This window comes from Beta vulgaris, chromosome 3 (genome assembly GCF_026745355.1).
Source record: "Beta vulgaris subsp. vulgaris cultivar EL10 chromosome 3, EL10.2, whole genome shotgun sequence".
Taxonomy (NCBI): domain Eukaryota; kingdom Viridiplantae; phylum Streptophyta; class Magnoliopsida; order Caryophyllales; family Amaranthaceae; genus Beta; species Beta vulgaris.
Window position 1 is genome coordinate 47,835,557 of NC_079204.1, and position 60,948 is coordinate 47,896,504.

Here is a 60,948-nt window from a genome sequence, read left to right on the forward strand (position 1 = left end):
CGATACATCGATCTAATCCAATATTAACTTGTTTCAATTCAAATTAGATGTTTTGAGTTTCAATATGAATTTAACTTATAGACGATTAACTTAAATGAAGCATTGTTATATTGAACCAATCTATTGAGTTATATTGTTCTACATCTGTTGCAACTGAATTAGATGCTTTCGGTTCCGAAATGAATTCAACTTAAAGATGATTAATTTAAGTAGAATACTATTATTATCTTGAAATAAACTTAGGGTACTGTTTAAATAGATGTTTTGAGTTTCAATATGAATTTAACGTATAAAAGATTAACTTAAATGGAGTACTATTATATTAACCAATCTACTGAGTTACATCATTCTACATTTGTTGCAACTGAATTAGATGCTTTCGGTTCCAAAATGAACTCAACTTAAAGATAATTAACTTAAGTAGAGTACTGTTATCTTGAATTAGTTTATCGACTTACATTGATACACTCATTCCAATAACAATATGTTTCAATTTAAGTGAACGTTTTGAGTTTCAATTACTTTATCGACTTACGTTGATACATTCATCTATCTAATATCAATTGTAATTTCTTTTAGTTTGGCTAAGATACGTGAGTTTCAAATTGAATATAACTCGTTAACGATTAACTTAAATGGAGTATTGTTATCTTGATTTCACTTATCGATTCACATAGATACCTTGAGCTAATCCATAATCAACTTATTTTACGTCGATTATAGGCTTTCAATTTTCAAATGCATAGAGCTTAATGACTAATATAGATATATTATACCATTGAACTATAATACACTAAGAGTAAGACATTAATATAATCAACTTTTAAAAAACGTATAACTCATCTTTTGTGAAAGTTTATAATAATTTATATTGATATGAGACGTCCTTTTTAAACCAAATATGATATGATTTGCATACAACTAAAAGTTTGAATACCGACTTACATAAATTTGTCTTATTCCAAATCACATATATTAGTAATAAAGTACACTTTTATCGATGTCACTTTCATTCACGTTTTTATGAAGTACTACTGTTTTTTTGAGGCAATTGTGGAAGTGTCGACAAGTTGACAACACTTATTTGTTGCATTAATTTTTAACATGACCCGAAAAAACACTTGGCCAAAATCGACATGAAGCTCAATTTTTCCTGAACAAATACAAGAGTGTGATTAACTTCTACCCGAACCGATGCGATTATCGTCGAAGTTATATGGTTTTCGGCAATAATTGAAATAAACCGAAACAAAACTGAAAATAACCGCAAGAAATTTTAATTGCTATGGATTCAACTGTTGGTTGGTTTAACTCTTTGGTTAAAACTGATTTAAACTGCAACTGAACTGAACTGAAAATGGCAAGGGAAAAAACTGAATTAAACTGAACTGAAAAGTTTGTTAACTGAACTGAACTGAACTGTTAATTGTTTCAACTGATACAAACTGAACTGATATCAACTGAACTGTTTGGTTATAACCATAACTGAACTGTTGAACTGAATTGACACCTCTAGGTAAGTTAGACCATGTCCCTTAAAAAAAAAAAAAAGAAAGTTAGACCATGTTTACGGTTTTAGTTTAATTTAGCTTATTTCAATTTATTTTGGTTACTTTTTTTTATATACTACTTTCATTTTTTTACTCATTTCGATCTTTATTAGTTTACCACGTTTCTTTTGTATAAAGTTTTAGGAGTAATAATGTTGTGGTATATAGAAAGAAAACGATATTATTATTTTATATTAATGTTGAATGTATATATGTGATGGGAAGTTAATAGTCTCATTCAAAAAGTAGAAACAAAAGAAGTGGACAAAACTAATAAGGTACATCCTAAATTAGTTTTCACGCTTGTTAATGCACAAGTTTGACTATCAATATCTTTAATTAATTTTTAGTAAAATATACAAATTAGATATTTTGAAATTATAAATAGAAACAATCTAACAAGATCCCATATGACTATATTTTTCTTTACGTAAAAATCACAAGAGATAGTGAAAGGGTGGTGAGTGAATAGTGTAAAAATCTCATTGTTGCAATAGAAAAAGGATGTAGGAAGTATTACGTTACTTTGGTCCAATAGAACAGGGGGGTGGCGATTGATCCTGAACTCGGCCCGAATTCGTGGACCTTGATCCGTTTTTTCAGATCTAGATCCTAAAATTCCAAATCCGTTAGATTCGGGTCTGATCCGAATATTGGCGCAAGATCACAGATCCGGGTTCAAATCTTACTCAAGACATGGGTCAGTAAATCCGTTTTTCAAAAAAGATGGGTTGCACTTTCTCTAATCGTCTAACTCCAAGCCTACTTAAAACACAATATTAGGTAACGCAATTCACAACACACTCTTCTCCTTAAAACTCTAATATTTCCCACGCCTCACCCTTCTCTCCGGACTCCACTGGCCAACCCCCCACCAACCAACATCCAACAGCAACTAGACGACCATTCTCTCTCCGAAAGCCGACCACCAGGCACCATTCTCTTTTATCGCTCTCACGTCCCCTTTCCTGTGTCTCTATCACTAGCATGCATCCCCCATCCACTTCTCTCGTCACAACTCGGGACCACCATCGTCCATCGATGAACACAAGACCACCAGCCAACAAGCCCATTCACCCTAATTTTAACGTTTTGTTGCTGAATTTTATTCATCTACGTTTTTGAAGTTTTGAATTTGTGTTATATATGATGTTAGTTTGTTACTCAATTAGTTTAATTGAATTTGCCTTACTGTCTGAATTTGTGGTTTATTCGCTTAATTTTTATGGCGAGTTTACGGGCTAGTTTCTTAATTTGGTAGCGAATTTGTGGGCAAAATTGTGGTGAAGTAGGCAAAATAATGTAAAAAAAAAAAAACAAATGTGATTTGGACTCAGATATGTGAGATGCACGGTATCTGGATTCGTGTCCTTATTTTACATACCCTCCCTCCGTATCCAGAGCGTATTTAGATCAAAACTCTAAAACGAACATGTATCCGGATCCTTATGGAACCAGTTTGAATTCGACCCATTGATATCCCTAACAGCGACTTAGAGTCCTTTCCAAGAGAAAATTGGAGATTTCTTTTACTTTAGTTCATCTATTTTCCTCTCACAATTTTACTTTAGTATAAGCATTTTCCAAGAAAAACAGAGGAGAGAGAAAAAAAAACTGCAGTATTTCAGCAATACACCATGCAAACAATCAAAGATCTAACTAAATCTAGATCTCAAGTGAACCACATTCCGCTAAAATTTCAATCAACACTCATCCGACTAATTTAACAGAAATTACTCAATTACTTCATCCAAAACAATCATCTTAACCACAAAAAACAAAACGATGATGAGTTATAATCACAAATAATAAAAGTGATCCAAGAAAATCAAAAATTGCAACAAAAAATAAGGAAAAAAGAGATCTACATATGAAGTTATGAACATATAGAACAATGCATTATTTTATTTTTATTGGCTACATGTGTGTACTAAGATATCAAAGAGATTGAAAATGGAGTTATTCTTCAACCTCAAAAAATCAAAATAATAATAATAATAATAATAATAATAATAATAATAATAGTAATAATAATAATAGTAGTAATAACAGTAACAATAACAATAACAATAACAATAACAATAACAATAACAACAGCAATAACAATAGCAATAACAATAACAATAACAATAACAATAACAATAACAATAACAATAACAATAACAATAACAATAACAATAACAATAACAATAACAATAACAATAACAATAACAATAACAATAATAATAACATAAAATAAAATAATAATAATAATAATAATAATAATAAATAATAATATAATAATAATAATAATATAAATAATAATAATAATAATAATAATAATAATAATAATAATAATATGGTAGAGGGATATGGGGTAATCACAAACCTTGGGGGGTGGTGGAGAATCAATCTAGGGGGGGGGGGGGGGGAAATCCTAATAAGAAAAGGGGTAAAGGGTTTGAAAAAACACACTAACCAAACACTCACAAAGGGAAACAAGGAACTCAATTCCCTTTCCCTTTCTTGAAACCCTCCAACCAAACGCCCCCTTATAATATTACTTTTATTCTTTTTAGAGCTCGTTTGGTTACAGTTGGAACTTAATTTCTATAAAAAGTTTTATTTTATCAGAAATAAATTACTTTGTCTATTTCTTATGAAATGACTTTTGGTGTTTGGTTGAACATAAGAATTTGTAATTGATACAGGAATTTCTAATCACTAAGGGGGGTTGATGATGATTAATTTCCTACACTTCATAGGAATTTCCATTTCCTTGAAAATTCTATTTTCTATGAATTCTCTATTTCCTGCATACCAAACAACTATCCTATTTTGTAATTCCTAGAAAATCCAAGTTTTAATGGAATTTGAGGTGAACCAAACGACCTCTTATGTTGTAAAAATAAAGTTTTCATGTTTGTTATTGCACAAGTTTAACTATTAATATCTTTAACTAACTTTTTTTAAAAAAAAACATACAAATTAGAGATATTGAAAGTATAAATAGAAACAAATCTAACAAGATCATACATGACTATATTTTTCTTTACGTAAAAATCATAAGAGATAGTGAAAAGGTGGTGAATGAATAGTGTAAAAATTTCATTGTTACAATAGAAAAAGAACCTAGGAATTATTACGTTACTGTGGTCCAATAGAACAGGGAGATGGCAATTAATCCTGACTCGGCTCGGATTCGTTGACCTTGATCCCTTTTTTTATATCTAGATCCTAAAATTTCAGGCCTATTAGATTCGGGTCTAATCCAGATCTTGGCACCAGGTCACGAATCTGGGTTCAAATGTGACTCAAGACATTGGTCGGTAAATTCGTTTTTAAGAAAAATTAGGTTGCGCTTTTTCTAATCGTCCAACTCCAAGCCTACTTAAAACAGGGGCATAGCCAGAACTTTCGATGAGGAGTAGCGTACTTGTGCAATAGTATGGAACTCAAAAAAAAAAAATCCTACTAAATTCAAAACCTAAAAAAAAAATCTAAATACAAATTCTATTCACGGTTAATAAAAAGAAAATTACAATTATTCATGACAAGTTCTCTTATTTTGGAACGATTTTGAGATGGAGGAATAAAGTATACTATTTGATGGGGGAAATTGTGTTAGCTTAGTTGAATTGCGAGATATTTTAATTCAAATTAACTCGATTTTTATTTGGTGTCCCTTTAAAATAAACTTGAGATATTTCTCATGTTGCTCTGTTCCTAGTTATGAAGTACATTTATAAACATAACACAATTATACAAGAATCCACAAATCAAGTCAACTATGCCTAGAATTTTCTTATTCTTATTGTACTTTAACATTAGAACACTAAAAAGAACCTCACAACTGATCACATTATAAATTTGCATCACACTTTGTAAACTACTATTATGCAATCCACAAATTATACTTCACTAACATATTTACAAGTAATATAATTCACTAACATATTCACAATAAAATCATAAATCTATAATTGAACAAGTAAAGTTAGATGAAGAAGAAATAACAAAAAATATTGAAAAGAAATAGCAAACAACTTGATGCTTATACTGAATCCACTTCAACCATCATTAGCAAACTCACCATATGCATCAGTTCAATGAGAAACTTGAAGTCCACTTTCGTCTGTCCACCAGCAAAAGCACAACCACATTTGGAGTCCAGCGGCGAAGACACAACCGACCGACGAATAGTGGCGGAGCTGCCGACCGCCGACCGATTAGAGAAACTGAGATTCTGAAAAGTAGAAAAGAACAGACCGAGAGGCGAGAGAGAGAAAGTAAGAGTAACACTATGAGTTTGAGAAAACTGATGCTTAGGTTTTTCAACTTTTTTGGAATTTTTTTCAAATTTTTTTTAAAAAAAAACAGGGGTAGCATGTGTTATCCCTTGTTACTACATAGCTCCGTCGCTGACTTAGAACACAATATTATGTAATGTAATACATAACACACTCTTCTCCCTAAAACCCTAATATTTCCCACGCCTCACCCTTCTCTCCATACTCCATTGGCAACCATCCAACAGCAACCAGCCGGTCATTCTATCTCTGAAATCCGACCACCATGCACCATTCTCTTTTCTCGTTCTCTTGATCCCTTTCCCCTCTCTCTCTACCACCGGCGAGCAGCCACCATCCGCGCCACCAAATAAAATTAGGTTGGTACTAAGGCTATGTTCAGTTCACCTTATTTTTGCTTATTTCAGATCTAATCAGATCATATCAGATCAGATCAGATCAGAAAAAATAAGTTCAGATCAGATCAGATCAGAAAAAATAAGTTCAGATCAGATCAGATCAGATCAGATCAGACCAGATCAGATCAGATCAGATCATATCATGCTTATATTTAAAAACTCATTATTATTAAATATCTTTCACTACATATTAATAAAAATTATAATAATTGAATATTAATAAAGTACTCATTGAGACGAATCAAACAAGACCCCACATGACTATATTTTTTCTTATATATTGAGAAAAATCTAAAAGATTATCTCTATTTGTGAATAGTGTCAAGATTCTAAGTGAGAAAGATAAAAAAATACAAAGGGAGTATTATTATTTACTAGTACATTTGTTCAAAAGAATTATTATTTGTTGTTGTACTTATTAATTATTAATATTGGTAATTATTATTAATCTTGTTGTTACCATTATAAATGTCATTGTTATTATTTTAAGTTATTTTGTTGTTATTAAATAATAGAAAATTAAAAGCCACGTGTTAAGAACAGAAGATTGAGCAAAAATAAGAAATATATAAAATATGATATCTCAAATTCATGACAACGAAACTACTAAGTTCGGATTACATTTCAAAATAAGCTAAGTGTGAGATACAAATTATAAATTTAGATTCGGTATACCTCTTCCTACCGAATTCCAAATCTCTCTAGCTATTTGAAGTTGCACGATATTTATTATTTTTTGCTCAAGTCATAGTTGTTTGTATATCTTATTCTATTTTATATGGAAAAAAAAGAGTTGAGTTTGCCGACTTCTCAAGTGTGAAACTTTTTTTTAAGGGAAAGTGTGAAAACATTGTATAAGTGCTCTTATAAAATAATGACTTGAGTTATATAATTATTTTTAGTAATAATAATATTTATGATATATTATTATTGTGTGCTTATAATAATGATAATAATAATAATTATTATTATAATAAAAGTTGTGTAAAAGTTGTAATAGAAATAAAATGATAATAATAGTAATACTATAAAGAAGATCTTATAATGTATTGCATAATAATGATTTACAAAGTAATAATATAATAGTAATAATATATTTTATATAAGATAAGATCTTGTAAATCAGATCAGTTCAGATCAGATCAGATCAGATCAGATCAGATCAGAAAAAATAAGTTCAGATCAGATCAGATCAGAAAAAATAAGTTCAGATCAGATCAGATCAGATCAGATAAGTTCAGATCAGAAAATTTCAGGTGAATCAAACATAGCCTAAGTTACAATTTTGGTCCTAACTTGACTATATTTGGTACCATATTATTGTTACCAAAATATAGCAGGTTGTACCACTTCACTTGTCTATAATGTACTTCCTCCGTTTCTTAATAAGTGCAACATAGAGAAAGTGGGGGGAATACCAAGGAATGTAGAGAGAGAAAGTTGGGACCACAATAAAGTATAGTAATTCAAGTGATGAAACAAAAAAGTTGTGGTCCCCTCTTGCTTTTTGGTGGCATATTTGTAATAATATTGAACTTTTTTTTTACCATTTTGAGCTTGGTTGCACTTATTGTGACTATTCCAAATAAGAGAAATGTTGCACTTATTAAGAAACGGAGGTAGTATTATATTTAAATTTGGATCAACTTGAAAAAAAAATGGTAACAAAATCGAATTTGACATCAAATTGACTCTATTAGTATCAAATTCACTGTATTTTGATACCAATTTAAATGTCAAATGTGTGAAATTATTGGCGTGCCTTTGATATAACACCTAAACAAGCTCCATCGTATTTGTAACTAATATAAAACAGACTATAGATCCGGTACTCCATCCATTAACACCTTAACAAGCTCCATTGTAATATAGAACAGAGTTGCAGAAACAACAACAGACTATACATCCGGTCATTAATTGGACATCAACCATTCAACAAACATCGTTTAGCGTTAGCCTCCCAACAATATATGGCGAACCCTATAAATGTATATAGGGAGCCTGGGAACAGGCCAACCCCATTCATCTAACAAATCCAAGCATTCATTAATTAGCAATACTGTCTACACATATTGACAACTTTCAAATCCCAGCTACCACACTATCTTTGGTCATTTAGATTCCCACGTATTTATTTGGAGGTTCCACTTCCAGAAGACCACATATAAATTACTTTATTTTTTTTTATTGTAACTAGTTATTAGGCCCAGACTATACCCGGGTAAGAAAACATTTCATTTATTAATATAATACTTTATGTTAATAACACTAAATACAACTTAGCCTATTAGTTAGAACTTTAGTATACGTACTTGAGGACTTGCGATCAAACCTTATACTATGCAATTTCACGTGGCACAGTTTCTTGCTTTCACACACCTTTTAATATATTTGTATAGATATTTTGATTTTTCTATTATTTATACTACATACTTTGATTATGTATGATAATTTATACTTAAAGATAAATATAGTCATATCACCTCTTATTTGATTTGTCTTAATATAGTTTTTTAATGTCTCATTTGTATAAGGATGAGGAGCTAGCTCATGTGGTAGAGCACTCCCCTCTGATTTCTGAGGTCAGGGGTTCGATCCTTACCCCCAGCATTATGTTGGGGTATTTCCTTAGCATGCTTTGCATGCATTACCAGCCAATGTGTTGGTAGTTCCTACAAGGTTAGTAGCCTTGGTAGGGGTTAGCCCTTGGGCTGACTTAATTTCCCAATCAAAAAAAAAATGTCTCAATTGTATAATTTTACAAATACATAACTAGAGTTATTTATTAATATTAAAAATTGTGGATTGACAAATGGAAAAATGCAAATATTGCAATTAAAAAAGAACAAAGAATATATGTCAATGCTTGCCTTTATTTTCTGTTTCGGTATTGAGACAAACCATTTTTTTTTTCTAAATTCTTAATTTATAATGGTTCAATTTTTTTTGTGGTTGTATTTTGAACAATAGGTATTGTCTTATAAATATATGTAAATGTGCAAACACAAATATTGTACATAAAAATCTAGTAGCTATATAAGTTGGTTGAATAAGCATCACTCACCTTCCTCACTATTATTTCACCTTTTCTAAGAAAACCTATATATATATAGTCAACAATGTTATGTTGACACTTATGTCATTCGAGTTTAAAAAACTTTAATTAGTTTGAAAACAACCATTTTACATTTTTTTTATAATGAAAAATAGTCATCAATGCTACGTTCTGAAGTATAACCATAAATACAGGATTACTGTTGAGGCTTAAAATTAAATTTGGCTAGCAAAACATAAAACTACCATGAATTTCCTTTTTTTTTTCAGAAAATAGTCTTGACCGCTAAACATATTATAAACACGTCTAGACCATTTTCCCGAACATAGATGAAGTCTTATCTCGTGGTTACCCTTACATACTATATAGCACACATATACGTACAAAGTCAGAGACTATAGTACAACGTTTATTACACATTGCACTGCCATTCCTAATTGAACCCTTCCATTCAATTCAAGTTGTGAGTCATTCGACATTTCCACCTAATTCTGCTTGGAATCAACTTCTAGCTTTGTGGATTCACTTGCACTTATCTCTATTATATAAGCCAAGGGAGGAGGTGTGGTGTCCTCTTTTGAAGTGACTAAAATACCCTTAATGATCTAATTAATGGAATGAAAAAAATTACAAAAACAAATCATTTAAAAATTCGCATTCCAACTTGCCATTTAAAACAAGTTTAAAATGGTATATGCATCAAATACTTCAATCAAAAATTAAATGGACAAAATATTTATACCTTATAAAAAAAGATGGCATACATAACGTGCACATGAAAAGTCTGAACATTTACTACCTTTGATATTTTTTAATTCAGTTAAACCAACTCATTATTTTTGTTTTTTTTTGTTCAATATTCATTCACAAAAAATTAATGTTAACAATCACTCACAACCTTTTTATTTTTTTACATTAGCGAATTAATATATCTAAATTCATCTAACTGTTGAATAATTTTTCACATTTAAGTTTAATCATAAATAAAGTACGAATGGAGTATCTAATAGAATAACAAATTTTGAAATTAACGCACGCATCGCGTGCATATGAAGGCTAGTTGAGGAAAAAGAAAACGAAAAAGGTATATCGTATACCCCTAAAAATTATTTTTATTCTTGTTTTTGATGTGGCCTGATTTATGTCCATCACTTTATCATTTATTGCCTATATCATATTGTTTGCTTGCGATTGAAAGTAGGGGATAGCAGAGTGGTTAGAATTTCTCTTCTAATTTCAAGAGATATTTAGATCGATTCTCACTTTAAACAAGTTGGGGGAATATTGGAATTTCTTTTATTCCTCCCAATTTATCAAGAGTTCTCCTTAACTTATTAAATATATATATATACATTGTTGCTTGCTACTACATGGATAATTAGCATTGAATCAAAAAAAAAAAAAAACATGGGATAGTTAGCATAGAAATTTAATTTATAAGCAATACAAAATGAAGAATATTCGGCTTGCTACTACATCTACATGGGAAAGTTAGCATACAAATTTATAAGCAATATAAAATGAAGAATATTCGGTCTCTATGTTTAAAAGTATCATGTGGTTACCAAATACCAAATTAATTAGCTAAGGGCCATTTTCTTTTGGGTGCAGAAAGTGCTTATTTTTGTTGTTACAGAAAACGGCAATTTGGAATTGACATATTGGCTAATTTGGTAATTGACTTTTGGCCAGCTATCGGTGTCTCTATCATAGTTACAGATCAAAGCTTTTTTTTAACTATAATATCCCCTTTGATACTCCTAAATGCTAATACTACTATTCGTAATGGGAAATATGTGGGCGGTCTTTGTCATACTCAGTACTTTAGTAATTTAGTTAAGCTTATGCTTCATGAGTTCATGTTGCCCACATATCTCAAGACTGAAAACTGGTCATTAGTCACGAGTTCACGGCTCACAGTCACGAGCATACTTGCCAACTTGCCATACACATTAATTCATCTCTTTTAACTTCCGTCTTCTTGTGTATATTTTTATGAGTCTGCCTCATGTTTAACGTGTTATATCACAACTTATTGTCTAACAACATTTTTTACGTGTGAACTATGTCATATCATTATTATTATAGTGTAACTTAAGATTCTAATAGATTATTATAAGGAAAAAAAAAAGGATGATTATGTTAAATAACTTACTTTGATCCACAATAACATTATTGTGGACCAGGTCCACGCAAGACTAACTCTTGATATTCAGACATTAATTGAATGATTAATAAATTATTAACATATGTCTATAACCTTGAAATACAATAGAGAGGAAGTGAGTTAAAGATGAATTAATGCTTCGCATGTTTTGCATGTATCCCAGGGTCTGCATGTAGCCCGGGGGCTATGGGGAACATTGTAGCTTCTCACTAGCTCTCATATGCTCCTTTCATTTTTTTTTAATCGATTCATTTTTCACTTTTTTGTTTTTACTCATGTTATTCACTTTTTAATATTCTAACTTAATTTATAGTTCTTTATTTCACTTTTTAGTTTCTATCTATTTTTCTGTTTTTTCGCATACTTTAACTGTTATAATTCTTTTATTTTACCTCAATGTAAAGCGAGTAAACTAAAAAAATGAAGGAAGTTCATAATTTTGGGAAAAAGACGTGAAGAGCCCAATATTAAATTGGAGAAGACATATATGATATACCGAGTTACTGACATATGTCGATATTGGTGCATCAGTGTTTTTTATAAGTACGTCAAGTGTTTTTCTAAAGAATGTTTTTTTATAAGTGTATAACATTTGTGTCCTATTGTTTCTATTGATGGATTAATAGATAATTATAAAAATTTATTACAAAGTTGTAGGCCGTAGTCATTATGACAATCAATATGACCATATCATTGGCACAAAAGAAGGGATAAAAGATTTTAATTATTGAATACACAAAAGGAAGGAAACAAGAAATAGAAGTGGGGAAGGATAAGAAAACAAATTAATAGCTAAGGCCCGGTTCGTTATCGTATTTTGTTTTTAGTTTTCATTTTTTTTGAAAACTTAAAACCAAAAATTGAAAACTTCAGGGCCCGTTCGGTATTACTATGGTTTTCTATTTTTTGGTTTTTTGATTTTCAAAATTATATCATATTTGACCTATAATGAATAAAAAATTAGTCAAATTTATTGGGAACATGATGATTTTAAAAACTGACAACTGAAAAGCGAAAACCACTTTTTCTGGTTTCCAATTTTTGGTTTTTAGTTTTCACAAAAACTGAAAACTGAAAACAAAAAACGATAACGAACAGGCCCTCAGTTGTCAGTTCTCAAAATTATCATGTTTTCAAATTTTTATTCCTTATAGGACATATAGTATATGACTTTGAAAATAAAAAAAACCCAAAAATATAAAATCACATTAATACCGACATGCCCTAAATTGTCTGGAATCTTGATTATTCACATGATATAATGCTTTCATTAGGCACAAACCTTTATGAATTCATCAAAGCAAGCGTCACCATGTAACATACTCAATTGAAAAGGGTTTTGTATACTGAACTTCTATACATCGCCCAATAATTACTTAAAATCGCCTAAAAAATAGTTAAAATTACCCCTATATAACCTTTTTTTTTTTTCCTTAAATCATCACCACCCACCTATTATCTAAACTTCTACTAAGTCAACAACCCATGTCCAGCCACTTCAAATAATCTCATCAGTAACAATAAGGGCGCCTTATGCTACATCTTAAATAATTTCATCAGTAATTAACAAACCTCTTTTGTATATACTGGTTTGTCTCTGGACAAATGACAATTGACGTAGTATAAACTGTAGGGAAAAGGTCAAGGGATGATTTCCTACATAATCTCATAGAGTATAAAACACCACACAACTCATTGCTTCATTCTAAAGATCAATTAATGAACTTTAATCAATATAGATCAATTGGCTCGGCTAACCTCAATTCCGTTAAATTGATGAAAAAGATTTTTTATATATATGCATTGATCACCTCGTTTCTAAACATAACACGCTCCTATTTCCTGGAAATATGTAAAACTTTCAACATTAATATCTCTAGTTAAAGAAGGTATTTGTTAAATACATATGACTCTGTTTGGGGAAGCATTTTAGCTACCTTAAATGATAAGGTGCTAATATATTTTAGGTGCTAAAATGATTAGTAGTGTTTGGGAAGCACCTAAATAAAATTTCACTTGGCTAAAATGACTTAAATGATAAGTTAAAAAATTTACCTTTTCAAAATCAGGTGAGTGAAATTTTGGAAAAATATTTCCAACATTTTGACAACAACTAATTTTGCTAAAATAATTTAGGGATGTGCTACATACAGCAAAAAAAAAAAAAAGAAGCTAAATACAACATAACATATTAAAAGACTAACCTATCCTTGGGGGGTCATCTATGACAAAAAAACCCCCTAAGGGGGGTCATCTATGACAAATGACCCCGCTTTGGGGTGTTCATCTATGACAAATGACCTCTCTAAGAGAGGGTCATCTATGATAAATGACCCCATTTCCATAATCGCAACCCGAAAAAGGGGAGTAATAATTGTGCAATTGTATTATTAAAAAAAATTAAATTAACCATGGTTAAGTTAGGCATAATTTTAGATGCTGTATTTAGCTTCTTTTTTTTTTGCTGGTTTCAGGGTCTGTTCTATTCGGCATAAAACAACTGAACTGATCTGATCTGAACTGATCTGATCTGAACTGAATAGTGATATGTGAGAGTAAAAGTATTGTCAAGAGCTTAACTGAACTGAACTGGTCTGAACTGAATTGAACTGAAAATAAGCTGGGGAGAACATTCCCTCAGTTAACTTATCAATTTTAGTTTATTTTCAGCTAGTAATGCCAAACAGAGCATAAAACGAATCTAACAAGATTACACATAGTTGTAGTTTTTGGATCTTTTAGGATCGAAGGGAGTAACAAATAAAAATTATAACATTAGAATTTTCATACGAATATATTTTCATAATGTTTTTTCTTATAATTTATATCAATATCAATTGAGAATAGTTAATGATGAAAGTTTATCCTCAAATATTAATATGCTTTGTAAATCATAACAACAGGGAGAGCGTAATTGCTGAAATATATAAAATATTGTGAAAAAAAGTATTTATTGATCGCTATGTAAGTACTAATTTTTCTCCACCTTATTATTCATACATACATTTTTTTTTTCTTCAGAAACTGAAAAAGTTCTTGCTATTTATTCATCAATTTCAATTGAATCGAGTTTTCCTTTTTTTTTTTTTTCGTAAAAACTTATGTTGTTTCGAGAATAAAATAGTGAAAATCTGAGATTTTGTGGAATGAAATAAAATATTCGAATTCAATTGCAATCCTTGATTAATCTGAAATATAGTGAGTGGATCGACGAAGAAGATAATGTCACCGTGTGATGTTGAGGCTTTAAAAGAAATGTTTGGAGGAAAATAAAGGAGATTATGTCAAATGACAATCACAGATTGAAGCATTCAAGACCTCTTGTTCTGTTAAGACGCAGAATTTTACTACTTCAACTTCAAGTTTAAACAATTAATGGCGACCCTAGATATTCCAGTTTCATTGCATCGTTTATGCTTCATATATTTTTAATGTTATGCGATTTAGCACAGGGAGTAAAAGTAAAGTTAATTCATCTTTTATTTAATTTTCTTCACCATTTAAAATTATCTCTATTCTTAAAATATTGATAAATATTTAAACTCATGCATTAAAATATATAAGAAGATGAAAAACACTGCTCTATGCTTGAGTTGGTACGCGTAGGAACCATATTTTTGATAAATTAGGTTTGCGTTTTTGCAAATGTAATTATAAACATAGAACGCAAATTAACCAAAAATAAAATAAAATAGATATATATTATAACAACGCAAAGTGATAATAGTATTCATACTCTAATTATTTTCAAGATCTAAAGAAAAAGAAATATTCATGTAATGATCGCCTCAAGATACAATGCTAAGCTATACCTTAGAAAATCAAAACATACACTTATTAATTTATTAAACTAGCTAATAGCTACTTATAATAATTAATACCCTACTTATTCACCAATCACCATAATATATTTATATAGCGTATCAACGTAAACTAAATCTGCATGCATATGTCTCCACGATCAAGGGTTGGATGGTGGGCTAGGTGTAGCCGGTGAGGGGAAAACTATTGAGATAAAAGGGAGATAAAAACCAGGGCTTGGTGGGACAGGTGCATGTGAGGTAGAATGTTTTGGTGGGGCATGGGTATGTGGGGCCGAATGGGTTGGTGGGACAGGGGTATGTGGGACCGATGGGGTTGATGGAGGGTTGTTTTTTGGGTCGGGTTGGAAAAACGGGTCATTCGGCGGGTTTGGCACGTAGGGGATCACAGGGTTAAGGAGGTTCTTTATAGGGTTGGGAATAAACGGGTTGTCATAGAATCCGAGAGCATCTTGCGGGTTGACGCCTTGTTGGTTGGAGGCTTTCTGTGGCTTGTCATCGAGTACTCTAGCATTAGACACTGCTAGCATAAGGAACATGGCACAAACAAGAATTTGCTTCATCATTTTGTTTTTCTCTTAAGAGCTGTTAAGGTTTTGTGCGGGAAGGCAATAGATCAGCTAATGATGAATTGTTGGAAGCTTAGGAAAAAATGCATGCATTATGCGTGGTATTTATATAGCAAACATGCACGATTTATCTTTATCTTTTAGTATTTGTGATGAAATATATATTTTTATCAATGTTATTTATTCGTTAAAGAGTATTATTTATCTTTAATATAGCTGTTTTTTTTAGTTATCTTAGATTCTTAATTTAATTCCCCTCAAAAAAAAAAATCGTAATTTACTTATCACCTATGCGGCTAGGTATTATGCAGTAGCTTCTTATCTATCTTGAATTTTACTATCTTTTAATAACAGATAGTAAGTATTAGCTATCGTAAATTCATAACCATACATTGGACTCCTAGTGTTTTAGGAGTGTACTTCATATGCGAAGTGAGATAAGTCTATGATGACAAATTTAAGGAGTATTTATCCAGTAAAGATAAGTCTATGATAACAAATCGTATCTTAATTAAGATACGTATTTTCAGATCATATTCTATGCTAAGACCTTGGTACCAACTAAAATACAATTGATCGTACTCTATAATTTTCTTAGTTTTATCCCTTCGGGCAGGACCGTCTTGAAGATTTTGAGCCCTCGATTCTAACATGAAAATTGGGCCCTAAATTTATAGAAAATAAAGATGGAAGGTTAGAGTTCTAAAGATAGAAAGTTAAAAATGTAAAGATAAATCATTGACAAATTTTATTAAGGGTGGGAAACAAGGGTGATTTCTTCAAATATGAAGTAAAATTTTCAAAATAATATATTTTAAGGCCTTTATAATTTTGGGGACCCTGTGCTGTTGGGCTCCTTGCACACCCTCACCTACCCCTCTGCCTTCGGGCTTCGGACTTGTATATTGTATATAGTATTTAGTACTTAATAACTTTTTATTAGTATTATTCATTTGTCCTATATTTTGTACTTAATCTCAGTATCCCTGCTACAGGTTGTATATTTGATATATAAAGTTTAAACTAAAATCAAATTTCGGTTAGTTATTGTTATGCCCTTCTTTATTAGCCCCCAAATTCTTTTCTTATGTCAAAGGTTTTCTTAAATATGGAAAAGTGCAAGCAAATTGTTAGAGCATGTACAATGGTACATGACTCTCCAAGACTCCAACTAGCTCTCCACTCTCTCTCATCTATTCTCTCTCTTCAAGCTACGTTCAAGAACTATGTCTAAAAACACCCAACAATAATAAAACTCTTTAAAGAGCTCTCCATTCAATTTTTTATTGTTTTATGGTCCCCATATCAATAAATGAAACTCATTTTATACTATGATTAAAGTTAAATAAATAAAGTTATTCATGTAAATTAAATATAATTACAAAAAAAATCTTTTTCATAATTTATGTAATGTGGAATTTTTCTTTAAAAAAAAATTAATTTTGATGCTAATATTTAATTTCATAAATTAGATAAAGATATTAGATTTTGCGTATGAATTATATCCAACATTAGGCTCATTTTATAAATAAAGAAAATTATAGTTGTTGGGATAGTAATTATTACCATGTTTTTTTTATTTTTATAAAAAAGATCATTAAACAGTGGTAAGAAGAAAAGAAAACCTAAGTAATTGCAATAGCATGTGGGCCCCAAACATTGGAGAGTTATCTCTCCTTCAACCCCAAAGGTATCGCAAATTAGATCCTACACCGAGGTATAGGATGAACATCCTACACCTTGCCCATTTTGCTGGCTTTTGACAGTATTTTTGAAAGTGGGCTAGCTCTTTCTCTCTCATCACTCACTCATTTATTTGCTGAAACAAATTTTTTTATGTACAAATGCGTATGGTTTGCAATAGTAATGACCATCAGTGTACATTGTGATTTATTGAATTTCGGTATGGGACTGTAATTGTACATATTGAATTTCATTAGTGAACAAATATCAACACACCAGTGTACAAATATTGGAAATTACTCACTTGACAATTTTTAAAATTCCAATGCTGTAGTCAAAATTTTAAATTACAATTAATAACTTGGGCCGTAGCCCTATGAGTTTCTTTTACAAATCTATATCCTGTTTGGGTTTAATGGGAACTATGCATAAAAGTTGAGCTGCCCACAAAAGCCTACTGATATTTTTTTTTTTTTTTTTTTTTTGAGGGTAACAAAAGCCTACTGATAATAGTAGACTTATTCCACACTTTTGGGATCCAAAACATTAAGGCCGTCAGCAGCTTTGAGTAAAAACGAATATTGGCCTCTGCGTAGGTCCATTAAACTTCTACTTCTAAATAAAATCCCATATTCAACACTATATACAAGCTAGCTCACCACTCACCCCAACACAAGACAACAAACCTAAAGCCTAAGAATCAAAGTTGGCCTAGTGGTTATAATGTCCACTTTTCACCTCTTTGATAGGGGTTCAATTTTCATCCCTTGTACTCCCTCCGTCTTTTTTTATTTGCTACAAGCACTTTTTCACAAAGACCAAGGAGGGAGTGGGGACCATTGACATAAATGGAATTAACAAAAAAGCAAATAGGTAAATTGTGGGACCTATGTATTATATATGGAAACATTTACAAAATCAAGAAGGGAGTGATGACAAATTTGTAAATAAGTGTGGGACCTATGTACTATATATGGAAATATTTGCAAATGTAGCAAATAAATTGAAACACCCCTAAATGGCAAAATGTAGCAAATAAAAAAAGACGGAGGGAGTAAGAAGGATTCTCAATTTTTCCCTTCCTTGCAAGGAAATTCTTCTTACCTTAAAAAAAAATCTAAAATGTGTCATATTCCAAATATAACACAACCCACGTCAATCCACGTGTTGCAGATACAATTATGCAAAGATTAGGGTCGGACTGGAAGATGGGTTGGATCGGATCGAAGATTCCAATCCGATTCTCGGTCCACCAAAATTTTGATTCCGGATTTTCGATCCAGTCAAGTCCAAACTTGAAAAATTCCAGTATGAGAATTTTTGTTATTTTAGTAAAAAAAATGTTTATATGTTAGAAAAAGTTTTAAAAAGGTACAAAGTTAAAATTTTTTAAACCAACTTGTATATATTATATTTAGGATTATTATTATTATTACAATTTTAATGTATAAACATCTTAAAATTAAATAAATAAGTTCTTTATTTTTTGAAAATATAGATTCCGGTCCAGACCTGACCTGTGCGGAATTTTTCTGGTTTGCTGGTCCACCCGATTCTGGTCTGGTCTTAGATCGGTGCACACCCCTAGTTGCAGACACATGAAACTTTTAAATGATACCAAAAACTAATATTCCCTCAAAAATACTAATAATAATGGCAAATTTAAGAATCGTTTGTGTAACGATTAGACGGTCAATTAGTTAAATCTCTATTATATAAGTCAAGGGACGAGCAATGGTGTCCTACTTGAAATTTACTTAATTGACCCTCCACAACAGAAATATTAGAAATTTCCACACATAAACTTGCCAAAAAAAAATCAATCAAATCTTTATTAAACTCAATCAACTCATATAAAAGCTCAATTACATAAACTTGCCAATAAAAAAAATTCAATAAAAAAGATTGATAATCAAGAACTTACCAAACATTAATACCACACACAATAAAAAAAAAAAAAAAAAAGCATGGCATTCTCATTACATAGACAACTCAAATTTAAACTCAAAATATTTTTTTCCGTAACACAAACACAATTACAAAAACAAACTCCAAATAAACCAAAAAAAACAGTTTTCTTCATAGATTGGAGTTTCACGACATTCTCAAATATGACATTCTTACGGATACTTTATTGTTAATCAGGTATGCAGTTCATTATTGAACATAAAATTATGTGTAATGTTCTATGTACGGTAAATCGTAATAATTAATATATCTAGATTCATTTACAAAAAAATTAATATTGATAATCTCACACAACCATTGTTAGTTTTTTTACATTGGCGAATTAATAAATTCATCTAACTATTAATCATTTACATTTTAAGAGTAATCATAACTATGATACGGATGGAGTATATAATAACAAGTTTTGAAATTAACGCACGCATCGCGTGCATATAAGACTTGTAAAAAATAACAAAATTGTAAGGAGGTCGATTCAAAGTAAAACGATAAGTGATTTAACAAGATATTAGTTAAACAGTTTGACACAAGACAAACTCCATAACCTATGCTATACAGACTTGCAAGCTATTGGACCTTGTATTTACGTTGAGTTGTATAGTTTGGGCCTAAGGCCTTAGTTGTAAACTTAGGATGTATATAAACTCTAAGTTTGACAGTAATACGATAACACACAAATCATTAAACCCTAATCAATTTGTCATGGTATCGGAGCCACGTTAATTCACCCTAATTTTTTTTCCGATCCTCTTCCCTGCCGCGGTGCGCCCCACCCGCGTGGGTTTTGCTCGCAGCCATGACTGACGGTGATCGTATTGAACCTGCATCTCCCTTTTATCTTGGTTCGGGAGATCAACCGGGTAATCTCATTACCCATGTCCTGCTCGCCGGTGACAATTACGTCACCTGGGCACGTGCCATTACTCTTTCTTTGAAGGCTCGCCGGAAGTTTGTGTTTATTGATGGCACAATTTCCAAACCTACAGAGAAGAAAAAATTTCTTGATTATGAGACCGTACACTCTATGATTGTTTCTTGGATTTTACGGAGTATGGACTCCAAGATTGCTGCCTCGATTCCTTTTCATGACAACGCCCAATTGTTGTGGCTGTACCTTGAACGCAGATTCTGCGTGGCCAACGGACCCCGCTTGCAGCAGCTTCGGTCCTCCATAACCGACTGCAAGCAATCCAAAATCATGACTGTGGATGAATATTACAGCCGCTTGATGTCTCTCTATGATGAGCTTGCTCGTTTAAAGCCCCTCCATGCTTGTTCTTGTGGAAAATGCACCTGTGATGTTGCTGCTAAGTTCGCCGTCGATCGGGTGGAAGAGCAGCTCCACCAATTTCTTATTGGTATTGATGATGATCGTTTCGGCACTGTGCGATCGAACCTTCTCTCTCAATCTCCTCCCCCTACTCTTGATCGTGCCTATCAAGCCATGGTTCAAGAGGAACGTTCGCGCGATATCGCTCGCAGCAAAGCTCCTCTGGATGACGCTCATGCCTTCACCTTACAAGTCGAACGTTCCTCCACCTGTGTTGACAAGTCCAAGCTCACCTGCTCCTACTGTAAAAAGCGCGGCCACGACAAAGCCTCTTGCTTTAAATTACACGGACCTGCCCAGTGGTGGCTCGAGAAATTTGGCCACGGCAGCACTGCTTCCTCTACCTCGTCTGCTTCCGTGCCTCCTGCCGTGCCTTCTGCCCCGCCGGCTGCTGCCACCGTCCCTCGCGGTGCTGCTCCCACGGTCCGTGCCCATGCCGTGAATGATGTTGTGGGGAACGTCTCCACGGGTGCTAGTTCCTCATCTCCCCTTGATGAATTGAGTCCTTCACAGGTTCAGGTTTTATTAAATATGATTAATGATGCCAAGCCTTCTAATGATCGTATGACAGGTGATTTTCCCTTATTATCCTGGATTCTTGACACTGGTGCTTCGCATCATGTTACTGGCACTCTGGCATGTTTATCTGATACTCACTCTATTATGGATTGTCCTGTTGGTTTACCTGATGGCCAACGTGTTGTTGCTACTATGAAGGGTCGTGTGATCCTCTCTCCGGACCTTGCACTTAATAATGTTCACTATGTTCCTACTTTGACTTGTAATCTGATTTCTGTCTCTCAAATGATTGATGAGTCCTCTTGTATTGTTCGTTTCACTGATTCCTTGTGTGCTATTCAGGACCTACGCTCGGGGAACCTGATTGGAGCCGGTGAACGTCGAGATGGACTCTACTACTTTTGCCGAATTTCCACTCTCCATGCCGTGTCTACTCCTGTTTTTTCCGAGTTTGAGTTGTGGCATCATCGATTGGGGCACCCTTCGGACAGAGTTGTCAAGTTAGTTCCTGCTATTCGTCAGAGTAGTAAAAAGAAAAAGTTGAATAAAGCTTGTGTAGTTTGTCCTCAAGCTAAACAGACACGTGATAGTTTCCTACTAGTGACAGTAAATCTGAACGTATTTTTGAATTAATTCATTGTGATTTGTGGGGTCCTTATCGAACCGCCTCGTCTTGTGATGCTATATATTTCTTGACTTTGGTGGATGATTTTTCTCGTGCTGTTTGGGTTTACTTGTTGCGTGCTAAAACTGAAGTACAAAAAGCTTTCACTTCTTTCTTTGCAATGATTGAACGTCAATTTGAGACCTCTGTTAAGATTGTTCGTACTGACAATGGTACTGAATTCCGTTGCATGTTGGATTATTTTGATGAAAGTGGCATTTTGTTTCAGACCTCTTGTGTAGGAACTCCACAACAAAATGGTAAGGTTGAGCGTAAACACCAACATATCCTTAACGTAGCCCGTGCTTTGATGTTCCATGCTAACCTTCCTATTACTTTTTGGGGTGAGTGTGTGCTTGCTACCGTATATTTGATCAATCGCACCCCGTCTAGTGTGTTGGGCGGTCAAACACCCTATGAACGGTTGTGTGGTAAAGTTCCTAATTTTGACGTAATGCGCGTCTTTGGCTGTTTATGTTTTGCTCATGATCAACGTGCAAAAGGAAATAAGTTTGCTCCGCGGAGTCGGAAATGTATTTTTATTGGTTATCCTAATGGTAAGAAAGGTTGGAAGTTGTATGATCTTGTTTCTGGAGATATTTTTGTTTCGAGGGATGTCAAATTTCATGAGAACGAGTTTCCGTTTGCCTTGGATTCGGATTCCTCTTCCCTGTCTCCTGCTCCTGATTCTTCCATGGTCGATATTGGTTTCTTGGACGATCTTGAATCCGTCCTTGACGATGCGGGTGATGCCCCGCCTCCTCCGTCTCCTGAGCCTCCTACTGAGCCTCCCGCATCATCCTCGGTTGTGCCTCCTCCTGAGCCTCCTACAGTTGCTCCCAGCACCTCCGATGTTGATGCCAATCCTACTCCTGCCCCGCCGCCTCCCCCTCCAGAGCTTGGGCGTGGGTTTCGTGCCAAACAGTCTTCTGTGCTCCTTCGCGACTTCGTCACTAATTCGGTGCAAGTATTGAGTCCATCTCCGGCTTCTCCTCCTCCGTCATCTTCCTCAGGTATTTTATATCCGTTAGCACACTTTGTGAATTATGAAAAATTTTCTGCTCCACATCGGATCTTTCTTGCAGCTGTTACAGAGAGCCGTGAACCACGCTCTTTTTCTGAAGCCATGAAAGATGCTGGTTGGCGTGCCGCCATGCAACAAGAAATTGCAGCTTTGGAGGATAACGGTAGTTGGTCTATGGCCGCCTTGCCTTCTAATAAAAAGGCTCTTGGGTGCAAGTGGGTCTACAAGATCAAGCATCACTCAGATGGGACTATTGAACGTCTCAAGGCTCGTTTGGTAATCTTTGGTAATCACCAGGTTGAGGGCTTGGACTATACTGAGACTTTTGCTCCTGTGGCTAAGATGGTCACTGTTCGTGCCTTCCTTGCTATTGCCGCTGCTAAGAATTGGGAGCTTCATCAGATGGATGTTCATAATGCCTTTCTTCATGGTGATCTTGACGAAGAAGTATATATGAAACCTCCTCCGGGATTTACTCCTTCCCGACCTGGCCTTGTTTGTCGCCTCAGAAAATCTCTCTATGGCCTTCGTCAAGCTCCTCGCTGTTGGTTTGCTAAGTTGGCTGCTTCATTGCTCTCATATGGTTTCACTCAATCATATTCCGATTATTCTCTGTTCACTCTCTCTCAGCATGGTATTCAGCTCTCTGTTCTCATCTACGTCGATGATCTCATTATCTCTGGTAATAATTCTTCCACTGTTACTTCTTTCAAGTCATATTTGGGCACGTGTTTTCATATGAAGGATCTCGGTCCTTTGAAATATTTTTTGGGCATTGAGGTCGCTCGTAGCTTGGATGGTTTATTTTTGTGTTAGCGCAAATATGTGCTCGATATCATTTCTGAGGCTGGCTTGGTCGGGGCTAAACCGGCTGCATTTCCGCTCGAAAAAAATCACACTCTTGCTCTTGCTTCCGGTCCCTTGCTTGTTGTCAGATCCGGAGGCTTATCGACGACTTGTTGGGCGCCTCATCTATTTGTCCTTTACTCGCCCGGACTTGGCATATAGCGTTCACATTTTGGCTCAGTTTATGCAGCAACCTCGTCAGGAGCACTGGGAGGCTGCTCTTCGTGTTGTTCGTTATTTAAAAGGTTGTCCGGGCCAAGGCATCCTTCTCAGTTCTGCCTGTGATCTATCTCTGACTGGTTGGTGCGGCTCTGATTGGGCTAGCTACCCCTTGACTCGTCGTTCTTTGACTGGGTGGCTTGTTTTTCTTGGTGATTCTCCTATCTCTTGGAAGACTAAGAAACAACATACTGTCTCTCGCTCCTCCGCTGAAGCTGAGTATCGCTCCCTTGCAGACATTACTTCTGAGCTTAAATGGCTCAAGGCTCTTCTTGAGGGTCTTGGCATTAATCATCCTCGTGCTATGCGTCTTTACTGTGATAGTAAGTCTGCGTTACATATTGCCCAAAACCCAGTCTTTCATGAACGCACCAAGCACATTGAGGTGGATTGTCACTATGTTCGTGATGCCATCAAGGATGGCCTTATTGCTCCCAGTCATGTGTCCACCACGGAACAACTTGCCGATATTTTTACCAAGGCCCTTGGTAAAAATCAGTTTCTTTACTTACTTAGCAAGGTGGGCATTTGTAACCCGCATGCTCCAACTTGAGGGGGGGTATTGGACCTTGTATTTACGTTGAGTTGTATAGTTTGGGCCTAAGGCCTTAGTTGTAAACTTAGGATGTATATAAACTCTAAGTTTGACAGTAATACGATAACACACAAATCATTAAACCCTAATCAATTTGTCACAAGCTCCAATAATCCATCATAATTCATAAGCTAGCTAGCAAAATATTAGCCTAGAGAAGAAGCAAAACATCAAAAAGAAATGACAATCTAAGGGAGGAAGAATGAGGATGGAGTACGTGAAGGAGAAGGCAACGGATGCGGCAGCGGGGACGAGGGTAGGATCTAGAAAAGGCGAAGGCGACAGTGGCAGAGAAAGCGGATAAATAAGAGCCCATAATGATCAAGTTGATAAGGACATTGCTGAACAAAGGAAAGACAATTGTAACGATGAGGTCGAGATGCGCAAGCAAGAGGCACATGTGACATTCCCATAACAATACCAATCGTACTGCAATTACTAGTTATTTAATGGTTGTTTGGTATACATTAAAATCTAATTTTCATAGAAAGTTGCAACTTTTATGAATTTATTTCCTTTTCGTAATTCCTAGGAAATCGACTAATGTTTTTGGTGATATCAACGAATTTGTAATTTTCATGAATCGACGTAGGAATTTTGAATAAACAGGAGGGCTAGCTAAATAAATTCTCACATTTTGTGGGAATTTCAAATTTCCAGAACTTTTCATTCCCCCATCTTCCCACTTTCTATCAACCAAAAACTAATTAATTGAGAAAATCAAGAGAATTGATATTGCCTATCTCTATTATAAAGCCAAGGGGAGCTATGGTGTTCCCTTTTAGAAAGTCTTTTTTGTCCTTAACTAAATATATAATGGGATATTCAAATCTTCTACAATATATTCTTTCCTAATTTAAAGATGGGGTCAAAATTCTAATGATAAATTAAATAAGGATTAACAAAGTAACTTGACGCGATTAGAAGAATGCTTGTTTAATGAAAAAAATTAAAAATTTAAATTGACTATAAGACCTTATATATATTATCCACTCTTTTTTTTTTTTTTTACCCATATTATCCACTTTTTAATATTCTAACTCAATTTTTAATTCTCTATTTTACTTTTTAGTTTCTATCTATTTTTCTGTTTTTTCTCATACTTTAACTTTTATACTTCTTTTGTTTTACTTCAATGTGACACGAGTAAACTGAAAAAATGAAAGGAAATTCATAATTTTGGGAAAAAGACGTGAAGAGTCCAATATTAGCTTCGATACTACATATATGATATACCAAATTACTTCTTTTTTTTAAGGAGAAATTTCATAAATTGAAGGCCAAACAGCATCTACAATAGATATTTAAGAAAAACAAGATACAATAAAACAAGGTTAAATCAAATTCGTCTTCGAAAAAACTACAATGAACCAGATCGAGCAATACAGCACAGCCCCCTTGTATTTGCTGAATCAAACATAGTTTGGGAAGAACCTTCTTGATCGAGTCATGTTTACCGCATCCGAGATTCCAATACCTTCATGTTGAGTCTCGAACTTCAACCAATGAGAATAATTTCTCATACTTAGAAACAAAAAAACCATACTCACAACTTCCATAGGGGAGAAGGAGATCTCCACAACAAAGACTAAATAAATCTCATAAAGAGATACTAGGGCTTCCCATGGATGAAAACATCCATGGCAGCCCCTAACTGATGAAGAAGGGGTAGAAGAGGCTAGGGTTTAGAGAGACATACCGAATTACTTTTTTTTTTTTTTTTTGAATAGTAAAATTAATTCAATAATAAAAAGTCATACGACATCTACATAAGCAATTGAATCAAACAAATACATAAGTTGAATCAAACAAAATTTTCCTTCATAAAAACTACGATCGTCAAACAAATCTTGCAATGTGGAACATCTCCCGCTTATATCGCTGGAAAATACAGCCTTGTTGGAGAGACAATCTAACGATCCCTTGTAGTCGTGAGGATGATTTCCGTCGGATTCATCTGACCGTATTCGAAAAATTGATAACCTTTATTTGTGATCCCGCATAATTCTTCACCAACAAAATAATTTCACGACAATCCATTAGATCTAGTATCCCGGATTGTAACATGTAGAAATTCCCTCTCTAAAAGAGGAGAAAAACCCTGTCTTTCGAAGGAGGTCGAAAAACCTTGTCTTTCGAAGGAGATCGAAAAACCTTTTCTTACGAAGGAGATCGAAAACCCTTTCTTTCGAGGGAGAAATCGTTATTGGAAACCTAAAAACAAATAAAAAACAGAGGTGGGGGCTTTCCAACGGTAAAAACCGATGGAAGCCCCTTTAAAAATCAACAATGGAGGCTAGGGTTTTTGAAAGTAGAGAGGAGAGAGGGGAGAGAGAAAAAATATACCGAATTACTTACATATGTCAATATTAGTGCATCAGTATTTTTTTATAATTACGTCTCAAGTGTTTTTATTTCTAAAGAATTTTTTTTATAAGTGTATAACATTTGTGTCCTATTGTTTCTATTGATTGATTAATAAATCATTTTAAAAATTAATTAGTTCGTAGTCATCATAACAATGAATATGACAATATCATTGGCACAAAAGAAGGGATAAAAGAATTTAATTGTCGGATACAGAAAAGGAAGGAAAAAAATAGAAGTGAGGAAGGATAAGAAAACAAATTAATAGCTAAATTGTCTGGAATCCTGATTATTCACATGATATAATGCTTTCATTAGGCACAAACATTTATTAATTCATCAAAGCAAGCGTCACCATGTAACATACTCAATTGAAAAGGGTTTTGTATATGTGAAAGTATTGGGTCAGACCGTCTGACGTATTGTTTACTGTCAGACGGGCTGAGCCCAATACATCTTCTCTCTGCTTCACTTTTTAGGTCACATTATCTCTCCTCTTTCTTCTTCTTCTCTGGATTTTCATATAATCCACCCAGTTTCGATTCTTGAGCTGCAATAATTTCATAATCTCCTTTTATAATCCCAATTTGTCGTTTCTTTCTTCTTCTTTTTTTCTCCTTCTTCAACTTCTACAACCTTTTTTTTTCTCTGTATTTGTGGAATTTTTTTGTTGTTTCAATATGCAGTTAGAAGGTCCCTCATGAATAGTACCTCTAGGCAGAAGAGATGCAAGAACAGCAAATCGTACTTTAGCAAACCAAAACCTTCCACCACCGCCATCTGCCAATCTAACTGGCCAAAATGGGATTATCGAGTTATTTAGCAGACATAATTTAACGGCCAAGGATATGACTGTCCTCTCTGGAGGCCACATTATCGGCCTTGCTCGCTGCAGCAGCTTCCGCCCCCACATCTACAACGACAAGAAAAAAATCAGCTAAGAGGAATGAAGAAGAAGGAGAAAGTGAGAGAAAGCAGAGGTTAGTGTTTTGTTTTTCAGTTGGACTTTGTTTTCTTTCAGTTGGACTTTGTTTTCTTTCAGTTGAACTTTGTTTTCTTTCAGTTGGACTTTGTTTTCTTTCAGTTGGACTTTGTGTTTCTTTCAGTTGGACTTTGTTTTGTTTCAGTTGGACTTTGTTTTTTTTCAGTTGGACTACCTGAAAAAGAATGAAGACTACCTGAAAAAGAATGAAGACTACCTGGAAAAAAATGAAGACTACCTAAAAAAGAATAAAGACCAACTGAAACCCAAAGTAAGTCTAACTGAAGTACAAAAACCAACTAAAAAAAAAGAAGACTAACTGAAAACAAAATGAAGACTACCAAAAAAAAAATAAAGACTACCTGAAAAAGAATAAAGACCAACTGAAACCCAAAGTAAGTCTAACTGAAGTACAAAAACCAACTGAAAAAAAAGAAGACTAACTGAAAACAAAATGAAGACTACCTGAAAAAAAATTAAGACTACCTGAAAAAAAATTAAGACTAACTGAAAAAAAATTGGAACCACCTGAAAGTCGTCCGACCAAAGATTATGGTCGGACGAGTCCGACACAATACGTTCTTCTGTCTCTCGACAAATGACAATTGACGTAGTATAAAATGTAGGAAAAAGGTCAAGGGATGATTTCCTACATAATCTAATATAAAACAAAAAACACCACACAACTCATTGCTTCATTTTAATGAACTCTAAATCTCTAATCGATGCAGATCAACTGGCTCGGCTACCTCAATTCCGTTTATTGATAAAAACGATTGTATATATATAACACATTACTCATCTCGTTTCTAAACATAACATGTTTTTCGAAAATATGCAAAATTTTGAACATTAATATTTATAGTTAAAGGAAACATTTGTAAAATACATATTAAAACGAATCTAACAAGATTGTACAAATTAAATAAATATTATAGCAATTGCAACATTAGAATTGTCATACGGAAATATTTTCATAATGTTTTTTCTTATAATTTATATCAATATCAACTGAAAGTGGTTAACAATTAAAGTTTATCCTTAAATATTTATATCCTTTGTCAATCATAACAAAGGGAGGGCGACAGGGCCTAATTGCTGAATTTTTCCTGGCAAACAATGCTTCATATAGTTTAATGGGTTAATGGTATGCGATTTAGCAAAGGAAGTGACCTACGAAAAGTAAAGTTAATTCATCTTTTATTTTCTTAAAATATTGATTAATATTTAAACTCATGCATTAACAAAGAAGATGAAAAGCATTGCTCTATGCTTGAGTTGGTACACGTAGGAACCATATTTTTGATAAATAAGGTTTGCATTTTTGCAAAAGTAATTCTAAACATACAACGCCAAATTAACCAAAAGTAACGCAAACTGATAATAGTATTCATGCTCTAATAATGAATAATGATCATTGATCGCCTCAAGATACAACGCTAAGCTATACCTTAGAAAATCAAAACATACACTTATTAATTTATTAAACTAGCTAATAGCTACTTATAATAATTAATACCCTACTTATTTACCATAATATATTTATATAGGGTAACAACCTAAACTAAATCTCCATGCATATGTCTCAGATCGATCAAGGGTTGGATGGTGGGCTAGGTGTAGCCGGTGAGGGGAAAACTATTGAGATAAAAGGGAGATAAAAACCAGGACTTGGTGGGACAGGCGCATGTGGAGTAGAATGTTTTGGTGGGGCATGGGTATGTGCGGCCGAATGGGTTGGTGGGACAGGAGCATGTGGGACTGATGGGGTTGATGGAGGGTTGTTTTTTGGGTCGGGTTGGAAAAATGGGTCATTTGGTGGGTTTGGCACGTAGGGGATCACAGGGTTAAGGAGGTTCTTTATAGGGTTGGGAATAAACGGGTTGTCATAGAATCCGAGAGCATCTTGCGGGTTGACGCCTTGTTGGTTGGAGGCTTTCTGTGGCTTGTCATCGAGTACTCTAGCATTAGACACTGCTAGCATAAGGAACATGGCACAAACAAGAATTTGCTTCATCATCATTTTGTTTTTCTCTTAAGAGCTATTAAGGTTTTGTGTGGGAAAGCAATAGATCAGCTAGTGAATTATTGGAAGCTTAAGAAAAAATGCATGCATTATGCGTGGTATTTATATAGCAAACATGCCCGATTTATCTTTATCTTTCAGTATTTGTGATGATATATGGGTTATCTTTTAGTTCTAACTATATCTTTTTATCACTATTATTATTTATTCGTTAAAGAATATTATTTATCTTTAATATAGCTGTTTTTAGTTATCTTAGATTCTTAATTTAATTCCCCTAAAAAAGAATCTTAGTTTACTACTTATCACCTATGCGGCTAGGTAATAGGTATTATGCATTAGCTTCTTATCTATTTTGATATTTTACTATCTTTTATCAACAGATAGTAAGTATTAGCTATCATAAGCATACATTGGAGTCTTAGTGTTTTAGTAGTGTACTTAATTAATATGCGAAGTGAGATAAGTCTATGATGACAAATTTATCCAGTAAAGATAAGCCTATGATAAGAAATCGTATCTTAATTAAGATACGTATTTTCAGATGATATTCTATGGTGAGGAAACATTTGATCCGGTGTGCGTGTTCCCTTTGGCCTTTGCTATAATGGTGGAATGGTTTTATGGTACGTAACAACGCTTAGCTTGTGCTCTTTTCTATCAATATTAATGTATTCTCAATTGTAATAGGTATGAACAAAATTGCAGTCTTGTTTGTAGATGCTTTCGAAAAACAATCTTTCAGTACAAGCAGACATTGTGTCAAATGTGTTCCCTATCAGTCTTCTTATCATGATGATTGTCCCATTCTTTTTAGTGTTGTACTTTGAGGGTAATAGTGATCCTAGCTAGATTGCTTTTAAGCTTGGGGTACTCAGGTTGATCAAAGTGTGAGCCAAGGTGAGCACAGCTAACTGCTAAGACAGGTCATCAGTCATCAGGCTCGAACGAGTATTTTCGTAGTTACCTCAGCTCGAGTCGAGTTATGAACCGAGCCCAAGATTTATGAGCGTGAGTGCTTGACAAGCTGAATCTCTGAGCTATATAGGTTCCACCTAAGTTCTGTTTGTGAGAAGTATTAGTTATTCTGGCAACTATTACCTTTGTATAAGCTTGCAGTTCATTCCAATTTATAACTTTTCCAGTATTGTTTCTGTAATTATTTTGCTTTAATGCAGTTGTGAAGGACGTTGCATTAGATCCTTTCATAGTGGCAAAGAATCTGCTGAAGACGCGGACTCTGATTGTGTCTCTCTTGGTTTGACAAGAGATGAGATTAAAGGTATTGCTCATTTGCATTTTTTCATAATTCTAGTACATTCCCTTTGAATTTTGATCTCAACATATGATTCAAACTTTCCCCTGTTTCGTCTATAAAATCTGATGTGATTTGTTATCCTGCAGGCTATGCGTTCCTTTAAATGTCCAAATTGTGAGTATAAGATACATCAATACAATGCGACGAGTTCGATTTTGATCATATATTCTTTGGACTCAAAAGTATTTTCAGTTGAACATTACATCTGGCTAATGTTGTACTGCACATGGGTTGACGGAGTTCGATTTTGATCATATATTCTTTGGACTCAAAAGTATTTTCAGTTGAACATTACATCTGGCTAATGTTGTACTGCACATGGGTTGACGGAGTTCGATTTTCATCAGTTATTAGATTGAGTTGGCACTTGGCAGTACAGTATTGTTTTTCAGGTATTTGTATTTTATTTCAGGCTAGGATGTGATCTGTGAGATTGGTCGATTGAGAAAGGTTACATGTTTCGAGCTTATGAAGATTATTTCAACTTTCATATGTTGAATGCTGCTCTTTATAATCTATCATACATATGTTGCAGGGACATTTGCACAACGTCTGGACTTTCATCTTACAAGATCCGCGGTTCAAAAGCGACGAGTGCATGTGACTCTATATCTTTTAAAGATTACTTAACTTCTAAAAATGTGCATTGTAAAATATTTTGGGAAAATTTCAATTAACTTCTTTGGTATCTCTTGAAATCTAGTAACAAATAAATATCCAACTATTTTTTGTGAAAAAAATAAGTAATAGTGAAATATCTCAATAATTGTGTTATATCATTTTTTTTACAATGTTTCGAAGTTGTATATGCTTGGAGTGATAATGGGTCGTGATACTGATTTTGGACACTGAAAGGTTTTCGCGGTCATTGCCAAAGTTTGGCTGGGTGAGCTTATGTAGGATACGCATTGTATAGATATGAACAAAATGTGTTATGGTGTTGTCCAAAAACATTATAACTAATGCGCAAAGATGAATAATTTCTAATGACAGTCATATTCAACCTTTTCAATTCGAAATACACCTTTCAAATTTATGTTATTACAATTACAAAGCAATTGCAAGATAACAAGCTTATACAAGAGATCAAAATTAAGAGCTTCTTTCCCACTTTACAATGAAAAATGCCAAAATTAGAACAAAGGAGATGTCTTCTAAAGGCATCTTATTTTCCACGTTCTCTTGGTTGTACTTTGTATTCGAATGAAAATCTTGCTCCGAAAAATCTTAAAGGTGCATCTGGATTGAATTGAAGGAAAAATATTTATAGGTACAAATCCATATACAAGTAGATGATCGCATCCTAGTTACCCCGGGACAAAGAGTATAATTAGCGCCATTGTCAACCATTTCATAACTAAATTATCAGCGGTTGCAATAACAATATCAAAATTCAAAAGTACTAAAATACTGAAAAGCATGAAAGGCATTGAGCCTGTGCTTTCTTAATTCCAAAGAATCAAAATAAGATAACTTCATAACAGTGCTAATGCACCACAAGAACGACTTGTAAAACTGAACACACAATAGATACCGAGAAAACATGATAACAATGTAGGGTGGCTAATTAAGTTAATCCAAACATACATCAACATTATTCGTAAAACATCCAAGTGTTTCCAACACATAACACCAATAAGCCGATTAATTATAGGTTTTGCAACCCATTTATTTCCTATATTATAAGAGTTTTCAATAACATTATCAAGAGAGGGATAGTACTTAAGAAGCATGGAGGAGAAGCATTCAGGACAAGGCACTGTATTACAAACAGAAGAGTAAGGTGAGAAAGTGAAGCCCAAAATACATCTCTAGGATGAGCAAAATCGATAAATTAAATCCAAAAGAGACGGATACATTCAAGTTATACAAAAAAAATATAGAACCATCAAATGAAAAGGTTATAAAGTCATACCAAAATCAAGTAAAAATAAGAGAAACGAAAAATTAATTCTCATAGTCGGACCATACCCAAAGTAGAGGGCTTAAAACTAGTCATTTTCTAATCCTCAAAAGAGGACGGCGAAACAATGATATCCAATCATAAATAATCAGATTACACGAGCTCGAAATAGCTACAATTAATGTAACAGTGCAGAAGAACCAAGTAACCTAGGTAGCACAAAAACGGATACGAGAACGGATACGGATACGAGAACGGATACGGAAAACGATAAAATTAAAATTTCAAAAAACGGGTACGGCATGGATTCGGCAAAAATAAAATAAAAAATAAATCTGGTAAAAATTATTTTATATTTAATGACTCAAATTGTAAAAGTAAATCTAGAAAAATATTACTTTACGTTTTTAATATTTATATTTTCCTTCTAATGAATAAGAAAAGTTGACATAATAAAAATCTCAAGAAGAGAAGTGTCTTTTAAGAGTACAGGCCAAAGAAAAAAAAAAGTACTTCCTCCGTTTTTTTTAGATGTTACACTTTCCTTAAATTGCATGTTTCTAAATAGATGTTACACTTTTTTTTATTTCCTAAATTGGAAAGTTTTATGCTGTAAAATTACTCACTTACCCTTACTTATAAGGATTAATCAAAATTAAACTAACTTAATTTAACCTTATTATATACTAATCCAAAATTAATTAAACCTCCTCCCTTCTCTTCCACCACCCTCCCACACCACCTCAGCTGCCCCATCCCTTCCCCCACCTCGTAGCCTCCTTACCCACCACCACAGAAGCCCGGCGAATTCCCACCACCCACCCGAAATCGCTCCCCACCCACCCGAAAATCCCAGCCACCCAAAACCCCACCCCACCCACCTGAAAACAAGATCCCCACCCACGAAAACCTTCCCCACCTACCGAAATCACCACCCAACCACCGAAATCCCCACCCCCACCTACCGAAAACCACGCAATTTTCTTCGCGCAAAACCACGGCCTCCATTTTCGGCGGTAGAGGTGGGATTTTCGAGGATGGGGTGGAATTTTGCGGCGGTAGAGGTGGGGTTTCGCGAGGCTGGGGTGGGTTTTCGGCGCGTGGTTGGGGTTTTCGGGTGGGTGGGTGGGGTTTTCGGGTGGGTGGGTAGGAAATTCGGCGGGTGGGGTGGGCTTTTCGGTGGCTGGGTGGGGTTTTCGGGTGGGTGGGGTTTCGGTGGCTGGGTGGGTGGTTCGAATTTCAGGTGGGTGGTGGGGTGGTGGGGTGGTGGTGGGAGTTCTCTGGGACGTTGGGGGTGGTGGTGGGGAACCCAAGGGGTCCTCTTTTGTCTCTCCTCCCTTCCCTCAAACCCCATGTTAATTCTCTCCTAATTACTCCTCCAATTTTTGCCTAGGGAACCACAATTTTTGAAAGTGTAACATCTAAAAAAAACGGAGGAAGTATTAAAAAAGAAAAGAAAAAGTCAACAGAGAAGGTTCGTTGTAGTAAATAAAGTTAGACATGTACAGCTCGCAACCACAAGTGCAACAAGTTATTTTTTCTTTTAAGATATCACGTGATACAACAGAGGAGTACTAACTTACTACCTATTTTTTCTCTCTCCTCTCCTCACCAAACTCAATCACGAAACTAGTGCTCTTCTTCAATTGCGTCTGAAATTTCAGTGAAGAGCAAAAAGACGTCTCTAAATTTGCTTCAACCGTCCCCGAAACGTCCCCATCAAGAAACCCCAACCGTCCCCAAATGACTCGCCGTCCCCATTTTTCAGAGACGCGCCAGGGACGTATTTCCGGCGTCCCCGTACCGTACCCGTATCGTCCCCGGTACGGGAAACGACACCCTGAAGAAGTACCCGTGCTTCATAGCAAGTAACTAGTATTGAAATAAACATAATATAATTAGTAGACAAGAAAAAAATAAATCCACTCATACGTAATTAGATAAAAAATCAAGGAAGACTTATTGATTTGCTTTGCAATTTGGCACAAAATATTCGAAAAAAAACTAGGTCCAACAATTAAAAGAGTAAAGGAAGCCAACCAAAAACAGTCTATACTAATATATCAAAAGACGTTCTAAACAAGGAACGTGTCACGTGACACTTCCATTAGATTGTTTAACTTCATGTAATTCATGTACAATAAAGAAATAGAAATTGTGTTGTATGAGATTCAATCCCATGATCACAAACATATATACTAAAGTCTTAATCACTAAACCAAGTGATACTTGATGTTATCATTTTAAAGTTTAATATTAATAAATAAAATATATAATTATCCGAGACCGTACCTAAAAACTAGTTAGATATCAAAAATAGAGTAAAGAAACTTACCTGGACGCCGAGATAAGTAATGTGGTAGGCGCGAATCACCGACCGAGCATATTGTTAGAAGACATATAGGTGGATGTAGATGCACTCATGCAAGTACAGCAGCGAGCGAGGCTGGGCATTCTTCTAATAACAAGGATGATGATGATGGTACGGTGTGAGCGTGTCTGGTGGTTGGGACACCCCCACGGGACTTCAAATCCGATTTCTTCGCCGGAGCAAAGGCGCGTCTGCTAATGAATTCCGAGGAGAAGAGGCAGTGGGCGGGGTTGAGATTCGACTTCATGAGGATGGAGACATGCAACACATGTTAGCCAGAAGTCCGGAATATAACATCGAAGAATACCCATTGCCAACCTCACACCCTGCTACGAGTGCTACCCAAGCAATTTTCAGCGCAGCAGCAGTAGCATATATAGTATCACTGAGTTACATCAAATGTAAGATCTGATTCAAAATTAGGACATTAGGACAAATTCAGGGGCGGAGCTACAGTGTAACAAGGGGTAGCACGTGCTACCCCTGACTTTTAAAAAAAAAATTAAAAAAAAAAAAAGTTGAAACCCAAACCCTAACGTTATCTCTTCCGTGTCTCTCTCTAGTCTCCTGTCTTTCACTCTTTTGGTGAGGAAGAAGCTTAGGGAAGAGACTTCTGTTTTGGTGAAGATGGGCTTCTCATCTGATCCCAATCAACTTTTCTGTTTCTTTCTAAGAAGCTTTCATACTGGAAAACAAATATTTTTTTTATTCAATTTTACTTTTTAATTTTTTTTATCGGTATTCAAAAAAAATTAATTGAAGGGAATAAAAAAGCCCAGATATAAGAGAGAATGAATGTAGGGATTGAGTAAGGGGTTGGAATTGTAGCAGATTGAGAGAGGTTGAAGATGATAAAGATGGGGCTGGTGTTGTTGCAGAGGAGGAGAAGTAATAAAAGAAATTATTAGTGGGCGACGGGTGGCTACTGGCTATTGATCTTGTGGCTACTGCAGTGAGCCACTTTCTTAGTTTTTTTTTTCTTACTTTCTTATCAATTTTTTTTATTCTTTTTCATCTAATTTCAGTTGTTAATTTCGAAACCTATGATTTATGAATTGCGAGTTTATGAACTTGCGAGCTGTATGAATTTTTATTTTTGGTATGAAATTGTTGATTTACAGTTGTGAAATATGAATTTTTGTAAATTTTTGGTGAATTACATTTGTGAATTTTGGTGAATTATAAATTGTGAAATTTGAATAATATACAATTGTGATATCGGTTATGTGGTTGCATTTTATTATTCTATTGATGGATTTTAATAAGAGCAAAATAATACTAGTTGATATTGATTAGTTAGATCTTGTGTTATTTATGCTTATACTTTATTTCACAATTATGAAAAGAAAATAGAGACGGATACCTCAAACCCTTCTCATGAGGGATACCTCAAGCCAACAAAATTTGGAAACGATTTGTAAATCTTGATCGATTAATTATAAACTGGTCTCAAATTTTAGTATTCGTCGTGCATAATTGTAATTTTTGTTGTTGATGTTATATTTAGATTATGTATTACTTCCTCCGTTTTTTATTAGATGTTACACTTTTTAAATCACATACTCCTAGGTAATTTTTGGAGAGGAGAGAGATAGAGATAATGAAAAACAAAAGGGTCCCATGTGAACATGTGATAGGAGAGAGATAGAGAGAAGTTATTACCCAAAATAAAAGTGTAACATCTAATTTAAAACTTCCTAAAATAGAAAGTGTAACATCTAAAAAAAACGAAGGAAGTATTTTAATTTAGTACTTATGTGGATTTTTTTTTGTAAAAGCTACGCTACCCCTCGCTCCAAATCCTGGCTCCGCCCCTGGACAAATTAGACTGGAAAATATGGAAATCTAGAGAGGAGAAATTTTACACGTTCATTAACAAAACCAAGAATTACTTCAACTCGACCAACTTGGTTTTGCTCTCATGCTCTGCATAGTACCTCAACTCTAATTAATAAGGGAGTAATAATATTGCAGAACTTTTTATTTCGATTTTGCCTTGGATAGGCCCAAGTAAGCCACACAAAAAAACTGCGTCATTATAATTAAGGTGGGCCCAGATTTACAAAGAGGCTAAAGGAAATCGGCCCAATACATGAGGGACATAGATTTATATGCCTGAAAGGCTTGATGGGACTATTTGTGGGCTTCTTAGGAGTAGAATTTGATGCCGGCTAAGTTCTGGCTAGATCCATGCCAGAAATTCCGAGCTTCTATGCATTCCTTGTCTTGCAAGAGCATCAGCGACATGATTGGAGCTGCGTAGTTGATGTACAACAGAGATTGACTGATTTTGATGACGAGCATTCCTTATGTAGTTCAAATGGAAGTTCAGATTCCAAGGACCACCATGAGATGAACGGTACCATTTAACCGCATTGAGGGAGTCCAATTCGATTATGATCATTGTTGAGTTTTACTCTACTTGGGAATTTTTGAGAGATTTGGATAGCTCAGAAAATTGCATTCACGTCTGCATTGTTTATTTCCATTGGCGGAATAGGGGTAGAGAAGATGCACATGAATTCCCCTTTTGAATTCCTTAAGACACCACCAATTGTCGACTTGTTTGTCATGGGATTAAAGGAAGCATCCACATTCCAGAACTAAAAGAAACAAAAAGAATGAAAGATATTAAAAGAAAAAAGAATGAATGATGGGAATTAAAATAAATTTTTTATTATTGAGCTAAAATAAATATAATTAGCCCAATTCAATTATTTTAGCCCACCTAAATAAATACCCAAATTAGAACAAACAAATATAATATGGGTTGTTAAATATTTGGACCAGTCCAAATAAAATGGTCAAATGACAAAGGTAAAAAAGACTTTCAAGTCATAAACGGGCCCAATCCCATAAACTATCAAGTCCAGGAAGAAATCTTATTCCCTGTAAATAGACCTCACCTCCTTCAGTTGAGGGGACCGGAAAAACATTATTCTCAAGAGCTCATAAATTTCTCTCGGAATTCTCTCTGCAAATAGTCAAGAAGCACATCAAATATGTACCGACTGCTCAGGTACACTCAAATGCATTACACTGAGATTCAAGCTTTTGTCAGCCATCATTCGAATACACTCAAACAAAACTCAAACTCAGGTTGACGTTGACAAAATGTCAGTCTAAACTCAAAACCCAGGTTGACGTTGACAAAACGTCATCCCAGATTCAAACTCAGGTTGACGTTGACTAAATGTCATCCCATATTCAAACTCAGATTATCGTTGACAAAACGTCAGTCCAAACTCAAACTCAGGTTGACGTTGACAAAACGTCAGTCCACACTTAGCTCCACGTCGACATCAATATGTGGCACTCTCAAGCTACGGGACAGAATCAGATAACTTAGTTTATTTTTTATTATAAATTGTTTACAGATATATTGTACTCAATACATTTATTGAAATATAATTTCTTTGTTACTTTGTTTCTTGTCTAATATATTTTGACTCGAAATTTGTGTATATAGACGGAAAAAGAAAAAAATGGAGGTGGGAGAAAAAGAAACAATGGGATTTGGATGGCTAAGGAGGGAAGGGGAGGGGGAGGCACAGGGGTGATAGGGGAATGAGGGAGGTGACCGAAAGAGGAGCACGGAGGAATATATATAGTTTGAGAATCTAAAAAAAAAATAACCGGTTAAACAAGTAACTAGTTAATTGGCTCCAATTTTATAAAAAATGATGCATAGTTGGGACCGCTCAGAAATAATCGTTAGTTGGGACTTAAAATGGCAGAACACCCATAGTTGGGACTGTTCTTGTCAATTTTTCTAAAATTCTTTTGATTATTAGTTCATACTGAATATTATATTGAAATATGTATCAATCTTATATGTACGTAAGCACTTTCTTGTGATTTGTGTACAACATCGACACGTTGCTCTCTTTGTGCAATCATTTCATTAGTTTTTTGATGTCAAGAAATGCATTTCATGTGCGAGGTAAACATTAAGCAACCTATGTGTATGAAAATGAGGTGAATATGAGTTGGTCTCTAACTCACCTAACAAATCGTTGGTGTGGGATTCGATTCTCAACTATCAATAGTTGGAGTGAGGTTTAGGGGGAGGTGGGTTTGAACTTTGAAGGAATGTTTATCTTCAAGGACATATGATGGACCTTGATATAGAGCAGACCTAGAGAATAACGATCAAATTATGAACCATGTTCCAAAGATGATGAGGCTATGGATCCAAAATTCACAATTATGCCCTGTAGCTTGATTTTGAGGGAATAATTTCACTTGTCTTTGGGCCAAAGATAGATTTGAAGGAAAATGTTTTAATATGGAATCCAGATCCACAAAAGCTTATAATATGATTGATTAACACAACTAAAATTACAATAAGGAAACTATCCTTATATATGTCAAGTTTTTCAAATAACTACGTTAGTTTAAAAAAATTAAATTACTACCTCTTTAATTTTGCTGGTAATATAGAGATTTTAATCAACCAAAATGAGTAGTAAAAACTACATGGTAACAAATTAAGCCATCATGTAACAAACAACAAAAACTCCTAAACATACAAACAACGCCAACTAGCAACGACAGATTAGGGTATTAAGCCTCTAAGTTTTATTCCTCTTGATTTTATGCTAAACATGGGATTTGTTAAAAAGATTGTAATTTAGATGGAAAATCAGTAATCATATATGAAAATAGAATTTGAATTATAGGTTTTAAAAATAATTCGAGCGGACATGAAATGACCTTGAGCCACATTATATATTCTTTTTTCGATCCATACCAAATAGGAAACATAGTACATAATCATCATTGACTCGAGCGATTACGTAGGGATAAGAGATAGTGAAAAATCTATGTGTATATATATACTAGGGTTAGTTTTTCAAATTAAGAAGCGGACAAGTTTTAGTAAAAATTATCTAGTTGAAGCTGAATACATAAGTATGTCTACTGCAGCAAGTGAATTGGTTTGGATACAAGGCTTGCTAGAAGATTTGCGTATTCCAGTTACTCTTCCCATCACTTCATATTGTGACAACGTACACATTTGGCACAAAACCCTATGTTTTATAAGAAGACTAAACATCTAAAGAGCGAAATCCATTATGTTCAGGAACAGGTGGAAGAAGGATTATTTATTCAAACTGCTAATGTGTATAGTGCTTACAGTTAGTATATTTGCTCAAAAAGCCTTTTGTTTCTTCTCATCGTCATCAGTTGTTATCTGTCAAGTTTGGACTCCTTTCTAAGGTCCAACTTGAAGGAGGAGTATAGGAGCTAATTAAATTGTATATTTTTTATGTAAATAAAGGTTGTTAAGTTTGTTAGAAGGTGGTTAGTTAGCTGTATGAAAAATTGTTCGAGTAGCTTCCTTTTTCTTCGTAACCTCATAACCAATAAATAGAATTTCTGTAATTCTCTCTTTAAAACACATTTCTTTCTCTGTAATATTTCTCATTCTATCAATTTTATAAAAGTACAAGATATTCACATATTTGTCTTCATTTTATGAAAAAAAAATAAAAAAAACTTTATATAGATACACCATGTTTTTATGACGGCTTCAAATGGCAATAGCATATCTTTAATTTAACTAATCTTTATACTGAAATAATCTTGATGAGGACTAACTAATACTTGAAGTTTTTGATGGATCAAACTAATTGTAGATATATAGTAGATACCTAAAAATATCAATATACTGTGATTTGTCTCCTAGAGAGTCTGGCACTATATAGTAATCTCACATCAACTCATCATGTTACTAAAACTTGTGCATATAATTATAATGTGGTTCACAACTCACAAGTATATCAGTATCCCCAAAATTATTTGGTTTTGTTGCATCGTGCATGCACATAAAGTTGGATGTACACCAACAGAACAAAATTAGGCCCAAGGTAAAATATCAGCAAAAATATCCTTAAACTAGGTGGACCTTAGAACATATGCAACGTCTTACTTTTGACCGACCCTGCTCTATTAAAATCCAAGATTAAACAGCTTCATCGATTGGCTACTAAAAGGAAGTGTGTATGATATTAATTGGGTCAGCTGGCCAATTCAACATCCAACAATCATAAACAAGTTTTGTTTCAAAAAGTGAAGGTTCCAAGATTCATCAGCTGCATGCGCCACGTCTCGAGTATTCTTTCTGGAAAATCTACACGTCGCAGATTAAACCCATATTATCTAACCCACATCTGACATCTCAAAGCTACACAAAGCTAGTGCACGCTCATTTCTGCCGGGGCTTATTTAGTTGATTTTTTTATAAAAAAAAAAATTGATCCTAAGAGCATGGTTAATAAATAATTTCAACTATGAGATCATCAATTACTTTATTCATTGAGCATCAGATGATAGTTTAATGATATTGGCATTCCTTCTAATCGCAAAGGTCGGGATTGAGTCTCGCCCCTTACAATGAGAGATTCCCAATTCCCCTTGCTAGCAACTTCATCTTACCTTTAAAAAAACAATTACTTTATTCATTTCTCACTCTTCCACTTCATTCATGATTTACAATTGATTTTTTATAATCTCTCGACTCATAATGGATTATCTATCATGTTAGATCTTCACATTCTCTTTCCTACTTTTTACCATATCCCATCATATGTTCTCTCTCCAATCTCTTTTTCATCTCATCTTTTTATTTATTTATTATGAGTAATTTAAGAATTAATTAATGATTATTGAATGTAAATAATTTTTATGTTAATAATTACAAACTATTAATAAAAAATAAATTAGTTAATGTTGTACATAATTGAATACGATCATTAACTTAATATTATCGATTTTAATAGATAATCAGAAAACGTCGAAACATTATTAAGTTTAAACTTAAGAAGAAAATTCACTTTAGAACTTGATCTTATCGCATTTATAAAATAACTAAAGAGAGTCCCAAAAGAAAATTCTATCAACTGCACCGCAAGTTCCAATGTACAACACGTACTCCATGTTCAGACACGTGGAGATCTCTTGTTTCAAGCTTCCAGTTATTTCTCCACGTGTCTCCCTCCTACTCTGAAACCATCACTATAAATTGCTCACTGCCTTATTCATCTCAACCATAACCAAACTTATTTACACTTAACCAAAAACCAAAAACCAAAAACCAAAAACCAGGAAAAAAGAGGAGAGAAAAACAGTTTGTGGTATTACACTTAATTCCAAATCAAAGTCCAAAGATGCAGACAGGGAAGAAAGCAGTGGAATCCGTGAAGGAGACAGCGTCGAACATAGCGGCGTCGGCAAAGTCAGGGATGGACAAGACAAAGGCGACAGTGCAAGAGAAGGTTGATAAGATGAAAGCAGACGACGACTACGACAAGGCCTTAGCCAGCGAGAAGAAGCAGGACCGTGTGACCGAAGCCGAGCTCCGTAAGCAGCAGGCCATGAGTCACAACGCTGCTGAGAAGGACGCTAAAACTGCTGTTGCTGGTCAAACTGGAACCGGTGGAACTGGTTATGGGACTACTGGGCCCCAGTATTCGCACTCGACTACTGGGGCCACAGGCTATCCCACTGGGGCTCACCAGATGTCTGCCATGCCAGGGCATGGCACTGGTGAGCCCGCAGGTGGGCATGTAATGGATGGGACCGCTGTTGGGTCCCATCCGATAGGGAGGGGGACTGGGACCAATACTAGGTCGTCTACGGCCCAAAATAGGCATGTTGGTGGAGGGACTAATACTGACTATACTGGAACTGGATATAGTGGTTAGTTTGATTGGTGTGGTGTCACTTGTCAGGTGTGTGTCACATTTACTTTTATTTTTAGAAGAGGGTGTGACATTTTTTTATGCTTTTTTTAGGAAAATGATGTATGTCTAAATGTCTAATATGGTGTGAAACTTGGAGTATGATATAATGTATGTTTTGAGTCTTATTTGTAATTCGAATAAAATGCCTTTTCTTGTAAGAGTTCCTTGTATTTGGAGTTCATCAAAATGATCATATCATAGGTGGCTTCTTTATCAATATGATGTACTTTCTACACGAAGATGTGCTTTATTTTGAGTATGGTTTCATGATAATTTAGACTATATCCTCCTGAAAAAAATTGTGCATTCATTTTACAAGAACCAAGAAAATAGGAAAAAGGTGGAGGAGAAATGAAATATGTATGGTGAAGGACTGGTAAACGCTTACAAATCTATTAACATACAAATATAGGTTTTATATTTTCCTTATATTACTTCATCGAAAACGTAATAGTTTGAAGTTTTCAAAGGCTTACAAAATTACTTCAGCTTCGATTATTTTTTTTCTGCAAAATATAATAAAAGAAAGTCCAAACATCTTTAAAAGGAAAATTTCATAAAACTACCTTTTATAATCAAAAAATTTCAAAAAATCACCTTTTAAAAAATTTCTTTTAAAAAATTACTTTATATGACAAATTTGTTTTAATATACTACCATTTTATTATAAATGTGGTTTAATCACTAATAAATTGAGTGATTGTAAATTGCTTTTCTTTTTTCTCCTCTCGTTTCTCTCTTCTTCTCGTACCCCATCGCAGCAACCCTATGACGATCGTCACTTATTAATTAGTTTAAATATAAACGTAAAATGGTAGTATATTGAAAGAAATTTGTCATATAAGGTAGTTTTTTGAAAGAAAATTTTTAAAAGGTAATTTTTTTTGAAAAAAGTTGATTATAAAAGGTAGTTTTTTGAAATTTTCCCTTGTTAAGGATTTGAGGTTGCTGAAACAGGGCAAAAATTTGGAGTTTAATTCCTATTTTTAAGCATCTGTATGTATTGAGATTCTTTTTTAAACTAATGATTTTGAAAAATTGATTATTAAAAAATGAAAATTATTTTTTTAGTTTTTTATTTTTGATTTTTAATTTTCAAAAAACTGAAAACAAAAAAACAAAAAACGATAACAAAGAGCCTAAATTTAGAGTTTAATTTTTATGTATCTGTATGAGATTCAAGAAGGGTAATGAGCCTTTTAACTAAACTTCTTACCTACTATATAAGAAAATCATATTACATGTATACAATCCAGAACAATTGCGAATGCAAAACAGCTGCACATAAATTTCGCAATTTGTTGGAAAAGAAAATTAAATTCATGCTGTTTTTAGACAATTATACAGAATTTATTTATTTAGATGTTCTCCACTTGTCATACATCTAATAATGTTATGATTGCTTTTGGTACTCCAGATCGGGAAAAACTTTATCTACTCAATAGGTCAACAATCCACTACTAATAAAAATAAATAGATATTGGAATCCAACTCATCAGTTCTAATACTTTTTTATGTTGGAAATTTTAAAAAATTAAATATATTTTGTTAATTAATATTTAGTTTTTAAAATATATAGTGGTCCATTTTATGTGGGTAGTTACCCATGATCAAGGAACTCCCCATGATTCTCTCCCCACTTCAAATAACCACTAATAACGTTCACCATTTTCTTAGGGCTCTCTGATGGCAAAACTCTAATATAAATAGGTGTTTTTATTCTGAAAATAAAGGTCACTAAATCTACTCTCTAAAAATCAAAAGAACACCATCCATACAGAGAGAGTGGGGGTTTGGCACCGAAATTCAGAAAATCGAAATCAATTGGGTACACTAGTTCTCGCAAGAAGAAGAAGCGGACAACAAGTTAGCAATGGCTGGAGGTATTCTCATCTATTTTAAAGCTTTCGCCTATGCAATTCATGTTCAATTCAGATTATTTATGAACATGTTAAGTTTAATTAAACTTACATTTGGTATCAGAGCAAGTGTTGCTCCTCTGCCTTGCTTAATTCTTTATTTCTTCATCTGCCTTTTCGGATCTGATGCTTTTGTTTTGAGCAATTGGGTGCATTTTTTTTTGGAAATAATTTACTCGACTATGGTAGAAGAAGAGTTTTGTCTTATATTTTTTTTCTTGCATTGTGTACTGTACCTCCTGGAGGATGAGTTTCTTTGGTTTTGCGTTGAGGAAGATGAATATCTTCATCTCTCTCCTGCTTTATCTTTTATATTAAAAGAGGTACTATATGACTGTATCAAGTGAGTTTGTGGCTATTTTTGTCTCACTGCTCCTTCATTTAGTGTTTTTATTTTATTTATTTTTTTTTAATTACCTTAATGTACCTTTATTTGGTGTCACGAGTATTGCCATCTGCCATGTTTAATTTTATTTTGTTTTGGAGTTTACAATGTAGTCTGCAGTATATACATAATATGTTAAAATGAGTTTTGTACTTATGTCAGTTTGTTGCTATTCATAATTTTTCAATTATGAGTTATTAAGATCGTCATTGGCAAGATTGTGTATATTACTGCATTAATAAGGCTTATGTTGTTTGAGTTTTTAGTTAAATATATTTCTTATATACATGGTGTTTAGTATATGAAATCAAGTGAAAGTTGAGTGGTTCAAAATTTTATTAGTTGGGGAGTAGCCACAGCACCTCTAATTATTAAAATTTTATTTTTGGAATCACATGTGGATACTAGATTTTTGTTGTAATTAATTGTATATGATAGAATAAAACTTACCCACAGGTATTTTATTGTGTTTGAAACAATTAATTGGGGTGAAATATAAATTTTGTTTCTTAAGCATCCCACAGGAATTAAGAAGTTGATACAGTTTATTAGTTTCACAATATGGTTATTACTATGAATCTAATTGAGTAAACTTTAGCCCACATGCAAGTTTTATGTCACTAGATTCATATTTTACATGATTTACATTGGTAAAACATGGTTAATGTTAAAGGTCTCAAATTTATTAATAAGCGTGATTATTTCTAACTGTAATTTATTTTTGCAGTAGTTTTACCTGGGAATAAATCTGATGTCAAATGTGACATTCCTGAATTATAGGGTGATAACTATAAGGTGTGGAAAGAGAAAGTGCTACTGCAGTTAGGATGGATGGATATTGACTATGCTATTAGGAAAGACGAACCGCTTGGCATTACAGAGACTAGCACTCCAGATGCAGTTGCTCTTTATGAAAAGTGGGAGAGGTCTAATCGCCTCTCTGTTATGTTCATAAAGACCAAGATCAGTGCTAGTATTCGTGGTTCCGTCGATAAGCATACCAAAGTCAAGGATCTTCTTAAGGCCATCGATGAGCAGTTTGCATCTTCTGACAAAGCTCTTGCTAGCACCTTAATTATGCAGTTCTCATCCATAAGGCTCACTGAGATTAAGGGAGTGCGTGATCATATCATGCGCATGAGGGATATTGCAGCTCAGCTTAAGGACTTGGAAGTTACCATTTCTGACACTTTCCTTGTGCGTTACATTTTGTGCACTCTTCCTCACCAATATGGCCCTTTTAAGGTCTCTTACAACTAGAGCTGCTAAAATCTGACACGACCCGTTTACACGACACGAACCCGACCCGTTTTTAGCGGGTTTGGGTCAAGGTTTCCGACCCGTTTAATTAAATGACACGACACGACACGCTAATTAAACGGGTTGGGTTCGGGTTTGAGTCTCCAACCCGCCAAACCCGTATAACCCGTTTTAATTAAAAAGCCAGGTTTTCATAAATAAGCTGCCCAGGTCCATTTCTTATGTTTTTGGCCTTTTGGGCCCAATATGTAAGTAAATGTAAGAGATAAAAGTCCAACAGAAGGAAACCCTAGCAGCTTTGAGGAGAGAGAAAAATAACCTCACTTCTTCTTCTTCACTTTCTGGATTCAATCTCCTAATATCTTTTCTGGTTTCACGTCATTTCTGGTTTCCATTTCAATTTTTTCACTTCTTCTTCTTCACTTTTTGGATTCAATCTCCCAATATCTTCAATTGTACAAGGTAAATTGCTATTTTTTTAAATTCTTTTAGTTGTTTTTGCACTTTAATTTACATGTTTCATGTTCATTCTTTTTGCAGTATAATGTTCGAATTTCTATTTTTTTTTGCATGTTTTTAAATTGATACCTATTGTAGATTAAGCCTGCGTTTAATTTTGAATTGATGTGTAAATATTGTGATTCGTTTTCTGCCTTTTTGTTATGTCATTTTCTGCTTTTTTGTGATGCGTTTTTTATTGTTGAATTGATGTATAATTGTAGATTAAGCATTTAAGCCTGCGTTTTATTGTAAAATTGTTTGAATAACCTTGAATTGCTATAATATTTCTGATATATACTACTGTATTATTGCTGTAAGTACTCAGAATGGACTGTATTATTGCTGTATAATTGTATACTCAAACCAAACTGTAAATCTGCGTTTTTTCTGACTGTATTATTGCTGTATAATTGTCAAAACGGACTGTATAGTTGCTGTAAATACTCAAAACTGACTGTATTATTGCTGTATTATTGCTGTATAATTGTATACTCAAACCAGACTGTATTATTGCGCTTTTTCTGACTGTATTATTGCTGTATAGTTGTTGAAATTGAATTGTTGTAAAATTGCTGTTATATATCAATATTATTTGCCTATTCAACACTTATTTCTTATGTGTTTCTTATTAATTAGCACCTCTAATTATATTGTTTACTAATGTGTTTGTTTTTTTGTTATGTAAATATGTAGATGGATAATGAAAGAGAGAGTCCAATTGAGAGTCCTTTGGAGAGCCCGGTGAACTTAGATTCTGATGAAGAGGTGAATGACAACGAGCCTCAACCTGCTGCACGTGTGCCGCCAACCAGCAAACCTAATTTAACCGGTGATCTCCTTCAAGGCCGTAAACGTGTAAGAAAATTAACTTCTGATGTTTGGGGTCATTTTGATATGATAGATGAATTGGATATACATGGAAATATACAATGTAAATGCATTAAATGTGGGACTAAATACATTGCTGAAAGTAGTCATGGAACGGGGAATATGCGTAGACATATTAAGAGTTGCAAGGGGAAGGTTTATAGGGATGTTGGTCAAATGATTTTACAATCTAATGCTTCTGGTATTGTTGAAAATAAGATTTCTACTTTTAAAGTTGATGAGTTTCGTGAATTACTTGCTCTTGCCATTGCTAGACATAATTTACCTTTGCAACTTGTTGAGTATGAAGGTATTAGGGCTGTGTTTCTTACTTGTGTCCTGAGGTTAAGCATGTTAGTAGGCACACCATTAAGAATGATGTAATGAAGATATATGCCAAAGAAAAATCAAAACTTAATGAGGCATTAAAACATGCACCTGGTAGAGTAGCGGTAACTTCTGATTGTTGGACTTCTATTACTACCGATGGGTACATCACTTTAACTGCTCATTATATTGATAAGAATTGGCGTTTAGCAAAGAGGGTTTTAGCCTTTTCTTTTATCCCACCACCCATAATGGGCTGCATTGGCTGAGAAGATGACCTGTATGTTGAAAGAATGGCGTATTGAGAAAGAGTTGCATCAATAACTTTAGATAATGCTTCCGCTAATGACTCCATGGTTGAAACTTTGAAATATGACTTAGATTTGGTGTGTAATGGTGATTACTTTCATGTTCGTTGTTGTGCTCACATACTTAACTTGATTGTGCAAGAAGGTCTAAAAGAAATAGATGAAGCTATTTTAAAGGTTAGGAAAGTGTTAAGTATGTAAAGGTTCTCAAAGTCGTAGGCAAAAGTTTCTCAAATGTGTCCAACATGTTAATCTTGAGGGTTCCACTTCTAGAGGATTAAGACAAGATGTGCCTACTCGTTGGAATTCCACCTACACAATGTTGGAGAGTGCTTTGTTCTTCAAAAAGGCACTCCTCCACATGAAAGCAACGGATGCAAATTTTGTTAGTTGTCCAAATGCGGAAGAGTGGGCTAGGATTGACAAAATATGCAAGTTCCTTGGTGTGTTTCATGAAGTAACTCTTGCCTTCTCGGGTACTAAGTATCCCACATCCAATCTTTACTTCCCTAATGTGATTAAGGTAAGGTTGTTGTTGAAAGAGCACATGGGAAGTCCGGATAGGTTTTTGAAAACTATGGCAACAAGGATGTGGGAAAAATTTGATAAGTATTGGTCGGAGTTTAGCACTATTATGGCTATTGCGGTTGTTTTTGATCCTCGATTCAAATTGCAAGTTGTTGAGTGGGCGTACAAGAAGCTTTACAATGACAGATGGGAATTCGAATTGGAATTGTTCAAAGGCAAACTATTTGCCTTGTACAATGAGTATGCTTCTTCAACTCCAATTTCAATGAATAGGCAAGGAAATACTCAAAACGGACCTACTCATGATGATCTAGCCTCGGACACTTACATGGAGGTAATTTCTTCTATTTTTTAATCTGTTTTTACTTGCTGTTTTTTTATTCTGTTTTTTTTAATCTGTTTTATGTTTCTGTTTTTTATTCTGTTTTTGTAATCTGTTTTCAAATCAGTTTGTTTAAATCAGTTTTGTAATCTGTTTTTTTAATATGTTTTTAAATCTGTTTTTTTAAATCTATTTTTAAATCTGTTTTTTAAATCAGTTTTTAAATCAGTTTTTTAAATCAGTTTTTTTAATCAGTTTTTACTCTGTTTTTGTATTCTGTTTTAGTATTGCTGTTTTTTAATTTTTTTTCATTGTCTCTTAGGATTTTGATGATTATGAAGGCACTTCGTCTTCTATTAATGAAAAATCTGATCTACTTAAGTATTTGGAGGAGCAAAAACTACCTCGCACGGCCAAGATTAATGTGTTAGATCATTGGAAGGGACTTCAAGGACGATATCCTATTGCCTCTCGAATGGCAAGAGATATCTTAGCCATTCCCATCTCTACGGTGGCTTCCGAATCGGCATTTAGTATCGGAGGGAGGGTGTTAGATGCTTATAGGAGTTCTTTAAATCCAAGCACGGCCGAAGCTTTGATTTGCGTAAGGGATTGGGTATTTCACAAAGGTATATATAAATTATTATAAGTTGAAAATTAGAAATTTTATTTACTCATTATCCATTAATTTCTAATATTATTATTTATGTTAACTTGGCTAGATGCAAATGAAGATGAGATTAGTGTATTGTGTAATCAAGTGGCGGAATGAGCGTTGATATAGACGATGATGATGATCATGCGAGCTCGAAGAATGTATCGGAAGCTACTTAGATTGACTTGCATTTAGGCTTTTTATAAAATGTGTGGAATTTGTAATTTGGTTTGGAATTCATGTATGTTTCAATGTTTGTTTTAGACTTTGTGTTTGTATTTGTAATTTGTTTTAGACTTTGAATTGGTATTTGCTTTACATTTTATGTGGCTTCCAATTTCCCCAATTTCAATTAAGTCAAATTAATCAGTTATGTTGCATGCCAAAAATGGCAGAATATTAGAGCAAAAAACAGGTTACAAATAGGGCAGAAAATCAGATTTTATTGACAGAAAAAAGCCAAAAACAGGTTAAACGGGTTATCAGGTCGGGTTCGGGTTATGCGGGTCGGGTTCAGGTTTCAGCTTCTGACCCGTATAATTAAACGGGTCGGGTTCAGGTTGGGGATTCTCAACCCGTTTAATTTTTGACACGACACGAAATGAACACGACACGACACGTTTAGCACCTCTACTTACAACACACATAAGGATAAATGGTCAATTAATGAGCTTATGACCATGTGTGTGCAAGAGGAGGGGAGATTGGTAATGGAGGAGGGTGAAAAGGTGAACCTTACTACTTCTGCAAAGAAGAAGAAGGATCACACTAAGGATAAGGAAAAGGGTCAGATTCCACCTAATCAAGCCATCAAGAAAGAGTCTTCGTGTTTTTTCTGTAAAAAGAAGGGACACATGAAGAAAGACTGTGTAAAGTTCAAGGCTTGGCTTAAGAAGAAAGGTAATTTTCTTACGTTTGTTTGTTATGAATCTAATATGGTTAAGTGTTAATCACAATACATGGTGGATTGACTCTGGTACTACAATCCATATTTCGAATACCTCGCAGGGTATGACAAACCTAAGGAAACCAATGGGGAGTGAACATCACACCTATTCAGGCAACCAGATGAGTTCGCATGTAGAGGCCGTTGGGACATGCAGCTTAACTTTAAGTAGTGGTTTTATTTTGCATTTAGAAAGAACATTTTATGTTCCAAATTTCTCTAGAAATTTGATTTCAGTTTCAAGACTTGTACCTTCAAGAATTTCCTTTAATTTTTCAGACTCTGGTTTCAGTTTAATTAAAGATTCTGAAATTATTGGTTATGGTATTTTGTGTGATGGTTTATATCGAATTGAATTGCAAAATAATATCGCTAATTGTTCCTTGCATGTTAATACTGGTTTAAAGCATTGTATTGTGAATGAAGAGTCCTCTATGTTATGGCACAGGAGATTGGGACATATCTCCATTGAAAGAGTCAAGAGATTGGTAAAGGAAGGAGTACTTGATGCTCTAGACTTTGCTGATTTTGAGACTTGTGTTGGTTGTATTAAGGGAAAGCAAACCAACAAATCTAAAAAGGGTGATAAGAGGAGCTCCGACCTATTAGAGATTATACATACGGATATTTATTGTCCGGACATGAACGTTAAAGATCTGAAATACTTTATCACCTTTATTGATGATTATTCACGATACATGTATCTCTACTTACTTCGTTCCAAAGACGAAGCTTTAGATGCTTTTAAATTGTTCAAGGCTGAAGTAGAGAAACAATGTGGTAAGGACATTAAGATCGTGAGATCAGATAGAGGTGGAGAGTACTATGGTAGATACACCGAGAATGGACAAGCATTAGGACCATTTGCAAAATTGCTTCAAGAAAATGGGATTGTTGCCCAATACACTATGCCTGATTCTCCAGACCAAATTGGTGTAGCAAAAAGAAGAAATAGGACCCTAATGGACATGGTGAGAAGTATGGAGAGTAACACTAAACTTCCATCATTTTGTGGATTGAAACTCTTAACACGAAGCGTATATATTAAACCGGGTTCCTTCCAAGGCAGTCCCAAAGATGCCTTTTGAGTTATTCAAAGGATGGAAACCGAGTTTACAACCCACGTGAAAAGAAGCTTGACCCGAGAACTATTAGTGGGTATTTCATTGGATATCCTGAGAAATCTAAGGGTTATAGATTCTATTGTCCGTCTCACATCACCAGAATTGTGGAATCAAGAAATGCAAAATTTCTTGAAAATGACTTAGTTAGTGGGAGTGATCAAATTCGGGACATTGTTTCTGAACAGGATCACGACAGAGTTTCACCCCCTGACTTGAGTGATATTTTAAGTGATAGGCTGGTTGTTGTTCACGCTCCTCAAGATAAACTAGGCGTTAGACAACCAGTGACAGAAATTCCACAAAATGTTGATGATAATCTAGTAGATCATAATGAGAATGAGGAACATTTGGATGATCAACAGATTGATCAAGTTCTTTTAAGGAGATCTGTTAGAATGAGGAAATCAGCCATTTCTGATGATTATGAGGTGTATTTGCAAGAATCAGATTGCAATGATGAAGCTGACAATGATCCAATTACGTTTTCACAAGCCACAAGTTCAAGAGATTCTGAATTGTGGATGAATGCCATGAAAGATGAGATAAATTCTATGGCATCAAATAGAGTTTGGGATCTCGTCGAGTTGCCTAATGGTGTTAAGGCCATTGGATGTAGATGGGTCTTCAAGACAAAGAAAGACTCAGCAGGCAACATCGAGAGACATAAGGCTAGACTCGTTGCCAAAGGGTTTACTCAAAGGGAAAGAATCGACTACACGGAGACCTTTTCTCCTGTATCAAAGAAAGATTCCTTTCGAGTTATTATGGCATTAGTAGCTCATTTTGACTATGAGTTACATCAAATGGACGTGAAAACGGCATTTCTCAATGGTGATTTAGAAGAAGAAGTTTACATGAAACAACCTGAAGGATTCTTCTCTAAAAAGGGTGAGCATTTGGTTTGTAAGCTAAATAAATCCATATACGGGTTGAAACAGACTTCTCGCCAATGGTATATGAAGTTCCATCAAGTGATAACTTCATTCGGTTTTGAAGAAAACATCATGGATCAATGTATATACCATAAGGTCAGTGGGAGTAAGATCTGTTTTCTTGTGTTATATGTGGATGATATTTTGCTAGCAACCAATGATAAAGGGTTGTTATATGAAGTGAAACAATTTCTTTCAAGTAACTTTGATATGAAAGATATGGGTGAGGCATCTTATGTCATTGGCATTAAGATCCATAGAGATAGATCCCGATGCATTTTGGGTTTGTCTCAAGAGACCTATATCAACAAGGTACTTGATAGATTTCATATGAAAAATTGTTCACCAAGTGTAGCACCCATTGTGAAAGGTGACCGGTTCAGTTTAGACCAGTGCCCCAGGAATGATATTGAGAGGGAACAGATGAAAAATGTTCCTTATGCTTCAGTTGTTGGAAGCATTATGTATGCTCAGGTTTGCACTAGACCTGACATTGCATATGCTGTTGGAATTTTGGGAAGATATCAGAGTAATCCAGGTCCTGATCACTGGAATGCTGCAAAGAAAGTGTTGAGATATCTTCAGGGTACTAAGGACTACATGCTTACGTATAGACGGACTGATAATCTCCAAGTAGTTGGTTATTCTGATTCCGATTACGGTGGCTTCATTGACTCAAGAAAATCCACCTCTAGATATGTGTTTATGTTAGCCCATGGTGCCGTTTCTTGGAGGAGTGCAAAACAGACCTTAACTGCTACTTCAACTATGGAGGCTGAGTTCGTCTCTTGTTTTGAGGCTACCTCACATGGTGTATGGATGAAAAGTTTCATATATGGACTTAGAGTCATTGACTCTATTTGTCGGCCGATAATAATGTTTTGTGATAATTCAACTGCTGTTTTTATGGCTAAGAACAATAAGAGTGGAAGTCGAAGTAAGCACATTGACATAAAGTTTCGAGCCATAAAAGAACGTGTTCAAGAAAAGAAAGTGATCATAAAACATATTAGCACTGGATTAATGATTGCTGACCCCTTGACAAAAGGCATGCAAATTAAAGTTTTTAAGGGTCATGTAGAGAGCATGGGACTTGGTCCTATTTGTTAAAACATTGTTTGAGTTATGTTGTAACTTTTCATTCAGTTGGATATTTCTCTTTCAAGTTATGTACGTACATGTTGTTTTTGTTATTTGAGAAAGTATCATTATGTTTGACCTTTCGTAAACATAAGGTTTACTCATTAATTAGTATGAGTGGTGAAAGACAACGTATATTGTGATACATGGAAGATAGATTCTCGTTCTAAAGGGAATTTTATCGCCATGATTCATATATGAAGTTTTTCTCGTTAAAATGGACCAAGTGGGAGAATGTTGGAAATTTTAAAAAATTAAATATATTTCGTTAATTAATATTTAGTTTTTAAAATATATAGTGGTCCATTTTATGTGGGTAGTTACCCGTGATCAAGGAACTCCCCATGATTCTCTCCCCACTTCAGATAACCACTAATAACGTTCACCATTTTCTTAGGGCTCTTTGATGGCAAGACTCTAATATAAATAGGTGTTTTTATTCTGAAAATAAAGGTCACTAAATCTACTCTCTAAAAATCAAAAGAACACCATCCATACAGAGAAAGTGAGGGTTTGGCACCGAAATTCAGAAAATCAAAATCAATTGGGTACACTAGTTCTCGCAAGAAGAAGAAGCAGACAACAAGTTAGCAATGGCTGGAGGTAATTCTCATCTATTTTAAAGCTTCCGCCTATGCAATTCATGTTCAATTCAGATTATTTATGAACATGTTATGTTTAATTAAACTTACATTTTAATGCTCTATTTTTAGTGGGTTAACGACCCACCGGACAAATGTAACATTGCCCCTCCAGATCGAACCTATATTTGCTCAATGAATACACTGGACTCATGGTAAACCATAAAGGTTTAATGTCCTTTCATAGTCAAGAGGTAACCCGATATTTAATACACATCGAAGTACATAATTGACCGGTGGATTAATGTTGCTAATGGGAATAGTGATTCGCTATTTTTAACAATAGGTCCCCAAGATCTTTTAGTTCATCAACGTCTTCCCGTATGGAAAGACGCCTATTTGCCTTAAACTTGAGCGATAAACACGTGATCAGTTATGTGATTTACATTACAAGTACAAAATGCTCAATTTTATACTATAATTTGAATGACCTTCAGCACTAGGCCCCCTAGTCGAAAGGACCCTTGGCATTTCACCATTAATCCTGAATCTCTAGGATTGGTAGAATTGGTAGTATTTTATACATATTCGGTAGATTCGGACTCTTTTCCTGATAGCATGAAAGTGGAAATTCATCTTCTTGTAAGTGTATGCATCTGAATTAAGTACGAATACAGAACATAGTCGAAGTGACAAGATGTAATTTAAGCATACAATAGACAAATTCAAGGTGCTGAAAGTTTTATGATCATTACTTAGCTATCCCCTCACAGTCCACATATCAGTCAGACTCCGGATACAACTCCAGGACTATAAATTACACTGCCAGTCCGCCACGCGGCGCTGTTCTTTTGCCTTCATTTAATGCTCTTCTTCTCCTGGCAACAATTACTTCGAAGTATGACCGACCATCACCCCTGTCCTTTACCAGAAATCTATCTATTAAAGGTAGGAAAAGCAAACAAGTATCATCCATCTAACAACCACAAAGCCTAAGTAAAACAAGCAATCTAGCAACAACGAGCAAATAAGAGAACCCTTCGCATCATTGAACCTCATTTAACATAACAGAAAGTCTAGATTGGATTAGCCATATTCAAGATTAGGGCCAAACAAACCCATCATCTTGAAGACAGAAAACCCAACTAACAAAATTGGGATCTGCAAACACTCATACTCCAGACTTTCGTAGCTCGGCTGCCCCATGAGCAAAGTGGCACCTATCTCCAAAAGTACATGAACCCTTTGTAAAATTCTCACAGAGCTTGGTCCTGTAATTGCTTGAGGCAGGTCCATGAGCTGCAGATCCATGACCCCCAGGTCCATGGCCTCCAGGTCCATGGCCTCCGGGTCCTCCAGAAGCTTTCATGGGAGCATTTGCACCAACACTTGCTACGAGATCATGTACCATGTCACTTGCCATCTTTATCTGATCAAAATTTCCTTCGAGTTCGATGTTTCTCTTTGTAGGGTCAGAATCATGATCCCGAATTGAAAGCTTTACTCCTGTTTGACGGCAAATCTGCTTCGAGTTCACACCACTCTTACCAATAATGGCCCCTGCTAAGGAGGCATCAACACTAATCTTAGCAGTAGCAGAGGCACCAAAACCGGCAGGCAGAGCAGCTGGAACATGTGACTCGTTTCTCCCAAGAAAGCGTCCATGCATGGGTAGCCCCCCCATAGCACGAGGATCATCAAAGGACGGAACAACAGGTTTATTCAGTTCCCACTCACCATGTGCAAAATGGCATTTGTCACCATATTTGCAACCTTCAGCAGAGCTGTACTTGTTGCACAGGCGGGTTTTGACAGTAGCTGCAGAGCCATTAGGAGCTTGTGGAGGAGGTGGAGCAACTCTTGATATGGTCGGTAAGTTCATCATCTGAGAGACAGCATTGTAGCCACCGGGGACATGGTGCAGGAAGTGACAACTTTCTCCAAATGGACATCCAGATGTACTGCATCACAGAATAGATCAGATTAGAGTAGTTAAGTCAAAGCCATGCATGCTATGAACAGGGGAATTCATTTCAAAAAAAAAAAAAAAGCAAATCCACATCTAAAGGCGCAATTTTCTCGAAACAGAATGGCCGATTAAATTCTTTCCACTTCATAGAAACAGAGCAACATAAAATCCTCTTGGGCTAGCATATAATCACAAGTCCCACAAAGATTGATTGAGGCTAAAGTTTGCCGCCACAGAATCGAGTAAAACCACATTTTCAGGGAAAAGGGTCCCCAAAGTGCTGGCATCTAACAACAATAACAAGATATGCAACAAATCTCAATCAGCCACAGCAATCATATATAATACTAACTGCAGAAAACATAACAATCTCGTCTCTATATCATAAGGCCACAATTAATAATACCCCCTTTTAACATAGTTAAACAAAACGCGACATAACTGAACCACAAACAAATAACCCACAACTATTAAGCATACAGTACAAAAAGCAACCAGAGACCATAGATGTAGAGAAAAGTGCTATGAAATTTTAATATTTTCGGAAATACCAAAACTGAAAAGTGATGGGACTTTATGCAGATTAGTTACTTCCCCAAGAAAGTCACTACCTAACTGAAATGGAGGGATAATATAAAAAAAAAAATCCAATTGTATACTGAAATGTTTATGCAATAAGGGTTGAATCCAGCAAGTATTCAACTTTGTTGGAGTCTTCTCCTAGGAAGAGAACTGAGTTTAAAATCTATACATAGAGAAAGCCATGTGCATTGACAAATGCAAGCCGGTTTGGGCAGGGGTTGTTTCTTCTTTTTTCGTTAGCAAGGAAATTATCTACTCCATCCATTTGGTTCCGAGTTTGAATACTGGGTAACCCATAGACATCATCATATCAAAGCAACTTGATTTTGAAGCTGCACAAAACAATCTGATTCCACTGAAGGCCTTGAAAACTTAAAGCAATCTCATTGTTCCATTAAAGGCCTTGAAAACTTCAACTACCTTCCATAAAAATATGGTGATATTTCACCCACGGAAGCCACAAAGTTTGATTTTTTCACTTCAGCATTATATTTCTCACTTTACTAATAGAACAGGTTCAGCAACATAAAGAGTTTGAAAGACAGAATAGATGTGCAAGGTGTTATAAACCATATGTGTTACAAGAATCACATCATAGTACAATCCATATGCCTACTCAAATTTTGGCTCATCCCAAAGGCAGGGTGCTTTCTTTCCATCCAAAAAAACCAATAATAATAATCTCTCCATGTAGTCCACATTTCACATAAATATAGCCTACCCATCAGGAAAGTCCACATTAAGTTTCCTAGAAAATATAAGTCTCTGAACTCTGAAGTCTTAAAAATATATAAAGTCACTAATTTTGATTTCAGATTGAAGATCTAGGTTTATGAGCTACTGCTTGCTAGATTAAGAGACCTAAATCTTGTATACGAAATTTTCCAAGCACTTGTTCGCATGCATTTTTTGCACGTGAAAAAGGAACACAATCACCAGTTTCAGAATCATCAAAACAAAAAAGAGTTTCCAGAGTAGCTACATTGTTACAAAGAAACACTCCAACTTCTCAAGCTAGACATTCTTCTAATAATAAAGCTGAAATTGATGTGCAATAAAACCCACTTCTGAAGGAAGAGAACTTAGCGGAATATCAGCAAAAACATGGCACAAGAAAAGAGTAAAGATTTAGAAGTGACATAAGGCATAATCCTATGAAGGTAGAAATAGCAATACATTCAGAAAGGCAAAAATAAGCACTGTCGATTACAGAGCAACTAATAGAACATAGTGCAATCAAGCAAGCCATAGGTACTACATTAATGTGGATAACTGCATTTGCATGCTTATGGATTGTAAATTTCGCTCCTGTGGGCAACATACAGCCTAAAACGTTTGTACAAAGATATGCTACAATGTCAATATTTATTAGATAGATAAAGATTAGAACCTGAAGAACTTGGTGCAAGGCTTTGATTTGCTTCCTATACCACTTGAATCCGATTCTGTTACAAAACATTAATTGTTTTATGTGAGTTTTCCTTGCCTTCCTTGATTTGAGTATGTTGTAATAAAAATCAAACTTGAAAAGTATTTTCATATAGTTCAAAAACAATGCTACTACCACTAGCTTTGTCACACGATTAAACAAATTTTTTAATGCATATATATATGAATACATAGATATCTAAGTTAATGTGAGGCTTTTAATAAATTACAAATGTGAAGCATTACAATGGTGGCTTGAGTATCCATATACATAATACATGTATTAGTTCTTTGTAATGCAATTTCGCACAATGATGATTAAGTGATATTTCAACTCATCCTTGGTGAATTCGGTTTCCTACTTCACATACATAATCATCAAAGTTGACTCCAAACTGTTCAATCAAAACATTGCACCCAACCCTTCCAAGCCACAAACAGAACGTGTTATAACTCCTTATCACAAAAGTTACGAAGAGTGCTTAAAAGAATTTACACACACCCAAAAAGAGAAACACTGCCTCGACAACGAACGACTGATTCGTCAAGAGCTCAAATCAGCAAATGAATTACTAAAATGACAGGTCAAAATTACATAAACATATAGTACTGCAAACAGTAATGATATACCATAATTGGAATTTAAACATAAAAGTAAATAGTGACATCACCAAGTGTCGATTCTTTCCTTCTTTTAAAGATAGTACTTCTATTCGTGACATCACCAGTAAACCAAACGAAATATTTTCATTTGAAATTTGGTGTTTTTCTATCCTAAAACAGATTTTTCAAAATCTGAAACCTTGTTTCTTGCTGTTAAGTTCAGATCCAAGACAAAAAGTACAGAATCATAACTTGTACAGCAAAATAAACTCACATAAATCAGCAATAACATAAGTGTAAAGCTCAAAACAAAAACAACTAAAATATTTCGGAACATAAAATCACATAAAACGCCATAAAAATACAGAAAATTCGAGAAAATAGCAAGAAAAAGAAAAAGAAATACCTTGCTTGAACTTCTTGAATCCGCCATTAGCGTTTGCAGCTCCAGCATCATGTCTTCTCTTTCGGGCGTCCATTGAAGTAAAATTTCTGAGCTAAATCGAGCTAAAACAACAACGAAATTAACTAAGAAATGAAAATTGCGAGAGCAATTTCTTCAAATTAGAGATCTAAAACCCTAGAAAAAAAAAGGGTGAGAAAAATTGGGGAAAAGGTAGAAACCCTAGCAAGAGTTCTAGGGTTTAGAGATTTGGAGGAGAGAGAAAGAGGGAAGAGAGACGCCTCGAGGGAAGTGAAAGAGAGAGAATTGAGCGCTGGATGTTTAGTTTTTAGAATTTTAGATTTTTTGGGTGTTTTTATTTATTTATTTACTTATTTACTTATTTTTATTTTTTTGAGGTGTGGAAATAATATGAGTGGGAGAGAAATGGAAATTGAAGAATTATTTGGTTTGGGTTTTCTTATCTTCGTTTTATATTTATGAAAGGAAACTTAAGTCGGTTTTAATTTTTGGAAAAAAGAGGGAAAAAGAAAATGAAGATTGACTGGTGGTCACGTGCTACATGAGCAACAAAAATAAGAATCCAATGGCTGGATGGATTGCTGATATGGTTGGACTAGGCCTAATAAGGCTCTTCAGATAGTCGGTCTCACCCAGGCCCGTAAACAAAAGGAATCTTTGGAGGCTAATCGGCTAAGGACATGTCCTATTAATCTTATTTTGATATTTTCAGTTTACTTCAATTCAGTTTTATTC

General features: G+C 34.6%; 2 protein-coding genes and 2 long non-coding RNA genes across 4 annotated transcripts; 2 read left to right on the forward strand and 2 right to left on the reverse strand.

The window, feature by feature from the left end:
- Positions 1–30,396: 30,396 nt before the first annotated feature.
- Positions 30,397–32,566, forward strand: LOC130590647 (uncharacterized). Its single transcript, XR_008968489.1, has 3 exons — positions 30,397–30,698; positions 31,251–31,354; positions 31,477–32,566. It is a non-coding gene; the product is annotated as an uncharacterized LOC130590647 (long non-coding RNA).
- Positions 32,567–33,182: 616 nt separating this feature from the next.
- On the reverse strand, positions 33,183–36,994 carry LOC125496085 (uncharacterized). The gene is made up of 2 exons (XR_007272776.2): positions 35,629–36,994; positions 33,183–35,165 (listed from the first exon to the last, which is right to left on the reverse strand). It is a non-coding gene; the product is annotated as an uncharacterized LOC125496085 (long non-coding RNA).
- A 5,710-nt stretch (positions 36,995–42,704) lies between these two features.
- On the forward strand, positions 42,705–43,570 carry LOC104889201 (late embryogenesis abundant protein 46). Its single transcript, XM_010674363.4, has one exon. The coding sequence runs from the start codon at positions 42,837–42,839 to the stop codon at positions 43,371–43,373; it is 537 nt and encodes a 178-aa protein (XP_010672665.2). The 5' UTR covers positions 42,705–42,836; the 3' UTR covers positions 43,374–43,570.
- Positions 43,571–55,888: 12,318 nt separating this feature from the next.
- LOC104889202 (zinc finger CCCH domain-containing protein 14) lies at positions 55,889–60,735 on the reverse strand. Its single transcript, XM_010674364.4, has 3 exons — positions 60,196–60,735; positions 59,149–59,203; positions 55,889–57,168 (listed from the first exon to the last, which is right to left on the reverse strand). Exons 1-3 carry the CDS (start codon positions 60,266–60,268, stop codon positions 56,379–56,381), a joined length of 918 nt encoding a protein of 305 aa, XP_010672666.1. The 5' UTR covers positions 60,269–60,735; the 3' UTR covers positions 55,889–56,378.
- Between the last annotated feature and the right edge of the window lie 213 nt (positions 60,736–60,948).

Bases quoted from the DNA above. Each gene is read 5' to 3' on its own strand.
- LOC104889201 (XM_010674363.4), top strand. From the start codon at position 42,837: ATGCAGACAGGGAAGAAAGCAGTGGAATCCGTGAAGGAGACAGCGTCG.
- LOC104889202 (XM_010674364.4), bottom strand. From the start codon at position 60,268: ATGGACGCCCGAAAGAGAAGACATGATGCTGGAGCTGCAAACGCTAAT. The intron at 59,204-60,195 runs GTATTTCTTTTT...GTTTTGTAACAG, and splicing joins ATTCAAGAAGTTCAAGCAAG to AATCGGATTCAAGTGGTATA. The intron at 57,169-59,148 runs GTTCTAATCTTT...TCTGTGATGCAG, and splicing joins CCTTGCACCAAGTTCTTCAG to TACATCTGGATGTCCATTTG.